The sequence below is a fragment of the Eptesicus fuscus genome, chromosome 7, assembly GCF_027574615.1.
Source record: "Eptesicus fuscus isolate TK198812 chromosome 7, DD_ASM_mEF_20220401, whole genome shotgun sequence".
Taxonomy (NCBI): Eukaryota; Metazoa; Chordata; class Mammalia; order Chiroptera; family Vespertilionidae; genus Eptesicus; species Eptesicus fuscus.
Window position 1 is genome coordinate 8241942 of NC_072479.1, and position 72089 is coordinate 8314030.

At 46.5% G+C, this 72089-nt stretch overlaps 1 protein-coding gene and 1 pseudogene across 1 annotated transcript; one reads left to right on the plus strand and one right to left on the minus strand.

The window, feature by feature from the left end:
- Nucleotides 1–15232: 15232 nt before the first annotated feature.
- On the minus strand, nt 15233–50795 carry ALOX5AP (arachidonate 5-lipoxygenase activating protein). Its single transcript, XM_008159459.3, has 5 exons — nt 50631–50795; nt 41381–41480; nt 33411–33481; nt 27223–27304; nt 15233–15702 (listed from the first exon to the last, which is right to left on the minus strand). Exons 1-5 carry the CDS (start codon nt 50698–50700, stop codon nt 15540–15542), a joined length of 486 nt encoding a protein of 161 aa, XP_008157681.1. The 5' UTR covers nt 50701–50795; the 3' UTR covers nt 15233–15539.
- A 16921-nt stretch (nt 50796–67716) lies between these two features.
- LOC103302395 (myeloid leukemia factor 2-like) lies at nt 67717–69071 on the plus strand (annotated as a pseudogene).
- The last annotated feature ends 3018 nt before the right edge of the window (nt 69072–72089 follow it).

Consider the following 72089-nt stretch of genomic DNA (forward strand, 5'->3'; position numbering starts at 1 on the left):
GGCAATTGGATATTTTAGTCTGGAGGCAAAAAAGAAAAGAAGTCTCTGGTAGGAGCCACCCTGCTCTTTGAGCCACTTCTGAACTGGAAAATACAAAGGATCAATTGATTTCTTATGAATGTGATTTTTCTTACCCGACATGTTTTCCATAAATTAGGACAACGTTGCTGTGTTTTCAGATTTAAAGACCTGGTTCAATAGGTCTGTCCGCAGAGGAGGAAATGAAGCATCTGCTCTGTGCCTCCATTAGGACGATGACTTACGACTGGCAGCTGTCAGGCTGGGCGTCTGCATTCTGGCGGAGCCAGCTTCCAACCCAGTGCTGAAAGCCTTCAATAATTCACTTACAGTCACAGAAACTGACCACATCCCTTCTCCACCCCCCACCCCCAGGAACACATGAGCAACATGGATGCCCACACACAATTTTGAGTATAATTTCAGTGTTTTCAGTTTCCCTACCCCCCAGGTCCAGACCCTGATCCCATAACTATCAGTAGTGAATTGTGGTATCTGGGTTGAATTACTTGCTCTCTCCAAGGTGCATTCTCTTCTCTTGTACAGAGGGTCTGTAATAGTAATACATTGCTTATTAGTCTGCTTTGAAGAATAAATGAGGTAGCCCTGGCCAGGTGGCTCAGTTGGTTGGGGCATGGTTACATACACCACGAGGCTGTGGGTTTGACTCCCGGTCAGGACACATACCTAAATTGCAGGCTTGATATTTCTCTCTCTCTCTCCCTCTCTCTCTAACAACTAATGAAAACATATCCTCTGGTGAGGATTTAAAAAAAAAACAAACTTTAAAAAAATCAAAAATAAATGAGGTACGTCTGAAGCTCTTGGCACAGTGCTTTGCCCATAATGAAAGCTGGTTATCATTAGCTGTTGTTGTTACACCTGGGCCATGAGTTTAAGATTCCCTAGCCAAAAATAATAATAATATATACACTTTATCAGGATCAATTTTTTAAAGAAATCTATTTTATAGGTTTTATGGAGTCGTGGTTAAGAGTATGGGTTTACTTTATGATGTCCGTACTTTAAAATCATTTGACGTTGTGCATGGGAACGGAGTTTGTGTTAGCGGGAGCCCTGACTCTTAGGGCACTGAGATGCTCTAATAGAAAAGTCAGCCTCCAGAGATGGGCCAGCGGCAATAAAGCAGAAAGACATCAGCTCTTGGGATCTCAGTCATCACCTGAGGCTTTGAAAATTAAGATAGTGAGTGTCAGAAATAAGTGTTTATTGCTGAAATGAGAGGCTTGCTAGTCTACATGATGACTATCAGAAATAGACTCTGAATGATACAATTAAGCATTCAAGTCTGGAGGGCTGGGTGAGATATTCTAAGAGGTGCTCAAGAGATGGAATTCATCAAGCTCACAGTTGTATAAACTGTCCTGGGCCTGCTTTCTAAAGGAATATTTGTTTTGTACAAATCTGAGGCCAAATTTGCCCTGAGAATTGCTTTCTTAATAACATGATAGTGAGATGTGAGCACATAGCTAACTCTCATCCGCCATAAATGTCTCAATGCCATCCATATACCCAAAATTACCCAGCAGTTGTGCTTGGACCTATTTGATAAAATCAATTCACAGCTTTAAGATAAAATAATGTTGAATTTGGATCCTGGATATGCTACTTCCTAACTCTTTGACCTTGGGGCAGATGTCCTCACCTGTGGGTTATTAAAGGATTAAATAAAATAAGGCATACAAAACATATAGTTAAGTATCTGGCACACGGTGGGAGAGTAATAAAGGCATTGTCATGTTTGTTATCAAGGGTTTAAGGATTCTCGTTTTTCCTTATTATAAGTGGCTTGCCTATGTTCTTTGATGTTAATTTTTCATGATATTTACACAGAACTGTAAGTTGAAACTGTCCATAAGCTTTTGTGACCTGCACTGCTCTGGTGTTTTCTAACTCTCTGACTATTTAATGTCCTTATTAGAATGAACATCCCTTGAGGGCAGGGGTCTTGTCTCTCATAGCACTACTGATGCCCAGCACCTAGCCCTGGGCTTGGAATATGAGAGAGAATATTCAAAATCACACTCAAGCCCTAGCCAGTTTGGCTCAGTGGATAGTGTCGGCCTGCGGACCAAAGAGACTTGGGTTCGATCAAGGGTATGTACCTCGGTTGCAGGCTCGGGCCCTGGTCAGGGCTCATGCAGGAGGCAACCAACAGATGTGTTTCTCTCACATCGATGTTTCTCTCTGTTTTTCCCTCTCTCTTCCACAATCCCTAAAAATCAATGGAAAAATATCCTCAGGTGAGGATTTAAAAAAAAAAAAAAGAACACACTCAAAAACATGAGTTCTTTATTTCCCTTTTCCTTTTCCTGCACTCATTCAACCAATCATACTTCATGTTGGTTATTTATTCATAATGTTACATCTTCCATTCTGTCTTCTCCATTCCCTCAGCCACCATCTTGCATTTAGACCATTGAAATTGTTACCTACCCACTAACTCCAGCTTGTTTCCTCTTTTGCATCTAGCTAGTTCTTTTCTCCAAACTATCTTCTACAAAGCTGCCAGAATATTCTATTAAAACTCTTCTTTCCGCTGAAACCGGTTTGGCTCAGTGGATAGAGCATCGGCCTGCGGACTCAAGGGTCCCAGGTTCGATTCCAGTCAAGGGCATGTACCTTGGTTGCTGGGCACATCCCCAGTAGGGGGTGTGCAAGAGGCAGCTGATCGATGTTTCTCTCTCATCGATGTTTCTAACTCTCTATCCCTCTCTCTTCCTCTCTGTAAAAAATCAATAAAATATATTTAAAAAACAAACAAACAAACAAAAAAACTCTTCTTTCCACAAGTCATCATTCTCTCTCAAAAAATAAAAAGACACAAAAAAACAAAAAACACATTCAACAACTCTACTGAGAGCATCCAGATCCCACAGACTGGCTGGCACCTGACATCTTCACAAACCTAACCCATGGACTTTCTTTCAGGAAATCCTTCACTCCAGTCAAAATGGTTTGCTTACTATGTCCTCCTGACCTCTGTGTTCACAGGCCAGTGTCTTTCAAAACTTTTTACCAAAGTCTCCCTCAACCACAGCGGAGGGTAACTATAGAACCTAGAGAAAGATGTTGCTTTCAAGTCTTGTGTTTTATGTTAAGAACTCATATGAATTTTGCATTTCTATCACATTAAGTATACCCATGTTTGCCTTAATATAAAAACACTAGAGGCCCGGTGCATGAAATTTGTGCACTGGGGGGGGGAGGTCCCTCAGCCCAGCCTGCAACCTCTCCAATCTGGGACCCCATAGGGATCGGGCCTAAACTGGCAGTCGGACATCCCTCTCACAATCCAGGACTGCTGGCTCTCAACTGCTTGCCTGCCTGCCAGCCTGATCACCCCCTAACCACTCCCCTGCCAGCCTGATCAATGCCTAACTGCTCCCCTGCTGGATCGATTGCCCCCAACTGCCCTCCCCTACCAGCCCGATCACCCCCAACTGCCCTCTCTGCTGGCCTGGTAACCCCCAACTGCCCTCCCCTGCAGGCCCGGTTGCCCCCAACTGCCCTCCCCTGCTGGCCTGATCGCCCCTAACTGCCCTCCCCTGCTGGCTTGATCGCCCCTAACTGCCCTCCCCTGCTAGCCTGATCACCCACAACTACCCTCCCCTGCCAGCCATCTTGTGGTGGTCATCTTTGACCACATGGGGGCAGCCATTTTGTGTGAGGGCATGAGGGTCAATTTGCATATTACCTCTTTATTATATAGGATTTTATATTATAGCCATCTGTAAAACTGAATGAGTCCAATCTCCAGGGTTCAAGAAGAGGTGTGTGCCCAGTTAAGTGGTCTGTGGGTCCTATAGCTCACCAAGGAGCACCATTTCCCCCAGTATCACAATCATACAGTCTGCTCTCCTAGGCCCCAGTGAGGTCCCTCCTCCCTACCCCTGACTATTTTGGGCAGCATCCACTGCCTCCTCTGAGATCCCATGGTCTCTACTGCTATTTCTGCCCACTGTAGCGTAAACTATTGACTATCTGTTTATAAACAATTCTGTTCCCCCAAATAAAAGGTAGCCGCCTTGAGACAAAGACCTTCTATTACACCAGTGCTTACCTCTGGGTGTAGCAGCTTTGATCTCTGCACACAAGCAGTAGTGTATTCTATATTCTTCACATACTTTAAAGTGCCTCTGTAACATTTTCATTTTATTGATTTTTTTTTCTTCTCTTTTCTCCTCTTATTTCCTGACCCCTCAATGACACTTCCTTCACTTTTCCTCCTTTCTTGGGTCTGACTGAACCAAACACCAAGTTAGCTCTCAATGACAGGAGTTTTTCTGATGCTATGCTTTAGAATGCTTCCAAATGAACAATAAAAAGAGTGATAAGCCCTAGCTGGTTTGGCTCAGTGGATAGAGCTGTGCCCTGTGGACTGAAGCGTCCTGGGTTCAATTCTGATCAAGGGCATGTACCTCAGTTGCAGGCTCTGGCCCTGGCCCTTGTCAGGGTATGTGCAGGAGGCAACCAGTCACTGTGTCTCTCTCACAACAATGTTTCTCTCTTTGTCTCTCCCGCTCCCTTCCACTCTCTCTAAAAAATCAATGGAAAAATATTCTCCTGTGAGGATCAACAAACAAACAAAAAAGAGTGATAGGAGGTATAAGTAATGGTTTATTTATTTACTTACTTACTTATATGTTTTACCATTTTATGAAGGTCAGGCCCTGGGCTCAGATTTTATTTTACTTGTTTCACGATAACCAGTTGAGAATCCCTCACTGAGGTAAAGCCGAACATTCTAAAAGAGTACATAAGAGGAGGAGCCAAGATGGCGGCAGAGGTGAACGGCTGATCTGTTGCCTCGCATGGCAGTTTCGGAAATACAACTAAAAGATGGACTGGTGAGCGCGGCGACTCCTGCTTGCGTCTCCCCAGACCGGGCGGCTGCTCCTCTCAGTCAGCACCTCAGCCGGGGCCATGAGCTCGTGGGCGCCGTGGAAGCTGCTGCAGCGGCGGCCGAGGACTCGGCGCAGTGGCTCTCAGTGAAGGAAGAGACCATCTTTCTGCAGGAGGGGCCCATCCGCGTCACCGACCTGGACGAGCTGCCCAGTGAGATCCTCGGGGCCCCGGAGGCCGCCGACACCGACTTGGAGGATTCTTAGGATTTCCCATCTTACATTCAAGTCCTTTAGCCATTTTGACAGAGGAGAACCAAGAAGGCGGCAAAGTTAAACAAATGAATTGCACCGCGCACAGCAATTTCAAAAGTACAACTGGAGGACAGAGCGTCTGCCACCCAGAACCACAGGAGAGCTGGCTGAATGGTGGATTTACAGCTAAGAGGGAAGAGGAAAGAGCGAACTCAGAGGGGATGAGGTGCGGAGGCGCATGGGTCGGGCTGGTGGTGGGGGAAGAGTCGTGCGGCTTTTTTTCCAACCCTAGGGGAGATTAGCTCCCCATCACCCTGAAATCCAGCTTCTGGGGACGTGCGGGAGACCCAGACGCCTGCGGGGAGAGGCTGGACTCTTGGCCTTTGTGTCAGAGAGTGGGAGTGACTTCCTTTCGGAGGTGCGCCCAGCAATCAGTGTTTGCTGCGCTGGAGTGCGGAACGAGGGGGCTTAGAAACGTGGAAAGCAGAAAAAGCAGACTTGCAGCCATTGCGGTTCGCCACGCCATGGCCTGGTGGTGCCCTGAGACCCCGCCCCTCCCTGAGACCCGCCCCGCCCTGGGACCCGCCCCGCACATTTTGCAGACCCGCCCCGCAAGTCTTGCAGGCCCACCTGGGCTCCAAGCAGTGGCTTTTGCATGTGGGTGGCCTGCCCTGTGGCAGCTTGACCAGAAAAACTGCTTCAGGGCCGCTCAGACAGGAGGAGGAAACTGCAGTTTTTGCTGTAATCCCTGCTGAGTGGCCTCAGGCAATAGCTGACCTACACTCCATTGGAGACCCAGAAACGAGGGCATCTAGTGTTCAGTGTGAGATGACACCAGATTTCAACCACTCGCATAAGGGACACATTCAAGAGGCAGACTCAGTGAGCGCCAAAGCCTTGCTGCACCAAGACCTGGCCCATAAACGTGTCTCCTGCACAGCAACACTTCCTTTATAGACACAGAGGGTCCTCACGGCCAATTGGCCTGGAGGACAATTCCTCCCAGTGACACCAACAACAATCAAGACTTAACTATACAAAGGAGGACCAAGATGGAGGCATAGGGCGGAAGCCTGATTGTTGCCTACCACAACAATTTTGAGACTACGACGGGAGAGCAGAGCAGACACCATCCAGAACCACCGGAGGGCTGGCTGAGCAGATGCTCTACAACTAGAATAAAAGAGAGGGGTACGCGGGATGATGCTGATGCCGGTGACCCAAAGACCACACTTTAAGAACTACAGCTCAGGCGACACAATGGCGGCCTGGAACGTGCTCGGCGCAGTTCCCCCGGCGGTCTCCGGCTGAGGGGACAGCTCCACTCGCTGCAGAGCACAGACAGACGAGCACCTGGGAGACATGGGGTGGGAGACTCCGCGCTTGCTGACCTCTGAGTCCTTCAAGAATCTCAACGCCCCGGAAGCGGCCAGGTGTGCACGCTCGGTGACCGGCCACCGCTGCAGACCCAAGGGCCGACGCAGCGACACCGGACCAGCCCGCTGCCGTGCACCGGGCACACCGGAGCTTTGCCGAGCCCGCCGCCCAACGAGTTCTGCAGCAGCCGCCCTGGAGCTCTGAGAAAATGGCTGAAGGAATTGCTGAGAAGGAATTGACCAACAGGAATTGGGATCAAGAAGACGAAACCCCGCTGGGACCCGGGTCCGGGTGAGGCCCCGCGCCCCTGGGACCGGGTGAAGCTGGAACCCGGGTCCGGGTGAGGCCGTGTGCCCCTGGATCCGGGTGAGGCCACATGCCCCTGGGTCCGGGTGAGGCCACGCGCCTCTGGGTCCGGGTGAAGCTGGATCCCGGGTCCGGGTGAGGCCGTGTGCCCCTGGATCCGGGTGAGGCTGGGTCCCGGGCCCGGGTGAGGCCACGCGCCCCTGGGTCCGGGTGAGGCCACGCGCCCCTGGGTCCAGGTGAAGCTGGATCCCAGGTCCGGGTGAGGCCGTGTGCCCCTGGATCCGGGTGAGGCTGGGTCCCGGGCCCGGGTGAGGCCACGCGCCCCTGGGTCCGGGTGAGGCCACGCGCCCCTGGGTCCAGGTGAAGCTGGATCCCAGGTCCGGGTGAGGCTGTGTGCCCCTGGATCCGAGTGAGGCTGGGTCCCGGGTCCGGGTGAGGCTGCGCACACCTAGGTCTGGGTGAGGCCACGCACCCCTGGGTCTGGGAGAGGCCACGTGCCCCTGGGTCCGGGTGAGGCCACGTGCCCCTGAGTCCGGGTGAAACCATGCCCCTGGGTCCGGCCGAGACCAAACCAGAGGGAGTCGGACCTGCATTACCACCATTTGTCCACCATCCAGAGCTGAGGGGTCAGTGCCGACATGTACACATAAGGAACTGGTGAACATTGAAATTGGGTCTCAAAAGAACTGTTGGTCCAGAAAGAAACTCACTACAGACTGATTCATTTGCCTGTCAACATAACTATTATTGCTCGTCTCACATTCAGTTCTTATAAGTATATCTCTAGTGACACATGATCTCGCTCATCTAGGGGAAATGATGAACAACATAGACTGATGAACGAGAACAGAGCCGGAAACAAGGAGGCATCGATCGGACTATCGGGCCTCAGAGGGAGGATAGGGAAGGGGGGGGGGGGGGAGAGATCAACCAAAGGATTTGTGTGCATGCATATGAGCCTAACCAATGGTTAAGTTCAACAGGGGGTTGGGGCATCCGTGGGGAGTGGTGTGGGATGGGAATGGGGGGATGAGGACAAATATGTGATACCTTAATCAATAAAGAAATTTTAAAAAAAAGAGTACATAAGCACCTCTCAGCTTCTTGGCAACTCACTTCCTTTCTCTGTCTGGTCTCTCTCATTTAATTTATCAATTATAGCCTCAATATGTAGGAAGAATGAAGGCAGGAAACTCAGGAAAGGAAGGGCTTTGAAACAAGGGTTGCAATGAGATGAGGCTCAGGCATTAGCTAAGCTTTCTGTGGGCACCATTAATCCAGGTGATTGAAGGGGGAAGGATTCACTGAATCACAAAATGTTATTGTGGTTTTTCCTTCTCAGTAGGTAAGAACTGCATACACACACACACACACACACACACACACACACACACACAGCCTTTCCTCAGATCCCTCCCCCCTCTTTTTATGGGGTCAATCACATCAGCTAGCACTCTTTATATGTCACTGGCCAGTACATTGATAAGTTGAAATATAATTGGGGTGAGGGAGGGAGTTATGTACCCAGAGAGGATGGCCTCCCAGCTCCAGGTGAGAATAGACATTTCCAGACAGTGCTGTGGCCATATCCTGGTTGCCATTGAGGGCCTGAATGCATGCACACGGAACTAAAAGGTCGTGCACCAAATCTTCATTCTTTTGCCCTCTTGTTAATTAGCTGAGCAGTTGTTTATTAACTTGAATTCTGATAAAGTTTATATTTAATTGTGTTTATGTGGTGTTTCCAGTCTATTAAACAGCAAGTCCATTTTTGCAGCAACTTCAGTGATTAAGGCCAAATTCCATTAAAAATTGTTCCCAAAAAAGAATTGTTACTTTTTCATGGATAGACCTGATTTTCTTGAAGCCTGCACTGACTTCTTTGAGGCAAGGGGGAGCGGGCCAGTTTGCAGGGCTATGGTAAATTGTATGTAGATGCTCCTTACAGACGATCTGCACTGACTACCAGCAGAGCATTAAGAGCTTAAGCAAGGATCGTAGGAAAGAAAGAGGATAAACTTCTTCTGGGACTCGGGGCTATTGGGGTGCTGAGCCAGATTTTTAATTTGGAGAGCAATTCCGCAGAAATGAACAGAAACTGCTACCTAAACATTTTAATAAGAATACGCCCCTGAGCCAAGGTTCAGTTGAGTGCACTGCTTTCCAGTGATTTCATTTATACAACCGTTCCACAAACTGCCTCTCTCTCCACATTCAGATAACCTTTGCCTCTAGGGTACCATAAAAATGATATTTTAATAATGTGCCATATTTGTGATCAGAAATACTTAATGAAACACCCTCATGATCATGGTAACAAGCTTCGAAGAACTATTTTCCAGATTCAGACAAAACCAGGTGGTGTCCTATGGCAATTTTTATTGGCACATTGTTTAGTATTGTCTGCAAGAAATCATACCCAACGTAAGGGCCAGCGTTTCTTTTCAGCCTTGAGAACTTGCTGGGTCCCACAGAACTAGGTCAGTTGTCCTACAGAAATATAACACAAGCTGCACCTGTAATTTAAAATGTTCTAGTACCCACTACTAAGAAAATTACAAAGAAAGAAGTGAAATTAATTCTAATAATACATTTTATTTAACACAATAGAGCCACAAGATTATTATTTCAATGGTAATCCATATAAAACCATTATTGAAGTATTTTACTTTTTTACATTGTCTTCAAAATTTGGTGTGCATTTCACATTTGCAGCATACTCAAGTCAGAGCAGCCTCATTTCAGGGGCTCGGTAGCCACATGTGGTTGGTATTGGTGGTACAGCTCTCAAGCTAAGAGCTTCTGAAAGGGTGGTCTGCCACCAGCTGCATCAGGAAAAGCCTGAGAATCTTAAGAACGTGAATTCCTGAGCCCTATCCCTGACCTACCAATCATCTCTCTGGGGGTGGCGCTAAAGGCTTGCATTTTTTAACAAGGTCCCCAGCTGGAGCCTTGTGCACTGAAATTTGAGAACTTCTCTTAGGCGATCTGTCCCAGATTTGCTCTTAGCCCTTTAGTCATCACCACCCCCCTATCCCCCCACCCCACAGGGTCACACACACCAGACGACACCATCCCACAACCCTGTCTATTCTGTCCTTAGCTCATCAGTCTTGAGCACTGATCTGATTATATGCCTGAACTGTTCTCGGCCCTGGGATGGGGGTAAACAACAGAGGCAAAGTCTGCCCTTTTGAAGCTTCTGTTCCAGTGGGAGGAGACAGACAATAAATGAGTAAAGGGGTAAATCCGTGATCTCATGTCAGATGGTAATAAGTACACAGAAGAGAAGGAAGGAAGGGTAGGAGATGGGGGTGGGGCCAAGGAAGGACTGGGCTTCTATGCAGATGTGGTGCAGTGGTCCTGGAGGGCTCCATGAGGAGGTGACCATTGGCAGGCACTGAATAAAGGAAGGTAGGAGCACCAAGCAATCTGGGTGCAGGCCAGTGTGGGTGGAGCTGAGCAAGCAGAGAGAGTGAACAAAGGATGGTGTGCAGAGAGGTCACAGGTACCAACCATTGCACAGGCCCCATACAGCCACATCAAGGATATACCTTTGTCCTAAGAGCAATGAAAATTCCCTCGCAGATTTTCAGCAAGGGCATGTGATATAGAGCTGAGGGAAGTGGCCATGGAAGTTTCCAGGAGAGAGATTGGCATTGACTCAGACAGCAGGGACAGCATGGGGATGGTGAGGAGTGGCCAGCCATGGGATGTACCTTAAAGTAGAGTTGACAGAACTCAACGTAACGATTGATATGGGGGTGGGAAGGAAGAGCAACTGAGTGATGGTGGGACATGTCCTGAACTGGAGAAAGCATGGGGTGGAGGAAAGGGGAATAGAAAAAAACAGTTGCACAAATTCCATCTTCACAGCCAGGGAGGTTCTCAGCATGAAAAGAATACTATTTTAGTTAAAATAGAAGGGGAAGGAGGAGTGCACCTATTTAAAAATATATGTATACTAGTGGCCCGGTGCACAAAATTTGTGCACAAAGGGGGGGGGAGAGGAGGGTGTCCCTCAGCCCGGCCTGCACCCTCTCCAATCTGGGACCCCTCAGGAGATATCCGACTGCCAGTTTAGGTTCGATCCCTGTGCAGTCGGACATCCCTCTCTCAATCCGGGACTGCTGGCTCCTAACCGCTCACCTGCCTGCCTGCCTGATTGCCCCTAACCACTCTGCCTGCCGGCCTGCTTGCCCCCAACTTCCCCCACCAGCCTGATCACCTCCAACTGCCCCCACCTGCCGGCCTAATTGCCCCCAACTGACCCCCACTGATGGCCTGCTCACCCCCAATTGCCCCTCCCCCACTGGCCTGATCACCACAACTGCCCTCCCCTCTTGATCCCTAACTGCCTCTACCTTGGCCCCACCACCATGGCTTTGTCCAGAAGAACATCCGGAAGGTCTCCTGGAAGGTCTCCCAGTCTAATTAGCATATTACCCTTTTATTAGTATAGATAGAGGCCTGCTGCATGGGTGGGGGCCAGCTGGTTTGCCCTGAAGGGTGTCCCGGATCAGAGTGAGGGTTCCCTTGGGGGGCGGGGTGGCCTGGGCGAGGGGCCTGTGGTGGTTTGCAGGCCAGCCACGCCCCCATTGGGGTGTGGGTCCCCACTGGGGGGTGTGGCCAGCTGGGTGAGGGGCTGATGGCTGTTTGTAGGCTGGCCATGCCCCCCAGCAGGGACCCTCACCCCAATGGGGGCATGACCAGCCTGGGTGAGGGGCTGAGGACTGTTTGCAGGCCCCTCCCTCGGCAGCCAGCCCGGGCTACCCAAGCCTCCTGCACGCTCCAGCCTGCTCCGTGGCCGCTGCTCACAGGCCCCTCCTTTGGCAGCCGGCCCAGGCAGGCAGGAAGCTTGGCTTCCTCTGTCGCCAGGGGTGACCCAAGCCTCTCTCCAGCTCCAGCTGGCTCCATGGCCGCTGCCATCTTTGTCCTGCTAATTTGCATATTTCCTCCTGATTGGCTGTGGGTGTCACAGAGTGATGGTCAATTACCATACTTCTCTCTTATTGGTATAGATATATCCTATATAATAAAAGCATAATATGCAAATTGACTGAACGGCAGAATGACTGGTCGCTATGATGCACACTGACCACCAGGGGGCAGACACCAAATGTAGGAGCTGTCCCCTGGTAGTCAGTGTGCTCCCATAGGGGGAGTGTTGCTCAGCCAGAAGCCGGGCTCACAGCTGGTGAACGCAGTGGTAGTGGCGGGAGCCTCTCTCGCCTCTGCTTCAGGCAGGCGGTAAGGAGCAAGAGGTCCCAGACTGCGAGAGGGTGCAGGCCAGGCTCAGAGACACACACCCCCCAGTGCACAAATTTCGTGTACCGGGCCTCTGATTCCAGAGAGAAAGGGAGAGGGAGAGAGAGAGACAGAAACATCAATGATGAGAGAGAATCATTGATTGGCTGCCTCCTGCAAGCCCCCTACAGGGGATTGAGACTGCAACCCGGGCATGTGCCCTGACCAAAAATGAACTGTGACCTCCTGGTTCATGGGTCGATGCTCAACCACTGAGCCACACCAGTCAGGCTCACTTATGTTATGTCTCAGCTTCATCTGTTTGGTTAAGGAGCTTCCCTGTCCTCAGGAGTTGGAAGGGACCCCAGCCTTCTGCCTCATAGAATTCTCCCAAAGGTGTTCACACACACAAATTCACACACTGGGCATGCAGACACACACACACACACACACACACACACACACACACACACACACACACACATTCTAGCCTGCTTCTGCCCAGAGCACCCGCAACGTCATCATCTACACAGCTCCCTTTGGCTCCCAAAGGCAGGAGAGGCAGTCAGAGTCCTAAACTGATTTGTTGCATGATAAAGTCAAAGAGAAAGGATTTTGCAACTGTAACTAAGGTTTCCAACCAGTTGACTTCAAGTTAATCAAAAGGGGATCCTAACCTAATCAGGTAAGCCCTATAAAAGTGGGTCTACAGGTCAGAAATGAAAAAAAGCACCAAAAATACTCTCCTGTTGGCCTTAAAGAAGAAAACCATTCTGTTGTGGAGAAGGCCATGAGTGAGGGAAGGGGCTCCAGGAACTGGGGGCTTCAGTCCTACAACTGCAAAGCCCTGAGCCAACAATCAGTGAGCCTGGGAGAGAACCCGAAGCCTCAGCAGAGATCACAGCTCAGAGTGACGCCTTGATTACAGCCTGGTAAGACCTTGAGCAGAGGACCCAGCTCACCCTGAGGACACCTGACCCATGGAAACTGTGAGATGGTAAATGTATGTGTTTTTAAGCCATTTTGTTTGTGGGAATTTGTTCTGCAGCAATAGAAAACTAATACAATAAGATAACAATAATAAATACAGCAATAATATTCAGTATTTACTATGTGCTCACCATTTTTATTTGCTTTATGTCACTGTCTTTCACAACAACTCTCTAAATTTGGCACTATTATTATCCCAGTCTAACGCATGAGAAAACTGAGGCTTAGGAAGAAGTCACAGAACTGAGGAGGTGACAGATTCAGTCCAGGCCCAGAGCTCTGAAGACAGAGAATTTGACCATTTCAGTACTGCCTCCCATCAGAGGAAGAGCCCCTCCTTGCACCTGAGACTCTTTTCTGTGCAGCCAGAAGCCTGCTCCAGCCACATCTTAACCCCTCTTGCCCTCAGTTACACATGCTCCATTCAGGCCACCATCCATAGAGCCTCTGGATGGGCCATATCATCATTTCCTCTCCCTGCACTGTAAGGTCCCATGGTCATTTTGCACAGTGTGGCTTCTAGGATCCACTGGAAATATTCTGGCCTGGTCCACTTTTAGGGAGACAACTTATATTGGTTTTCCCAGGACTGCCTCAGTTTTAAAACTGAAAGCCCCACCTCCCAGGAACTCCTCTGCCCCAGGCAAGCTGCGACAATCAATCACCTTGCAAACCAAGCCCAGGCTGAGGTGGGCCTAGGGGCCACGTTGCCCTTGAAGCTTGCCATGATTTTTCCTGTCACCAAGAACAGAAATGCCCAGCTAGGATATTCGAATCTTACTCTCAACAGGGAGCTACTAGTAAGAGCAGAAGCAACTCTACAAAAGCAATGGCACTAAGAAGCTTCTGCTGGATAGGTTCGGCAGGGAAAGCCCAGGCAGGCTTGAGCCAGCACCATCAGACAGGCCTGGGAAACTGTCCGCCTGGGAGCTTTTCCCCAAGTCCAGAGGTCTGCTGCCTTGAGCATCTCACAAGAGGCACATTGACCCAGACACCACACAGGCCAGACTCCTTGTCTTCATCTGCTCCACTCCCCAACCAGGCAACTCAGGGGAAGTTGAGAGAGGTTTGACCCCTAGACTTGCCTCTTCCTGCCTAAGATGGGGACCCTTACAAGACTCAGCTGGGATTGAAGGGCACTCACCTCTTGCTGGTCACCTCAACTGAGAGCTCAGCCCTGATGAGTTGACTCCCCTGTAGGGCTAGCTTCTCTCTGTTGGGTGTCCTGGACTCCTGACCACACCCAGCCATCTTCCAAATTGTGCTCTTTGGACCACCATGAGTCTATCCACAATATGGAAAATGACTCAACACATATTTTATTAAATACTGCCAGCCAGCAATCTATGAGCTCAATCATTTATTCACTTATTCAACCACTATGTGGGGGCACCTGTGATTGACCTGGCCTTATCATAGGTGCTGGCACTAAATTACAGCACATTTCAAACTAAATAATATGAGTGAAACCTAGTCCTCATGGGGCCAAGAGGTGGGGAGTGGGGTGCACAGTCAACAAATGATTCTTAAGGTTGTTTGTTTGTGGGAAGGATAGTGTTTTTTCTTTTCTTTCCTTTTTCATTTTTTTTTTTTTGTTTGTTTTTGTTTGGGCATTTCTCCACAATTTATCTCATTAAAATATTTTTTAGAAACACACATCTTAATCTCATAAAACTCACACCTACAATATAACACTTTACAGGATATTTGTTTGAGTTCCCAGATAGTTTGAGTCATTGGTACCTGCGTTGGGCCCATCCCTGAGCATAGCACAAGAAAAGAACAACAGGACATTGGGGATATTCAAGAGCTGATGATTTAGAGGGGCAGAGTGGCACTTCCTAAGAAATATCTTGAGATGTGCACAGGGTGCTGTGGGATGTCAGAGGGCAACATAGACCAACCTTGAGTTAGGGAAGGCTTCTTAGAAAAGGCAAGGCTTCAGTTGTGTCTCTTCTGTTTCTTTGTTTAATGGGATTTGCTCATTAAGAGATAATCACAGTTGACATTTTGCTGAATACCCTTTCAGGGGTGTGTGTGTGTGTGTGTGTGTGTGTGTGTGTGTGTGTGTGTGTGTAATGTATGTCTTATTATCATTATTTAGGTTGAGTAAAACAAACTAGTTATTCAACTTTAGCAACAGACACACACAAAATTCAAACACCAGCTTCCAACATGTCTCTACATTTTATTTTAGGAAAACACAAATCCGGTCCCAAAACATCTTCAGAAAGCAGGATAAGTCAAGGAACATAGAGAGTGGGTCTGGGTAACAAATCCTGGAATACTGACATTTTCCAGGGGTGGAGCTGATGCAGGATTATTTTCTTCCAGGAAAAGCAAGGTGAACTCAAGCTGTGAAGCCCAGATGGTCATTAGATTTATTTCCTGTCTAAGAGGGCTGCATCTCTCAAGGGCTGAGTTATGATGACTTCTAGGTATTGATCAGATGAGAGCACCAACCCTGTATTCAGCGGAGAGTTAGGGAATGAGAAGCAGAGGGGAGATGGTGGTGGTGATCGTCTTTATGTAGTTTTCAAAGTCACTTCCGAAAAATAGGATGAGGTAATAGTTGAATATGCCAGCAAGGGACATGAGAAACAGGAACAGTATGATACGCTTCCCAAATATGTAGCCAGGTGTGCTGGAAAAGAAGAGAGAAACCTGTAGAAGCTGCACAAATGACACCCATTCTCTCTCTCTCTCTCTCTCTCTCTCTCTCTCTCTCTCACTCACACACACACACACACACACACACACACACACACACACACACATTATCACTTTGAAATACATGGGGTTTAAATTATAGTTCCTTTCACTCAAGAATGCTCCATTTACTTCATATGAAGGATGGAGGTCTCTTAGCTATTATTACTCATTGAACATATTTCAAAACCCAGCTAAAGAGCCCAGTCTTCAGACCCCTCATCGATAAGGCTCAGCATACAGCTGCTCTGTGTGCTCCTGGTTTCCTCTGAACTCTAGTCCTTGACAGCGTGAAAGTAGCAAGTTCTGCTGGTCATTGGGCATTCTGACTGGGGGTTAGGAATCCCATTGACTCATCCAGACCCTCTCTACCCTGCTCCTCTCCATGAGTGCCTATAAGAGCGTTGGGACAGCTGTGTATAATGCAAGCCTTTAAGGGCCTCCAGGAGAGAAGTGATGGTTTAAATGAGCTAACAAGGCTGGTGAAATCTAAAAGGTGCTTTGGCATCTGAGACTTCAATCTGCCTGGGAATAACTCATGTTCTCTCTAATGAGAGCTGGGCCCCCAGCAGTGAAAGACAGGTGTTTTAAGTGAATGGAGGGAGACAGGCTTTTTATACTAGTACATTCATACTCTTCTATCAAAAGCTGTAATCATGAGCTGCTGAAGCATATCATCGGCTGGGGTCAAGAGCCTTTCCCCAGGGATATGTGACCACCTAATTGTTCACAGCAGCCCCCCTGGCTTCCTCCCTCTATCTGCAGAATTTTGTAATCTCTGTGGCTTGGTCTATCTGTGTGGCATTAGCAAAGTCCAGCCAAATGGCTCATTATGGCTGTTGGGATGGACCCTGGTGAGGGAGCCTTTGACAACCAGGACTCCTCAACAAGAACAGCTAGCCCAGCTGAGCATGTGAGTTAATACCGCTGAGTCTGACTCTTGATATAATCAGAGAGCAAAATTTGGTGTCCACAAGTTTGTTAGAAATTTTATCTTTTTGAAAGGGATGCCAAAGGTTCACAATGTAACCCATAATTTCCCATGTCAAGAGTTTGAAAACCACTCAATAATTGAGTATCAACCTTCTACTACTCAAAGTGTGATCCTTTGACCAACAGCATGGAGCTAGTTAGAAATTCATAATCCCAGGCCCCTCCCGGGTCTACAGATCAGAATCTGCATTTTGACAAGCTTTCTCAGTGACTCCCGGGCACATTCACATTTGAGAAGTGCTGCTGAGGCACCCTGCTCCTTGGCCAGCTGAGCTCTTCTCTCCTTGACTTTTTGGTTCACAGTCATGCTCATGAAATGAGAAGTTCTATCTCTGTACTGGGGAGGGGGTCCCAAAAGAGAGGGTTGTGGGATAAATTGTATCCCACTCAAATTCATAAATTGAAGTACTAAGTCCCATATTTCAGAATACTGCTGTATTTGGAAATAGGGTCTTTAAAGACTCAATCTGACAGAGGGATGACCATGTGTGAAGACACAGGGAGAAGATGACCATCTGCACAAAAAGGAAAGAGGCCTCAGAAGGAGGCAATGTCCAGAACTGTGAGATGCTAAGTTTCTGTTGTTTGAACCACCTAGTCTGTGGCACTTTGTTATGGTGGCCCTAGCAGATGAATATCGAGTTACCTGCTAATGCTGGTAAGGAAGAGAAAATAATGTCAAGGAGTCTATTTATAAGACAGAGAACAGAGAGTGCAGAAGCATTAAATTGTGAAAAGTCAAATATTGTGGTAGCTCTGATTTACCACATGAATGAGGCCACCATATGCTCATTATAAAAAAAAAAAGGAATTTGTGAAGCTGTTCAGAGCACACACAAGATAAATCTGTGGTGAGGAATAAAATGATGATGTCTCCTAATGGAATAGTGCTCTTCTTAAATTTGGGCAGGAGTTTTGCAAAGGTCTCAAGGCATACCTCCCCCAAAGGAGATATTTCGTCTTCTCGGGCAGTGCAGAGAACTTAGCACACACGCCTACCGTGTGCAGGGCCAACATGGATGGACTTAGAGGGTATTATGCTAAGTGAATAAGTCAGACAGAGAAAGACAAATACCAGATGATTTCACTTATATGGGGAATCTATGAAAACAAGATAAATGAACAATCAAAACAGAAATAGACTCATATATACAGAGAACAAACTGTTTGTCAGATGGGAGGAGGATTGGGGAGTAAAAAAAAGGTGAAGGGATTAAAAAGTACAAATTAGCTGTTACAAAATAATCTTGGGGATGTAAAGTACAGCATAGGGAATATAGCCAAAAATATTGTAAGAACTATGTATGGTGCCAGGTGGGTACTAGACTTATTGGGGGATCATTTTTAAGTTATATAAATGTCTAACCATTATGCTGAGCAAAATTAATGTAACATTAAATGCCAACCATAATTGAAATTGTCTTTAAATAATAAAAATTAAGGTTGGGATTATATAGTTCTCTCTAAATAGGGTGGGGAAGGTCAGAATGAAATAATTAAGCATCTATAGAAACCAGGAGTTTTATACCTGTGATTTCATTTAACTCTCAGAACCACTCCATGAGGTATGATTAGCTTATTTTCCAGATGGGGAAAATGAGAACAGACAAGTTGAACAATTTGCCTAAGGTCACACAGCCAGGAAGAGGCAGAGTGGGAATTCAAACCTATCTGTGTGAGGCCAGAGTCTTCCTCTTTCTGCCACATTGACTTCCTGAGGACTCCTTCAGATTCTGGAGACTAGGATTTGATTATTAGTTTTGCAATAAATGTGCCCACACACACACATAGCATAAAATCTACAGGAAAACATAAAAGAGGCATTGTACCAAACAATTCCCATTTCGAATGTACCTAAAACAGAGAGGTGAACCCAGGCATTTGGAGACACAAGTTCCAGCCCCAGCTCTCTGCAGTGTGGCCTTGGGCAACTTGCCACCCATCTCCTACCTCACACAAAAATTACACCAAATATGGGTAGAAAAAGAAAATTTTATGGTCCCTCTGGCTTTAAAATTTTGTTCTTTTCAATAAAGAAATATAACTTTAAACCTAGTAACTTCTAAAGGGAAAAAAATGGTAATATCAATGAGAGCAGGATACTGTCTCCTTCATTCACCCACTCATCTCCAATAAGTCAGGACTTCCATAAATGTGTGTCACATGAATGAATCATTCTCAGAAAAAAAGCATGAGCAGCCTTCTGTGGCTCCCAAACTCCATGTGTATAAGAATCACCTGCAGATTCCTGAGCCTCCACCCCAGAGAGTCTGGTTCCATATGTCTGGGAGGGCCCCATGACTGTACTTTGAATAAGCATCCTAGGAGAGTCTGGTGCAGTTGGTTGGTGGGTTTCACTCTGCAAACTCCAGCCTTGATATCCATGTGCTCACCCAGGAATTCCAAAAGAAGCAAGCTCATTCTCCAACTCTGATGAACTAACCCATGGCCCCATAATTGGGAGGTGGTGCAGACTCTAAAATGGTGAGTGATCAGAGTGGCTCAGCTGGTTGAGCCTCATCCTGTGTACCAAAGGGTAGCTGGTTCAGTTCCTGGTCAGGGCACATATCTGAGCTGAGGGTTTGATTCCCCTAGTATGGCACATACAGAAGGTAACCAATTGATGTTTCTCTCTCTCTCTCTCTCTCTCTCTCTCTCTCTCTCTCTCTCTCTCTCTCTTTCTAAGTATGTCCTTGGGTGAGGACTAACAAATAATAATAAAATAAATAAAATATTGACACTAAAAGGGAAATTGACTGGAGGGATCAGTTCTTTTGAAAATTGTGCCCATTAGTATGTTGGTAGTTTAATATTTCTGAATTTGCCCCATGCCCCTGATCCCCAGGGTCTCCTTGGGGGAACAGTTCTAAAGTACCCAGCTCAGAGCAGATGATCATTAACTATTTACTAAATGAATGCTGAATGAGGAGTGAGCAAACAATGAGAAGGTGGAGCTGAGTAACCTGAGCTTACTGGCCTTGAGAGTCACTAATCTTTGCCCACCAACCACTGAGCTGAGAGCCTGAAATTGCAGAAGAGTTTAGTGGGAACTGCAACAGGGGACAAGGCTCTCTGGGACAGAAAGAGAGAGCAACTTAGTGCCAGCTGGTGAAGGTAGGTGATAAAAGTCAGATATTCTTGTAATATAATGCCAACTGCCATTGAGTTTGGGCCCAGATAGTAGTTTAGAATGAACAGTGAAAAAACTAAGAATCATCCTTAACTGCTGTTTGGTTAAGGATGCTACAGACAACCCAGTCAGGATAGGGAGAAAGGGCTTGGAGAATAGGATGTAGGACTGAGAATAAGAAACATAAACTTTAAGGGGACTAAACGCAGGAGCTACAAAATTCTTGGAAGAAGAAGCTTTGCCCTATCCGGTTTGGCTCAGTGGAAGAGTGCCCGCCCATGGACTGAAGAGTCCTGGGTTCAATTCAATCAAGGGCATGTACCTTGGTTGCAGGCTCAATCCCAGGCCCTGATTGGGGCATGTGCAGGAGGCAACCAATTGATATGTCTCTCTCACATCAATGTTTCTCTCTCTGTCTCTCCCCCTCCCTTCCACTCTCTCTAAAAAAGTAAATACCAATGGAAAGATATCCTCAGGTGAGGACTGAAAAAGGAGAAGAAGGAGGAGGAGCAGAAGGAGAAAGAGGAGAAGGAGGGAAAGGAGGAGGAGGAGGAGAGGAAGAAGAAGAAGAAGAAGAAGAAGAAGAAGAAGAAGAAGAAGAAGAAGAAGAAGAAGAAGAAGAAGAAGAAGAAGCAGCAGCAGCAGAAGCTTTGATGAATGCGATACACCAAGGAATGTCTTCCCTACCCACTGGAACTTCTGAAGGGGACAGGGCCGAAGTAACTTCTGGAGGGAAGAAAAGATGATCTAGAGCCCAAGGGAGAAATTTCTGGGGAAGGATCTCACTGAGCAGGACCTTCCTCCATGGGTAAGGCCAAGAACTAAAGCAGACCCTAAAAGCATTAGAGCATTAAGGTGTCTTGCAGAGACTAAGTGTGACATAGACCAGATACAGAGGCAGATGAACAAAAGAGGGAGGTCCCTGATGTACGAGGCCTTTAGCAAGTAGTTTCTAGAAGGCAGAATTTAACATCCCTTTTGGACCTAGCCACAGACTGCTCAGGCTTGCATCTACTTCATTTTGGTCTAGATTAGGACTGAACATCTCATCTGTATACAGTGTATCATTTCTGTCAAAGACTGTGTGTTAAGAAGCAGTATAAGGACACATTTGATCTCTGTAGGGAAAAACACTGTGACTGATAAGTAATGTCTACAAGCACAGATCATGGGGAAAGGGGCTGGTGGAATCTTCTTATAACCAAGTAATGGAAGAGACCAGGGAGGGATTTAAACTTCTGGTCAGGATGGCAGGGTAGGTAAATGCAGTACTCACCCCCTCCCACAACCACATCAAAATTACAACTAAACTACAAAGCAACCATCATTAGGAACCACCTGAAATCTGACTGAATGGGAGTCCTACAACTAGGGAATTAAAAAAGAAGCCATAGGGAGACTGGTAGGAGGGGCAGAATCATGGAACAAGCTGGCCCCACACCCTTGTGCGGTGAATAAAAATTGGGAGGGTCCTGGCTGGTGTGGTTCAGTAGTTTGAAAGTCAGCCCATGCACTGAAGGGTCATGGGTTCAATTTCCAGTCAAGGGCACATACCTAGGTTGCAGGTTCGATCCCAGTCTGGCCAGGGTGTGGGGAGGAGGCAACAAATAGATCTATCTCTATCTCTATCTTTCTCTATCTCTCTTTTCCTCCCTCCCTTCCACTTTCTCTAAAAATCAATGGAAAAATATTCTCTGGTGAGGATTAACACAAAAAAAATTTTAAATGGGACAGATAATCAACATCATTAAAATGTCCACACTACCTAAAGCAATATACAGATTCAATGCAATCCCCATTAAAATACCAATGACATATTTCAAAGACCTAGAACAAACTCTCCAAAAATTCATCTGGAATAAAAAAAGACACCGAATAGCCATAGCAATCCTGAGAAAGAAGACCAAAGTTGAAACTAGATCATTAACTTACACCATACACAAAAACAAACTCAAAATGGCTAAAGGACTTATATGTAAGATGGGAAACCATAAAAATCCTACAAGACTCCATAGGCAGCAAAATTGCAGACATATGTCATAGCAATATCTTTACCAATAAAGCTCTTAGGGCAATGGAAACTACATCAAAATAAAAAGCTTCTGCACAGCAAAAGAAACCATCGACAAAACAACAAGAAAGCCCACTGCATGGGAGAACATATTTGCCAATGCTATTTCAGATAAGGGTTTAAATCTCCAAAATTTACAGAGAACTCATACAACTTAAGAAAAGAAAGATAAACAATCCAATAAAAAAAATAGGCTAAGGACCTAAATAGACACTTTTTGAAAGAGGACATACAGAAGGCCGAGAGACATATGAAAACATGCTCAAAATCACTAATCATCCAAAAGATGCAACTCAAAACAACAATGAGGTACCACCTCACACCTGTCAGAATGGCTATCATCAACAAATCAACAAATGACAAGTGCTGGCGAGGATGTGGAGAAAAAGGAACCCTCATACACTGCTAGTGGGAATGCAGACTGGAGCAGCCACTGTTGAAGACAGTATGGAGTTTCCTCAAAAAATTATAAATGGAACTCCCATTTAACCCAGAAATCCCACTTCTAGGACTATGTCCCAAGAAACTAGAAACACCAATAAGAAAGGATATATGCACCCCTATGTTCATAGCAGCACAATTTACCATAGCTAAGATTTGGAAACAGCCTAAGTTCCCATCAGCAGATGAGTGGAATAGAAAACTGTGATACATCTACACAATGGAATACTACGCTGCTATAAGAAAGAAGGAACGTTTATCATTTGCAACAGCATGGATGGAACTGGAGAGCATTATGCTAAGTGAAATAAGCCAGCCTGAGAAAGATAAATATCACATTATCTCACTCACATGTGGAATATAATAATCAACATAAACTGATGAACAAAAATAGATCCAGAGACAAATGGCGGGGGGGGGGGGGGGAAGGGGTGGGTGTGAATTAGAGATCAACCAAAGGACTTGTATGCATACATATTAGCATAACCAATGGACACAGACACTGGGGCGGTGGGGCTTGTCCTCAGGGTAGGGAGTGGCTGGGGGGTAGGGGGCAGTGTCAATCGGGGAAAAAGGAGATATATGTAAAACTTTAAACGATAAAAATATTTTTAAAAAATGGGACAGATACCTTGGCTACATAGGTCCCACCTGAGGGACAAGAGGGTCACAACCCTACATCAGGCCACCCAGCCTGGGGTTTAAGTTCTAGGAAGAGAAGTCCCCGTAATTTCTGGCTGTAAAAACCAGCAGGAATTGAGGCTGAGGAAGACAGAGGGCTGCTGGAGTCCCAGGCAGTTCTTCTTAAAGGGCCCAGGCACAGACTTACTTGGACTCACTCTCTCTAAGCTCCAGTGCTAGGGCAGCAGAAAGGCACCAGAGACATATGGGGGGAAATTAAATTGTCCAGCATCAGGGTGAGAGCTGGGGAACAGGTTTCTTCCAGACAGAAGTGCTGGCAGAGACAACTGTTCCTTTGATGAACCTCCCCCCATAAAGCCAGAAGGCAGGTGCTATATCTGAGACTCCATCAACTTGGCTCAAACTATTTTCCCTGCCCTGGTAATTCCCCAAGGCCCCGCCCCACCCAACTTTTGGGCCCACCAAGCTGATTCCAGTGGCTTTTCCATATGAATGGCCTGTCTTGCCTTGTGCTTCAGACTTCCCTAAAATATATCAAACAAGCAGCATCTGGCCTCAGTGTGCCCCATACCTCTCACTAAGTGGCCCAGGCCTAACACTAGCAGCAGCCACCTTGGTTCACAGCTTGGCCTCTTCTGGACAGCACCAAGCTTAGCACAAGAAGCAGCCATCTGCAGATCGCTTTGTAGCTCATGCCAGGTAGACGCAGGCAGAACAGAGACAGCAACTGACCTTGGCCTGCACCTCCTGGCAGGCCTCAGAGCTAGTCTACCCAGGACAGCTTCAGACTACATCAAAGCACCACCACTCAATCACCTCCACAAGGAACACACTAAAGGGGAAGACTCAGCAGGCACCAGACCCCTGCTGAAGTAAGTTATGCTCTGTGGGGTGGGCCCCTGCACAACTGATCCTCCACAGTTATCAGAGATCTGTAGTCAATAGTTGCAGCCAGTCCTTGTGGCTGATCTGCCTGGAGGTAAATCCCTCCCATTAATGTGCTTACTATAAAAGGAGGATATACACAGCCCATACAGGGCTGCACCTCAAGGATCCAGCTTGGGTGATCAGGATGCTATGGCACTGACCCTACAGAACACATACTATATTAGGCCACTTACCAAACCTGAGAGATGTAGCAGCCCTACCTAATAGATAGAATCAAACATAGGGAGGTTGCCAAAATGAGGAGACAAAGCAGCATGTCACAAATGAAAGAAGAGAATAAAACTCCAGAAGAAGAACTAAACAAAAGGGACACAAGCAACCTACCAGATATAGAGTTCAAAACACTGATTATTGCCCTGGCCAGTTTGACTAAGTGGTTAGAGCATTGGCCTGCAGACTGAAGGGTAGTGCATTTTATTCCAGTCAAGGACATATACCTCAGTTGCAGGCTCTATCCCCATCCTCAGTCAGGTTGTATGTGGGAGGAACTAGTCAATGTGTCCCTCTCACATAAATGTTTCTCTCTCTGTGTCTCTGCACCCGCCCCCTGCCTCCTTCCATTCTCTCTAAAAAAAAAAAAAAAATAAAAAATAAATCAATGGAAAAACTATCATCTGGTGAGGATTAACAAAAAAATAAAATTAAAATAAAAACAACACTGGTTATTAGGATGCTCAATAAACTTAGTAAGAACTTCCACCACATAAAAAAGAACCAGTCAGAAATGAAGGATAGACTAACTGAAATGAAGAATAATTTACAGGGAATCAATAGTAGAATAGATGAAGTCAAGAATATAATCAGTGATTTGGAATATAAGGAAGAAAACAAAACACACACACACACACACAAAATCAGAACATCAAAAAGAAAAAATGAATCAAAAAAATTAGGATAGTGTAAGGAGCCTCTGGGTCAACTTCAAGCATACCAACATTCATATCATGGGGGTGCCAGAAAGCGAAGAGAGAGAGCAAGAAATTGAAAACCTATTAGAAAAAATAATTATGGAAAACTTCCCTAAGTTGGTGAAGGAAATAGACACACAAGTCCAGGAAGTACAGAGAGTCCCAAACAAGATGAACCCACACCAAGACACATCAGAATTAAAATACCAAGGGTTAAAGACAAAGAGAGAATTTTCAAAGCAGCAAGAGAAAAGCAGTTACCTACAAGGGAGCTCCCATAAGACTATCAGATGATTTCTCAACAGAAACATTTCAGGCCAGAAGGGATTGGCAAGAAATATTCAAATTGATGAAAAGCAAGAACCTACAACCAAGATTATTCTACCCAGCAAAGCTATCATTTAGAATCAGAAGACATTTAAAGAGCTTCCCAGACAAGTAAAAGCTAATGGAGTTCATCACCACCAAACCAGTATTACATGAATGTTAAAGGATCTTCTTTAATAATAAGGAGAAAAAAAAGATAAAAATATGAACAATAAAACAGTAATAAATATATATTTATCAACAATTGAATCTTAAAAAAGCAAAATAAGCAGAACCAGACTCATAGACACAGAGAACATTTTGACAGTTGCCAGATTGGAGGGGGTTTGGGGGGATGAGTAAAAAAGGCGAAGGGATTAAAAAATACAAATTGGTAATTATAGAATAATCATGGGGATGTAAAGTACAGCATGAGAATATAGTCAATAGTAATCGAATTACTATGTATGATGTCAGATGATGCAAGATTTATCAGGATGATCACTTAGTAAGTTATATAATGTCTAATCACTGGGGTGTACACCTGAAACTAATATAATAATGTATGTCAACTGTAATTGAAAAAAATTTATAAATGATTTAAAAAGAAGAGGTTAAGCCATTTACATTTCAATGAGGTCTGGAGAAATCAAATACTTTTCAGATTTTAAGTCCATATTCTATTGTTTATTTTTGCTGCCTCTATCCATTTCCTAGTAGTGATTATCTTTAAAATAAGAAGTGCCTATAGTAAATGGACTACTTTTGTCATGAGCCACAGATTGTCTTAGAATTAAAGCAACTTTAAGATCTCAGGCAAGTGGTGACTGATAAAGAGAAAAATTGTGACCTAGCCAAATGCCTGTGTCTTAGGGGAGAAAGACAGGGCCACATGGGAAGCCAAGCCCTCTTATTTTATTGATAGACACCCCCACAACTCCTGACAACAGGTAATCTCCTAGGGAATGCAGAGTAAAGGTTTTCCCAGGTAAAAGAGAATAAAGAACATTATTCAGGACAATGTTGATAAGAATAAGAGAGATAATGGAAATGTGATTTTAGAGGATGAATAGGAAGGCCACTAGAGAGGAATGAAGGAGACATGAGCACCAGGAAAGAATTGTAAGTAAAAGCCATTATTCTCTGGCTGCTCACTACCAAGCTACCAAGTCACTTAGCTTTGCAGCTCCCAGTTCCCCAGAAGTAATGCTTTCACCTGCTGCCCTCCTGGGATGTCAGCGCCTTTGTCACTGTGAAGGATGCTATCTAAACGGGGAACCCATTAGCCACTAGAGAAGTGTGCTATTGTAAAAGGCCAGGAGGGGTGTGAAAGTAGACAAGAAAGAAAACTGAAGGGGAAGCCTGGGCTCAACCTCCCAGAACAAATTCCTGGCTCTCAGAGCCCCTCTGCTACATTAGGAATCCTGTTCTCTTAGGTGTACTGCCACTGGGATGTTTCTTCTATAAGTACCATCATTTATTTTACTAGAATCGGATTTCCCAATCCAGGTGGAGTGGAAGTGTCATTGCTAATTTGGCACCATCTGTAAGCCATGCAACATTGACTCCATTTTCAGTCCCCATCCTCTGCCTCTGATTGTACCTTATGTTCTCAACATTCCTTCTGTTGGCCTCTGGAAAATCTGTTATTCAAAAGAACTTATCACATGGTGCAAGCTTTAGTTCTCATTTCTCTAGGCAAACAATGAAATGTTTCACTCACCAGAGGCTGGGAAAACTAGACATAGGATGTCATTCAAGCCCCAGACTGTGAAGGGTGGGAATAGAGGGTGTGGGGTTGCAAGGAATGTGCAGCACATGGCATTAAGGCACCCTTTGTGAACCCAACACCATGGGCAGGAATTGGTCAGTGTTCAAGGCCCCCAGCTGTATTTTCAGAGCCTCAAGTGGTACCCCAGGCCTTCGAATGCTACACAGAATACGGTTGTGAATTACCACTCTTCCTGCTCAAGAAGCATGACTGCTCCGTGGTTCTTAAACACTGCCAGCGCCTACCTCTGAGTTCTTTCTCCTAGGTAGCCGACGAAGTACTTTTGCCTCACGAACAGGTACATCAGCCCAGCAAAGGCGGCAGGAACTAAGTGGAAAAAGAAAAACACCTTAGTTTCACATATGCCAAACAGGCTGTTAACACAACGTTAATACAGTTTAATACAGTCATTGTGGCCTGGCCGGCACAGCTCAGTGGTTGAGCATGGACCAATTTCTTGTCAGGGCACAAGCCCCGGTTGCGGGCTCGATCCCCAGTTGGAGGCATGCAGGAGGCAGCCGATCAGTGATTCTCTCTCATCATTGATGTTTCTATCTCTCTCTCCCTCTCCCTTCCTCTCTGAAATCAATAAAAATATTTTTTAAAAATAATCATTGTGCAATTACTGCCTGTCACAAAATCTAGCAGAGGCCTCAAGTTCTGACAATCTGGGCTGATGTAAACTTCAGCAAACAGCCTAGGGCTGGAAAAAATCTGAACATTTTAATAATAGTGATGTTACAGGTGGCCAATCTATACTAATAATAGCCTAGGTGGTCGTCACGCCCTCACGCATCACGCCCTAACATCATCACAAGATGGCCGTCACAAGATAGCTGTCACAAGATGGCCATCACAAGATGACCACATGCACAGAGGAGGCGGGGCCTGGCGGAGGAGGCAGGTCGTGGCAGGGGAGGACAGTTGTGGGCGATCAGGCCAGCAGGGGAAGGCAGTTGGGGGCGATTAGGCCAGCAGGGAAGGGCAGTTAGGGGCAATCAGGCCAGCAGGGGAGCAGTTAGGGGGCGATCAGGCTGGCAGGCAGAAGAAGGTAGGAGAATTAAGAAGTACAAATTGATAGTCACAAAATAAGAAGGTTAGGGGCAATCAGGCAGGCAGGCAGGTGAGCGGTTAGGAGCCAGCGGTCCCAGATTGTGAGAGGGATGTCCGACTGCCAGTTTAAGTGGGATCGGGCTTAAACTGGCAGTCAGACAGCCCCCGAGGGGTCCCAGATTGGAGGGGGTGCAAGGCCAGGCTGAGGGATACATCCCCCCCCATGAATGAATTGTGTGCACTGGGCCTCTAGTAGACGTATAAAAAGATGCCCAGCATCACTAATCATCAGAGAACTGCAAATTAAAACCACAATGAGATAGCACCTCACACCTGTCAGAATGGCTACCATTAATAAATCAACAAGCAATATGTTGATGAGGATGTGGAGAAAAGGGAACCCTCATGCACTGCTGGTGGGAAGGCAGCCTGGAGTAGCCACTGTGGAAAAAAGTATGGAGGCTCCTCACAAAACTAAAAATAGAACTTCCATAGGACCCAACAATCCCACTTTGGGGTATATATCCAAAAGTAATCCAAAACACTAATTTGAAAAGATATATGCACCCCTATGTTCATTGCAGCATTGTTTACAATAGCCAAGATATGGAATCAACCTAAGTGTCCAAAAATAGAAGAATGGATAAAAAAGAGGTAGTGCATATATACAATGGAATGTTACTCAGCCACTAAAAAAGAATGAAATCTTACTATTTGTGACAACATGGATGAACCTAGATGGTATTAAACTAAGTGAAATAAATCAGTCAGAGAAAGACAAATACCATATTAATTCACTTATATGTGGAATCTAAAGAACAAAATTAATGCATAAACCAAATTGAAACAGACTCATAGACACAAAGAACAGACTAATGGCTCTCAGATGGGAGAGAAGGTAGGAGAATTAAGAAGTACAAATTGATAGTCACAAAATAATCACAGAGATGTAAAGTACAGCATAAGGAATGTAGTTAATAATATTGTAGTAACTATGAATGGTACCAAGTGGGTACTAGACTTATCAGAGGGACCACTTTGTAAAATATATAAATGTCTAATCACTATGTTGTACACCTGAAACTAATATAATATTGAATGTCAACTGTAATTAAAAATTAAAAATATTAATAGTGATGTAACTTTATATTGGCATTGTGGTATTGTTTGCAAAGTATTTTCATAACCATCATCTAATTTGAACCCTTTCCACATGACCAGTATCATCTTTTCCATTTCCAGATGTGGGGAACTTGGGCTTGAGCAGCCAGGTGTTAGATGTATCTGTGGAAGGAAGGGGCAGACCCCTAGCCCAGCTCTGAGCCTAGTTTTCTGAAAAGTATAACCTTCTCCTCTGGGCTTCTAGGCAGCACAATGCTCAAACTTCTCTGACCAATTGCTACCATTCATAAAAGGTCTCTGGAGAAAGAGATTCCATTTGCATTCCAGACTGTGAGGAGCAACCATAAGCAGAACCCAAATAATCCTGCAGTCCAGAGCTTGGAGCAGAGTCAGAAAGCACAGCCCCACTAGGACTGCCATGAGCTGGAGCTAATACTTAATTTGGTCTACATCTGGACAAAAGGCCGATTACAGCTTCCCACCTATCAGGAATAATTCAGAGTCAAATAAAGGGAAGCATAAGTATGAAAGCACTTGGAAAACCTTCTAGCATTATTCAAATGCCAGATGAATGTGCTGACTGAGCACTTTTCATTTGCCAGTAGTGCCAAGGCTCTTTGGATACAGGTCTTCTATCCTCTCAGCCACCTGGTAAGGAGCACGTTGCTGTCACTATTTGACATTTAAGGAAATTCAGGTTCCAGGAAGTCAGTTTGCCCAGATTCACCTGCCAGACCAAAAGACTCCTGAGGACAGCCATATTTTACCAGCCCTCATCTCTGTGCCTGGCCTCATGCCTGGCGCATATTGGCTTTCTATATTTTTCAACTGAATGAATAAAAGTCATATAGGTTGGCCAAGGGAGAGGTGGAATTTGAAAACAGGTCTGAGTTCAAAGCATTATTACCATCACTAGCACCATCAATAGTAACATTTACTGGGCTTCTATTTTTTTTTTAATTTCTTTATTGATTAAGGTGTCACATATTTGTCCTCATCCCCCCATTCCCATCCCACCCCCCTCCCCACGCATGTCCCAACCCCCTGTTGAACTTAACCATTGGATAGGCTCATATGCATGCACACAAGTCCTTTGGTTGAACTCTCCCCCTCCCCCCACCCTCCCCTATCCTCCTCTGAGGCCCGATAGTCCGATCGATGCCTCCTTGTTTCTGGTTCTATTCTTGTTCCTCAGTCTATGTTGTTCATCATTTCCCCTAGATGAGCGAGATCATATGTCACTAGATATATACTTATAAGAACTGAATGTGAGACGAGCAATAATAGTTATGTTGACAGACAAATGAATCAGTCTGTAGTGAGTTTCTTTCTGGACCAACAGTTCTTTTGAGACCCAATTTCAATGTCCACCAGTTCCTTATGTGTACATGTCAGCACTGACACCTCAGCTCTGGATGGTGGACAAATGGTGGTAACGGAGGTCCGACTCACTCTGGTTTGGTCTCGGCCGGACCCAGGGGCACGGCTTCACCCGGACTAAGGGGCACGTGGCCTCACCCAGACCCAAGGGGCGCGTGGCCTCACCCGGGCCCGGGACCCAGCCTCACCCGGATGGATCCAGGGGCACACGGCCTCACCCGGACCCAGGATCCGGCTTCACCCGTACCCAGGGGCGCAAGGCCTCACCCGGACCCAGGGGCACATGGCCTCACCCGGGCCCAGGGACCCAGCCTCATCCGGGTCCAGTGGCGTGTGGTCTCACCCGGACCCAAGGGCGCGTGGCCTCACCCGGGCCCAGGGACCCAGCCACACCCGGGTTCAGGGGCGCGTGGCCTCTCCCAGACCCAGGGGCGCGTGGCCTCACCCGGATCCAGGGACGCATGGCCTCACCCGGACCCAGGGGCACGTGGCCTCTCCCAGACCCAGGGGCACGTGGCCTCACCCGGGCCTAGGTGCGCGAGGCCTCACCCAGATCCAGGGTCACATGGTCTCACCCGGACCCGGGGGCGCGTGGCCTCTCCCAGACCCAGGGGCACGTGGCCTCACCCGGACCTAGGTGAGCGAGGTCTCACCTGGATCCAGGGACACATGGCCTCTCCCGGACCCAGGGGCACGTGGCCTCACCCGGACCTAGGTGCGCGAGGCCTCACCTGGATCCAGGGACACATGGTCTCACCCGGACCCGGGGGCGCTTGGCCTCTCCCAGACCCAGGGGCGCGTGGCCTCACCCGGACCTAGGTGCGTGAGGCCTCACCCAGTGGGCTTCTATTTTTAAGCTGAACTATATGAAAGTACCATTTTCATGAGTCACAGTCAACTAGCTGCAGTTTTATATGGTTTAATCTGATATGCCAAGCACTGTGTCAGGGGCTGAATGCATATTATTTCATACAATCATCCTGGGAGTCCAGTCATTCCTGTTTTACACATGAGGAAACTGAGGCTTAGGAAAGCTGAGTAACAGCCCGGGGTCACAACAGCAGTGGAATCATCCCAGTGTGTCAGTCCCCAAGACCCATGTTCTCCCCACAACTCTGCCTTGCCTCCAAAAATCTATTGTTACATGACAGATAAGGAATCCAAAGCACAAAAGGAACTGCTTATGAAGTTCATCCTATTCTCTGAAAGTCACAAAATTATCACAATTCACAATTTGTTCTAGGCAAAGTCTTTCCTGGTTTGTTCCATCAGGATGGCTCTGAGCTAACTTACCAGCCCATCTTTTTTACCAGGAACTGCATTGAACTATAATAGGAGTCAGGGTGGGAAATGGCCACACTTGTTGCCCTCATGCCGGATATGGTGTATGCCTCTGTGCACCTGGGCTTCCTAGAACAGCAAGAGAAGCACAGTGGGTGCAAATCTGGGCTCTACAATTCTCAAGTCTGAGCTAGCCACTTGTCCCTTTGGGGCTTGGGCTCCTTTTCTATAAAGTAAAAAGTTTGTGCTCTAATGATCCCCAAGGTTCCTTTCAGCTAAGAAAGTCTACCACCTACTATTTTGATATAACTGTTATCGAACAGGGTTTACTGACACTTTTGGCCCCTGACAATGCCAACACATGTTCGACAGGGAATGCATAGTCCCAGGCTCTGAAACACCTGTAGACTCCCTTTGTATTTGTCTAACTGGAACAACTCTATATTCATCTACATCAAGTATCATCAAAAACATAAAAGGAATCATAACTCCTACTATGAGCATATTTTGACCTGGTTTTCAAGTCTTGCTGGACAGATTTCTTATTTAACTCAGGATAGAAAGTGGAAAATAAATAGTGAGCTTAGTGACAGCCTCATGGAGCACAGAAAAAGGCCACAAGGTGTCCCTGAAATGGTTTCTCTGCCATCCCTCACCTCTCTTCTCTAGCACTGCTCTTATTCTTTTCCTTCATGGTACCTCCCACTCTTCTTTTTATCAGTCACTGTGTATCCAAGCACAGGGCTTGTCACAGAGTAGGTGTTCTATGTATGTGTATTACATAAATGAATAAAGTAAAGGGCTGCTTGTGAGAAATCCAGGATATAGCCAAAAAACCTGGGCTCTCAATGTGGTTCGTTAGTCACCAGCTCAGTAATCTTGAGCAAATGACCTTATCTCTCTGAACCAAAGTGTCCTCAAGGATGATGGGGGAATGATATCCACTCTACCTGCTTTATGAAGCAGTAGGAGGTGATGAGGGTTAAATAGCTCATCAGAGAACACAAGTGACCTCTTCTGATACCCCCTGCTTGGCTGACCAAGTCATGCCACCCTTCCCCCCGACACAGTGCCAGTGTCCAAAGGGGACCAAAAAATATTACTCTGGTTTCCATTTAATTTTAAATCCATTCTGGGAGTCAACTTGCTGAAGTCAAGGCTGTGGGCTCCTGATAACTGGGAAAGGCTGGAGACCTGGAATCCATCCCAAGACTCTGCAGACAGGGCCCGGGGGAGGACTGCCAGCCTGGAAGCTTATTAGCAGGAGAGCCAAGTGACAGCAGCCCCAGAATAGATCTCTCTGGCACTCCATTTAGAATGCCCTTGTATCTGAGCTAACACTGCTTACGGATTCTGAGTCACATTTAGCCTTAAACCACCCTTGTCAGTGCAGGCACTCTCAACAGCAGGGAGCCAGCATTAGCAATGCATTATCCACCAATACACTGGCACAGAGCACGCGAAACCCGGCTTCCGCACCTCTCCAGGGTTTCACAGATCAGAGCTGGAGGTCAGACAAACTCCTTTCAACAAAGAGCCTGAACTGGAGCCTCCTCCGGCACATTTCAGACAGAGAACACAGAGAGAAGCTGGTTACCTTGGCTGCACAGTAGCCCCGCACTCCAGAGCACGACAAGGAAAGTGGGGTACGCATCGACACAGTTTTGGCTGTAGAATAAATAAATAAATGTAAAGAAGAAAAATCAGAAAACATGTTATCACAGTGTTCTCTGAAATCACAAATTAATACGCACCATCACATCTGGGGCAAAAGCCCCACTCATAATTCCACATACATCTACACATGAAGGCTGGCACCAGCTGCCACATCAGAAATGGACAGCGGTGTAAAGCGACATGTGTTCAGAACCCATTCACGCTCTTCCTCAGTGAAGCCCATTGGAGATTCAGTTTCTTGATGGACTCGCTATGGCATATTTCCTGCACCTGGCTTTGCCAAAGTGCTTCTGAAATCAACAAGAGAGCAAAGCAGTGGTGGCCACTAGGGTGGGGTGGCTGGGAGAAGAGCCCAGCTAAGAAGACCTTTATGGCAGACACACAGTCAGCTCAGACCCAAGGCCAGGCTGAGGAAGGAAAGGCAACATCACACATTAAAGAAACCAGGGTAGGTTAAGAAAAGCTCATGTTCAGAAAGTTATCTTGCTGATTGTGTGATTTCTGTGTGCAGGGCTCAGTCCTTGCTCCCATGGAGGGGCTCTCGCTCTACCCCAAGTACCATACTGATGTTTTACACCTTTGTCTCCTTAAAGCTTACCACGAACCTGTGAGTACACATGGTGACTGCGTGAATTTTCGATGGCTGTAACAAGTAGCCACAAGCTTACTGCCTTAAAACAAGACAAATCTATTATCTGGAAGTCACAAGTCCAAAATGGGTCTCATTGGGCTAAAATCCAGGTGTCTGCATTCCTTCCAGAGGATCTAGGGCAGATCCATTTCCTTGCCTTTTTCAGCTTCTAGATATGACTTGTATTCCTTGTTGGTGGCCCCTTCCAACAGCAAAGTCAGCAATGGCTGATCAAGTCTTTGTTACACTGAATTTCTCTGACACCAACTCTTTTGCCTCCTTCCTACCCAGATAATCCTGAACAATCTCTTTATCTTAAAGTCAAGTGGTTACTCACCTTGGCTTCCCCTTGCTGTGTAATATAACATATTCATTGGTGCCTGGGGTGATCCTTGAGGGGCCATGATTCTGCCTACAACTACTCTCACATTTCAGGTGAGAAACAGAGGTTGGGAGAAATTGAATAAGTTGCCCAGGGTCACCCAGTTATGGAGTGGCAAAGCCAGGATTCACACACTGGTCAGTCTGACTCTAAACCAGGTCTGTTACCTCTTTGACTATAAGAGATTAAATTACCAGTGTCCTCTTGAGGAGTTTACAGTCTGCATCAGGAAAGACGATACCTATGTCCACAGGAAAATAACCCAACAGTACCAGGAAACACAGAAGAGGAGGGGCACCACGATAGAGGGGCATGGAACTAGGATTGAGTCCCTGACCTGATATTGACCAGCTGTTGGTCACTGGCACAGCAATCTCTTTAAACTTAATCTCCTTGCCTGTAAAACTAAGAGACTGATAATGAATAACTCTAAGATCCATTTAAGCTCAAAGAGTTAGTGGTCTAATTGGTGGTTCTCAAAGTGTTGTCCTAGACCAGTGATGGGCAACCTTTTGAGCTTGGTGTGTCAAACTTCGCCAAAAAACTGAGCATAACTCTGGTAGTGTGTCACTTTGAGGAAAAAACATTATTTCGCAAATGTTTCATCCTCAGGAGCAGCAAATGTTTCATCCTCGGCATGCGGCCACCTCAGCGGCCGCGTGTCATCAGAAATGGCTACGCGTGTCAGTGCTGTCACGCGTGTCATAGGTTCGCCATCACTGTCCTAGACCAACAGAATCCCCTGGGGAACTCATTAGATATGCAGATGTTAATGCCCACTTCAGACCTCTAGAATCAAAAACTCTGGGGCTGGTCCAGCAGTCTTTATTTTAACAAGACCTCCAAGTGATACTGATGTATGTTCAAGTTTGCGTTCCATTGTTCTTATGTAATTCAAACTGTGCAGGTAAAAGCCAAGAGGCAATTTTCAAAATATATTTGGCCTTTGATCCAAATTCCTTCCTTGGATTACTTCATCTGGATCCCTCTTGATCCTGTTCTCATGATTTTCCTCCTCAATCGCCTATGAACACCTGTTCAAACTAATAGGGCCTTGGGCCTCAGGGGGACCAGAGGGAACTTTGGAATTACCAGCCCCAGGGCCGATCCCTTCAGAGAACCCGGAGAGACTGGCAGTGTTCCCAGCCATAGGGGCCTTGCCATCCCTCTGATGATTAAAACAGCCTTTACTGGAGGAGGCAATGAATGCAAAGCTAAGAAACCAGAGTGTCCTATGCTGGAATATAAATACAGGAGAGAGCAGAGCCTACTGACCTCATTGTCACTTACCTAGTGGACAGGGTAGGAGCCCCTTACAAATACCACCTGGGATGAAGTACGTGGTTAATAAATAGGTCCCAGAATGGTAGCTGCAGCAATTATGCATGAACATGACCTCTATTCTTATATGTTATGAGAGAACAAAACTGCAGCCTGATGACTGAGAATGTAACCCACTTCCTAGTACAAGGAAATAAGAGTGAACATCCCTTTTTATTTAGTTGAATAAGGTCTTGTATCTGATGGGATCTAATATCTGATGCTCCTACAGTTTTAAAGTTTATTAATACCAAAGATCGTCCTTGCTTCCTCCTCAGTCTCATGCTTCTGCTTTGGTTGGTTAATTGGTTGGTTGATTGATTTTAAAGAACTGATTTTGTCTGGGTGATGCAACATTCCTATAAATTCTGCATTGATCAAAGAATTTGCTCATTAGACAGAATGTCTAGTGATTTGACATTGGATCAGCCATTCAGTCATTCTTGCCTATTGTCTCAAGTCACCATGGTCCCTAATAAAATGTCTGCAGAGTAAAATGAAACTCTCTCAGCTGTAAGAGAATGGATTCCTCCTATGGATTTTCAGAATATGCCCCAATCCTGTCTCTCACTCTAACCAAGCAAGTACCTTTTCCCCATCCAGGATCTCTGACGTATCTCCACCAGAACGAAGCTCCATACACACATGCCTCTTCTTAACAGAGGGCTGCTGGTGGGATGAATTCAAGTAGCTTTGGTCAGTGACATAGTGCCTCATGGGCATTCTTGTGGTTTTCAAAGTCCCAAAGCCTGGGTCCATTGTAGGAATGCCACTTAGCAACTGTGTGAAAGTGAGTGCATCTCCTAGCCTCCCAAAACCTCAATTTTCTCATCTATTGATGGTGAATGGACACATCAGTAATTCCCTTTCTGGATTGTTGTGGGAATAGCATGAGATAAAGCAGTGTCTTGCTCATCAGTAGCATTCAAGAAACAGTGGCTATTCTTGCTCCAGTGTCTTCCTTCTTAGAATCCCTTATTAAATTTATCTTTCCTACTGACAAATATTTATCATTCCAAAATATCTTTTGTGGAGACTTTTGAGCCATTTTTTCCTGCAAGACAAAACCGACAAACCCATTTTTGCTCTCATTGCCCTGAGGTCTAACTACGAGCTACTCGGCAGATCTGGCAACAGCTCACTGGGCTACATCCAGTTTGCTGTGCCACACAATCAGTTTGTTGTGCCAACATTTTGATGGAGAAAAGAACTCATTGTTACTTTCTCTTTCACTTTTCTTCACCTTTCAGAATGAGATATGGAAGCATTCAGTGTTTTGTTAGTTAGTATTGGTTAATTTAAAATAAGTACATAAGAGTAGTTGTATCAGTACTAATTAATAAACTCAATGTACATCTATCACCTTCAAACAATTGTAAGGGAGTCTAGAGTGGATTCTGAGAGGTGCAGGGAAGAAGGAACATGAGGGTGGCATTTCCCAAAACACATTTTGTAAAACCCCTCCCCTTCTTGGAGAACCAAAAATCACAGTGTCCCTTAGCACAGTGAAGGCTCTCAAAAAGTTTTGCTGTACAGAACTTATTCTTGTAACACTTGTCAACAGCACACGAACTTGTCAACTATGAAATTAGGAAATTAGACATCTCCTCTCTGCAACCTGTGTTTACCTGCACTAGTGGGGAAGAGTCTTAGGTCCATTAACTGATATTTTTCTCCAAAAAACAAACTTTGACTGCTGTAACTGTGCTCATCAGCTATGAATAGGGCTTTGAACTATGACTTATACCCATGAACAGAGAGTCAAGGTCAAGATTCCTTTTCTCTCAAATGCTGGCTCAGGTCTGCCCTCATGGGGATGGGGTTGAGGAGACCATTAATGGAGGCTAAGTCTGAGCTGATGGGCTATACTTGGCTGTGATGTCTGTTTAGCAACTGCCCCACAATCTTGAACTATCTGTATCAGTCCACAGCCATATCTTATACTGAAAAATATGCATTGGGCTTTTTAATCACCAGCACCATTTATCCTTCCTGCTACTTTTGCCTTCATAACCAGTCTCTAAATATTTAGTATCATGCAATTCATCAACCAAAAGTGTTTATCATGCAATCCTCTGATAAGTATATTTTATATAATTATATACACACTGGAGGCCCGATGCATGAAATTCATGCATGGGGGGGTCCCCTCAGCCCAGCCTGCGCTCTCTCCAACCTAGGACATCCCTCTCACAATCCGGGACTGCTGGCTCCTAATTGATCACCTGCCTGCCTGCCTAATCACCCCTAACTTCCCCCCCCTGCCAGCCTGATCTCCCCTAACCACCTCTGCCTGCCAGCCTGATTGCCCCTAACTGCCTGCCCTGCTGGCCTGGTCACCCCCAACTGCACCCCCTGCTGGCCTGGTTGCCCCCAACTGCCCCCCATGCCAGCCTGGTCACCCCTAACTGCCCCCCCCCCACTGGCCTGGTTGCCCTTTACTGCCCCCGCTGCCAGCCTGGTTGCCCCCAACTGCCTCCCCGCCAGCCTGTTCACCCCTAACCACCTCTGCCTGCTGGCCTGATCGCCCCTAACTGCCCGCCCTGCCAACCTGGACACCCCTTACTGCCCCCCCTGCCAGCCTGGTCACTCCCATCTGCCCACCCTGCCGGCCTGGTCACGCCCAACTACCCCCCCTGCTGGCCTGGTCGCCCCTAACTTCCCCACCCTGCCAGCCTGGTTGCCCCACACAGCCTGCTGTTCAGTTGTTTGATCGTCCCTCACTAACCCCCCTGCTGGCCTTGTCACCCCACGCAGCCTTCTGTTCAGTCATCCATCTGGTGTTTCAGTCGTGATGGCCCCTGGCTTTTTATATATTAGGATACTACTCTCCATTTATATATTAAAAATGAGTAAATATAGCCCTAGCCTGTTTGGCTCAGTGGATAGAGCATTGGCCTGCAGACAGCAGGGTCACAGGTTCTATTCCAGTCAAGGGCACATACCTCCGTTTCAGGCTCCTCCCAGGACCAGGGTGTGTGCAGGAGGCAACACATAGATATTTCTCTCTGTCTTTCCCTCTCTCTTCCACTCTCTCTAAAAATCAATGAAAAAAAATTAAAAAATAAGAGTAATAAATAAAAAAATTTAAAAAAATAAAAATGAGTAAATCTTAAGTTTTTATTTTTTCATACAGCGAGGTTAATGACATTTTCTTTTCTTGCACCCTCAGGACTCACTTTGCACCCTTCTTTGCTACTTTTGGAGGCCCCTGGAAAAGATGTGGCTGGGGTTTGCTTTCTACTGGACTAACACATCACCCCGTTCTGTAGCTTTCAAAGGCAAGCAGACTTGGGGGCTGTGGCTTTCACCAACAGGCTGTGCCTTGTTGCATTGATCCCAGCACCTTCTATCACCCACCACAGGCACAGACACACACCTGCTGTTAGCTGGTCAAGGAGGAAGTGTCTTTGTAACAGAACCACAGCAGTGTCTGGGCAACCTTTATCTTGCAGGATTTCTTCTTTCCTGTCCCCCCTTCCTCACAGCTCTCTCTCTCCTCCTCTCATTCTTCTCCTCCTTATCCCCAGTCCCATAAAGGTTAAGTGGGGAAGACATTTAACGATGCTGGTTTTGGGAGCAGAGGGCCCCAGCAGCACCAAAGGCCCACCATGCTCTTCTAGTTCCTTCTTATGTCAGGAATTCCACAACATTGCAGAACCTCCAACCACCCTCCGACCACTACCAAATGGCACTTCCGCAATTTGAAGGCTGGCAACAGGCAAGGTGTGAACACAGTGACTTCTCAGAAGCAGAGCTAGTTCACTCCTGGGGAGAATGGCAGAGACAGACAGTCCAAACTGCTCTGTTGTTTCTTCATTACCAGCAAAAGGCAACCTAATTTCTCCCAAGGGACAGTGGAATTCTGTTGCATGGCCAAAATGCCTAACCTCTTCCAAGTAGACAAGCTGAGGAGTACTTAAGAACACAACATAACTGATTAGGAAGTAGTGATATGGGAGGGGAAAAGTTTCTCTTTCCAAACCTGTGGAGGAGTATTAGTGTTTACTTTGGACTCTGTGTTCAAAGAGGTTTTTATGTCACCCCAGGTCAAAGACACCTTTGTTACAGCTGTTTCACATAGATTATGCCTGAAGGGAGCTCTCACCTCTCCCTTTGCAAGTGGTTGATGGCACCTTGTGTGCATTCCCTACTCTCCTTTAAATGGATCCAAAATGCCTACAGCCACCAGATCTTTACATTTCTTCAATTGATTCTGAGAATTAATACAGTGAAGGCCCAAATGTTAAGATAGAAATCTCCCTATAAGTAATTCAGCAAAGGATTTCCTTGAGATCAGGCTGCTGGAATAACAGGGAGCAAAATGGGGGCCAGAAAATCAGCTTGGGATGACTCTACAACTGTTCCCAGGAGTGGCTCAGACCATGTATGCAGAAATTTAGAAGCTTGGGGGCAAAGGGGACTGATGATGAAAAGTGGCAATGGAGAGGAGGACTCCCCCTCCATCTTTCCCATTCCTACGTCAAATTTTTTAAAAAGTAAAAATAGCTAGGTGAGGCAAAGGACAGAAGCAAAAGTGTGTCAGGGAGTATGATGAAGGCTTACCCAGCTGAGACCCTTCAAAGTCACTTTAATTCTCAGAAGCCATCAGTAGCCCTGTGTGTGGAACCTTCCCCCAAGTTGCTCCCTCAGAGCCTCTGACTCTAGGATGACTCCATCTTTGTGTTTGCTTGTGCTGTTCTTGCCAATCTAAAAGTCCTTTCCTTGGGTGGCCATGATTCCTCCCTTGGAAGGATCTCTAGACACATCAGAGTTGCCTCCAAGCTGAGCCTGAAGGTCATTCACCAGCTCACAGCCAAGGCCTTCCTTTTCTACAGGCCTCTAATCACAGGCACAGAGGAGCAGCAGAATGCTGGGCTGAACCCTCTGTTCAAATGCATTTTGCACAGAGGGAAAATGAGGGTTTGAATAAAATCCATTGCATCCCAAATAGCACCAGTTCCTTCACTGGACTGTTCCAGTGTTTTCAAACAGTCTTTATATTGAAAAGCAAAGAATTAAAAGTGGGAAAGCCATTGCATAATCCTCCCATTCTTTCTGTTCTTCTTCTGGTTGCTCAAGGAGAGCAGCATTATGAAAGGTACTGTGTCACCTCCAGATTTCCACCAAGGGACTGCAGGGTCGATGAGTGGCAGGCTGCTGCCAGTAGGTCCTGTCTGTTGCTTCTGCAGGCGGAAGGTGAGGAGTGTCTGGTTTTCATTGTATTACCTCTGCACTCACCACACAGGAAATTGGTCAACTATGTGACAAAATGACTGGCTCCCAAGCTCTGGAACAAGGAGGAGTTGTAGAGATCTTACCCCTCACCCCCACGGTCCCCACTTACTTTCTTTTAATACACTTACTAAGATGGTGAGGGGTTTTCACAAAGCCTCCCAGGGGGAGTTCTACTTCCCCTGGGAACCCTATCTCCCTGGCATTGAGAAGGTTGGGCCACACGGACATGTGGCCTTGAGGTTGGTTGTCACTCCAGTAGAGAGACCCCGGTGCCCATGCCCCCACTTTGTTAGTCAGCAGTGTCAGGGTTTAGACTCACTTGGCAGTATAGACTCGCTCAAAGGCAAGTGTCCCTGTCCTCTGGAAGCTCCGCCCAGTGTGGGTCCTGCTTTCGTGCTCCACTTTGTGGGCGAAGAATCCTGCCAAGAAAAAAAGTTGGCATTTGGGTTATAACCAACATAGTCATGATCCTGCCATCTCATATTAAATGTTAAAAAAAAAATTGGCTTGACTTCCAAACAGCCCAAAATGTCCTCCATCAAATGTAATTTAGCAAAATTTATTCAGCAACTACTCTCCCCTTGGTTTTGGTGGTGCGATTGTGAGCAAGGCATAGCCCCCTTTCAAGGACCTTACAGTTGAAAGAAATAGACAAAGAAGTAGAGCAGAAATTAGCTTACAGTGATTCGTACTAAGATGAGATTGAGTGAGAACACAGTGCTATAGTGGAACAAAGGAGGCAACCTAATTCAGTGTTCAGGTCACAGAAGGATTCCTAGAGGAAGTGACACCTAGAATAAAGTCTAAAGAACAAGTATTAATTAGCTAAGGAGATGGAGGGACAGGTGACAACAGGGGAAATCACTCTACTTTAGTGGAATGGAATATGCAAAGGTCTGGAATCAAGAACTATCCTTGGTTCAGTATGTCTATCTTATGATGAGGAGTGGGAAGTGGGAGTAGAACCTGGTTGAATTATAAATGAGGCCAGAGAGATAGATGGTAAACTATTCTTTCAATGACATGTATCTATTATCACTTGCCATGAGCCAGACACTTAGCTTGCATCCTAGAACAAAACACACGAAGAGTCTTGGCCTAGGGAGCTTATGTTCTGGCAAGGATAGAATAAGATGAGACAGACCATACAAGCAAACAAAATACATCAATTACAATTACACAGTGTGTGGAGCTATGGACAAAGAGAAGGCAGAGCATGGTACAGGGCCATTGGAAGAGCCCTACAGATTGGACAGAGTGAACCTCAGTGAGGAACCAGTAAGCCAAGGCTTGAAGAAGATGATGGTTGACAAGTATCCACTGGATTTAACAGCGTCACTGAGACTTTGATGAGAGCCAAGTTAATAAATTTGAGTTTATTTACACCTCGAGAACAAAGAGGCGTTATTGACGAGTGTAAGCTGAGCCATGGTGTAATTAGAAAGCCACCCTGTTTTTAGTGTGGAGAAGAGTGAGGAGAAAATGGGAGGGAGCCAATTAGGGTGATGGCTGTGGGATGTAAGAGATGCTGTGGAGGAGACAGAATCCAGAGGGTTTGTCTATACATTGGGTGTTGGGGGCAGGGAGTGAAGGTCTCTCTTTTTCTCCCTTCCCCCTATTTTATTCCTTTACTCCTATTTCAAGATTGAAAAGGAGGGTGGAAAGTGAGATTGTCATGAATCCATCCACAAGGCTCTCTTTCATCAACTTCTTATCCATCTCAGAAAGGTATGGAAAATATGCCTTATATTTGAATAAAAACCTTTATGGTTTTCTGCTTGGCAAAAGTGCATTTCTTCCCCGCCAAGAATAGGCTCATTTTGAGCCCATCTCCAGGGCCGACTTGTATGAAGGGGAATCTACCATATTGCAGGCAGTCTGGTAGGCATGGGATATAGGTTCCCTTATTGGGCCAGTGCTGTTCCCACTTTGTAGATAAGGACACTATGCCTCAGAGCGGCTAAATAACGATGTCAGAGTCACTACACTAGGCTCAGTAAAGCTGAAGATCAGATCCAGCTGGGCCTATGAGGATATGTTTTCCTCTCACTGTCACACAGATGCTCACTGCATGGATTCCCTCAGCTACACAGGGTTTAAGCACACGTCTGTCCATTCTGAATGTCTCTTCTTAGTACAAAATTCAGTAGAATATTCTAATCATTGTCTTTCCAGAACTTAAGGTAACATCCTGGCCTCTGAACATATAAACTGGGACAGTATTAAGAAAGTCAGAGGTTATTTCTGCAACCAGCATCACAACTTGATTCTACTTCCCTGACTCTGCCCTTCTTCCTCTCCTTGCTCAGAAAACAAGCCTCTTCCTGTTTCCAAAGGCTTGCCCTCTACCTGTAACCTTGACCCTGTTCCTGCCACCTCTCCAGGTCTTTGTTTCATTGGTGTTTTGCTTATTTTCTGAACCTTTAAGCTTTTTTCCCCCCTCCTTCTCTTTACCCTGGAAACATATTCAGATCTTTCCTACTCTTAAAACAAAAGAAAAAACAAGTCTGTCTCAATCCAATCTTCCAGTAGATCTACCTCTCCTTCATTCTAAGCTAGACTTGAAAGAGTTGGGCTACCTTTGCCCACTCTAACCCCAACCCCTTGTTATCCTCAACTATGTTGCAGAAACTGTGCACACAAAGACCATTAACACACTTATCTTGACCAGCTACTAACATCAGGCCAAACCAGAGAGAAACAGAGATAGAGACTCAGAGAGAGAAGGCTGCAAACCATTCCTGAGAATCAACCACACACTGGGCACTGATAGCTGCCTTACCTATTTTATTTCATGCAATACCTACAATCACCACACATGGGAATTATGAATAAGGAAACTGAGTGTCAGAAAAGTTAAATAACTTTTTTCAGATCGTAAAGAAAAATCGTGAGATTTTCGTTAACTGCAAAGTTATGAACCAGCAATGCCATACAAGTCTTTGAAAGAATATTCCATATGTTGATTATTTTAATAGAATTGATGTCTGGATCTCAGGAACAGTTTGCCTGCACAGGAGACAACTATCTGCATTTTATTTTTTTATTTTTTTTTTTTTATTGTTTGAATAAACATAATTTTTATTAGCTTGTTAAATAGCTATGCATTTTTTTTTTAATTTCTTTATTGATTAAGGTGTCACATATTTGTCCTCATCCCCCCATTCCCATCCCACCCCTCTCCCCACGCATGCCCCAATCCCCTGTTGAACTTAACCGTTGGATAGGCTTATATGCATGCATACAGGTCCTTTGGTTGAACTCTCCCCCTCCCCCCACCCTCCCCCTACCCTCCCCTATCCTCCCTCTGAGGCCCGATAGTCCGATCGATGCCTCCTTGATTCTGGTTCTGTTCTTGTTCCTCAGTCTATGTTGTTCATCATTTCCTCTAGATGAATGAGATCAAATGTCACTAGATATATACTAATAAGAACTGAATGTGAGACGAGCAATAATATTTATGCTGACAGGCAAATGAATCAATCTGTAGCGAGCTTCCCCCTGGACCAACAGTTCTTTTGAGACCCAATTTCAATGTCCAGTAGTTCCTTATGTGTACATGTCAGCACTGACCCCTCAGCTCTGGATGGTGGACAAATGGTGGTAATGGAGGTCCGACTCCCTCTGGTTTGGTCTCGGCCGAGCCCAGGGGCACGGCGTCACCTGGACTAAGGGGCACGTGGCCTCACCCATACCCAAGGGGCGCATGGTCTCACCCGGGCCTGGGACCCAGCCTCACCCGGATGGATCCAGGGGCGCACGGCCTCACCCGGACCCAGGATCTGGCTTCACCCGTACCCAGGGACGCTTGGCCTCTCCCAGACCCAGGGGCACGTGGCCTCACCCGGGCTTAGTTGCACAAGGCCTCACCTGGATCCAGGGACACATGGTCTCACCCAGACCCAGGAACGTTTGGCCACTCCCAGACCCAGGGCCACTTGGGCTCACCCGGGCCTAGGTGCACGAGGCCTCATCCGGATCCAGGGACGCATGGTCTCACCCGGACCCAGGGACGCTTGGCCTCTCCCAGACCCAGGGCCACTTGGGCTCACCCGGGCCTAGGTGCATGAGGCCTCACCCGGATCCTAGGACACATGGTCTCACCCGGACCCAGGAACGCTTGGCCTCTCCCAGACCCAGGGCCACTTGGGCTCACCCGGGCCTAGGTGCACGAGGCCTCACCCGGATCCAGGGACACATGGTCTCACCCGGACCCAGGAACGCTTGGCCTCTCCCAGACCCAGGGCCACTTGGGCTCACCCGGGCCTAGGTGCACGAGGCCTCACCCGGATCCAGGGACACATGGTCTCACCCGGACCCAGGGACGCTTGGCCTCTCCCAGACCCAGGGCCACTTGGGCTCATCCGGGCCTAGGTGCACGAGGCCTCACCCGGATCCAGGGACACATGGTCTCACCCGGACCCAGGGACGCTTGGCCTCTCCCAGACCCAGGGCCACTTGGGCTCACCCGGGCCTAGGTGCACGAGGCCTCACCCGGATCCAGGGACACATGGTCTCACCCGGACCCAGGGACGCTTGGCCTCTCCCAGACCCAGGGCCACTTGGGCTCACCCGGGCCTAGGTGCACGAGGCCTCACCCGGATCCAGGGACACATGGTCTCACCCGGACCCAGGGACGCTTGGCCTCTCCCCGACCCAGGGCCACTTGGGCTCACCCGGGCCTAGGTGCACGAGGCCTCACCCGGATCCAGGGACACATGGTCTCGCCCGGACCCAGGGACGCTTGGCCTCTCCCAGACCCAGGGCCACTTGGGCTCACCCGGGCCTAGGTGCACGAGGCCTCACCCGGATCCAGGGACACATGGTCTCGCCCGGACCCAGGGACGCTTGGCCTCTCCCAGACCCAGGGGCATGTGGCCTCACCCGGGCCTAGGTGCACGAGGCCTCACCCGGATCCAGGGACACATGGTCTCGCCCGGACCCAGGGATGCTTGGCCTCTCCCAGACCCAGGGCCACTTGGGCTCACCCGGGCCTAGGTGCACGAGGCCTCACCCGGATCCAGGGACACATGGTCTCGCCCGGACCCAGGGACGCTTGGCCTCTCCCAGACCCAGGGCCACTTGGGCTCACCCGGGCCTAGGTGCACGAGGCCTCACCCGGATCCAGGGACACATGGTCTCGCCCGGACCCAGGGACGCTTGGCCTCTCCCAGACCCAGGGAACTATCTGCATTTTAGAAAAAAAACATGGCAAGGTAGAAAGATTGAACAATGACAAGGGACTTTAGAAACAAAGACCTATGAGAAATGATTTGTTGAAGAAAGATTGTTACAGCTGATTTTGTAAACACAGAAGCAGAAGGCATAATTTTAAGTTTTTTCGGAGGACAGAAACAGGCTGATGGATAGAAGTTGTAGGGCAGATTTCACCTCAATATCAGAAAGAACTTCCTGCCCTGGCTGGGTAGCTCAATTGGCCCAATATTCCGAGGCTGCAGGTTCAATCCCCAGTCAGGGCACAAACAAGAATCAACCAATGAATGCATAAATAAGTGAAACAACAAATCTCTCTCTCTCTCTCTCTTTCTCTCTCTTTCTCTCTCTTTCTCCCTCCCTCCCTTCCTCTCTCTCTCTCAAATCAATCAATAAATAAAAAAATTAGAAATCCTGGGTAGTGATTTCTTGAATAAATGAATTGAGGCAATATACATGGTGTAAGTGTCTACACTCTGAAGGAAGTTTGAATCCCAGCTTCACCGCTACTGACTCTAGAACCTCCAACCAATGGTCTACACTCTCTAAGCCCCACTTTGCTTATTTGTAAAATAGGAATACTAATAGTATATATTTCATAGGATGCAAGGATTAAATGAGATAATATAATAACCAGCACAAAGGACTGTGTTTGACACAGAGCAAAATCTCACTACACCTGATAATGGGCAGGGCACGCTCAGTGGATGGAAACTCTCCACTACAGCAGTATCCCAGGAGGAGCTGTTGAGGATGTGTGAAGAAGATTTCTGTACTGGGGAACTTTCTGAGTCCCTAATCCTGTTGCTAGAGCCCAGGTTGAGTTGTGAGGTCTTCTGATATGGAGGCTCATGAGACTCACTATGTGAGTGTGTGCATTTGGGTGGGAGTAGCAGGAAAGGCATCAAAAGATAGGTAGTTCCTACCAGCTCTATTTCCCTCCCATCACAATTCTCACAAACCCTTATGACCCTTCTTGGCTTCAAAGTAAGAAGAGACTTGATGAGGAGGTTGTCACTCTTAGAGGAGAGAGAATGATGTTAACTCCTACCACCTTCCCTACCACCAGCAGGACTGAGGGAACAGCTCTCCTGCTGGAGAAAATCTCTTCCCTGCTGTCACCAGTTAGGCTCACCCTCTCCTCCAAATCTGTGACCCACCTTTGCTCCATGTTAAAGCTGCTGGCACTTGGGCAGGAGAAATTGAAGGTTCATTGGATGCTTTTCTTAGGAAATGCCTCTCTCTATCCTCCCTAGAAAAGTAGGCACTGGTAATTCTGGCCTCGCTTTCTTACAATGATATATTTCAGACTTGTTCTGCATGTCCATATCTGTGTTCTGCTGGATCAAGCTGGAAGAGGGCCACATGTTCAAAGATCTTGATGACTAAAGGACGTTTGAGAGGCAGAGGAGGAAGTTCCACCAAGTGGCCGCACCCTGGTCTCTCCAGAATATGAGCTCACACTGAACAGCAAGGCACAGAGCCCCACAAACCAGCATAGACAAACAGGGACTTGTCTTGGGACAAAGACAACGTGTGCAGTGCCTCACCACAACATGTAAATATTTCTTAAAACAAACAGGAAGGGTTTGGAATAATGTTTTGTGGACAAGGGGGGAAGCACAGTTTTTGCATATTTTCCAAATCCTGTAAGGTAGATCTATGGCTGCTACATGGAGGTTGATTAGAATTGCAAAGAGAGGCTCTGGGACATACATTTGGACTTTTGTGTTTGCCTAGAAACTCACAGAGAAAACAAGCAGAGATGCTGTCTCCCAAGTCACTGGAATTATTCTTGTTCTCCTACATGGCATGTTTAACAGTTACAAACAAAACAGCCTCATGCCTGTGCCTCACAAGGGTGCACGCTTGTCCTGAGCCACCCAAGTGGTGACAAGGGCTCTTTCTGTGGCTTTAGTTTGTCCTTTCCCTAAACACTAGGTAGGGCAGCACTGTACAAGGTCACTCTGCTCCCAAGTTGCTGAATATCACAGGGGAACAGGGGAGGGACAGAGACTGAGGTGGGGGGCCATGTGGGGTCTGCCCAGCACAAAAGTCTCCATCCCAAAACAGTAGCTCTGTGCTTGTCCATATTTGTATCTCCCCCTCCAGGAAGCCTCCATCCCTCTCATCAGTTGGTGGAACTCTGTGACACCACAGTGTTCTATCTTTATCTAGCTTAAATGGCCTGGAGATTGTGGTTAAGACTTAGACATTAGACCATCTATAATCCCTCCTCCCTCTTTGTACCAAAGAACTTCTTAATCTCATCTACCAAAAATAATTAAAATCTCACCATCTCTGCTCAGGGTGCACTATGCCATTATAGAGAAGCCCAGCACCCACTCGACAGCCCAGGGCCAAGGCCTGGTGCATCTTCCTTAGGAGAGATGAAGAGACTGTTCTTACAACAGGAGACACTGCAAAAACTCCCTCAACTGCCTGTCTCACCAGGTCTGAACTGAGAGGGAGCAGCTCAGAGTGAAGGCCAACCAACCTCTGGGCTAAGCTCAGTCCTCTTTGCAGGCAGTGAGAAGATCCCTGGCCAGGACACTGCTCAGCTGCATTGATGGTTCCATGGGGAAGGGCTGGGGGGAAGATCCTGCACAGAGCTGAACCACCACTGTCTGCCTACCACCCACACTGCTGCCTCCCAGAGAGGTCGTTGCAGCTTCCTGCTGACCTCATCTGCTCCCACTGCTCTTTCCCTCCCTGGGGGCAGGAACTAGAGCTGTCTGCTCAGGGAAACAGAACACTGTCTGGCACAGAGCAGGGTCCCTGTGGGGTGCACAGGGATGAATGAACCCTTTGCCCATTGACAAACTGAGGGAGCTCATTGACAAAATGGTGCCCCCATGAAACAGCGGTGACTTGAGGAAATGGCAGCCAAAACAGTCCGGTTGTTCCCTCTCGAGTTGCAACTCTACTGTGTGTGATTTTGTATGAAAACATTTGGGTCAGAAAGCATTATGCTAAGTGAAATAAGCCAGTCAGAGAAAGATAAATATCACATGATCTCACCCATTTATGGAATATAATGAACAACACAAACTGATAAACAAAAACAGATCCAGAGACAGAGAAACATTGATCAGACATCAAACCTCAGAGGGAAGGTAGGGGAGGGTGGGGGTAAGGGGGAGAGATCAACCAAAGGACTTGTATGCATGCATATAGGCCTAACCAATGGACACAGACAACAGGGGGGTGAGGGCATGAGTGAGAGGGATTGGGGAGGCTAATGGGGGGGATGAGGACACATATGTAATACCTTAATCAATAAAGAAATTAAAAAATAAAATAAATTTTAAAAAGAAAGAAAGCTGCAAAGTGCTGTCCCATACAGGAAATCTTCTCAGAGTGTGCCTCTGAGCCTTGCTCTGTGCTCAGAAGGTTAAATCACCAGTCTCTGTCCACATTCAAATTGGAAAAAAAATATCAGAATATCTGAAATTGATGAAATATTCAAATTTCCAAAGTGTGGTGGTGTGTGAACATTCATTACCATTAAGTTATAGAGCTGTCCTTAGTAAGTACTCTCCTTTTTCTCTATCTTACTAAATTGCAAAATGCAAAGCCACCGGAGATACTTATAAAAATAATCTGATGCAGTCCTAACTCAGAACCTTAAGGAGAGAGTCCTACATAGTCCTACCTTTGTCGGGTCTGGGTATCCTGTTTGGCTTTTTAAAACTGTTAGCAAGGTTAATGGATGCACAGCCCCAAACAAACAAACAAACAAAATGTTCCCCCCTCTCTCTCTTTATATAAGTATATAATGCATACGGGAAATGCTTCAAAAAATATACATCGCTAGAGATGGAAAAGTATTACAAAAGATATGTTTCTTCAAAAGAAAAAACAATGATAAGGTGATTTCCCTTTCACAAACCCCAAAATTCACTTTTTTTTTTTTTTTAGCCTACACTTGACAGTAACCTCAGATGCACTGAAGTCAGCCCAGCTACACAGAATAAAGCCCAGTGTCTGAGTGAATATATGTCTCATCTTCCCTTTCTAGGCTTCTTGTCCTCCTCTCTGGCCCCACTAACTAATAATAGTTACAATGCTGATTGCAGGCCCTTCAGTGAGGGTCTTTGAAAAGCCTCCAGATGGTTGCCCTGGCGCTGCAAGCCTGGTTAGTTATCACTACTAAAGTGAAAGAAAGAACAGGATAAGCAAAACACCCAATCTATACGGAAACACACACACCTCTATACATTCAAATAAAAAGAAACAAATATAGATAAAACAAAAGTACAGAGAGAGAACTTAGAGTATTGTGTAAGCCTGACTTTCATACAACTAACAAAATTTCCCCTTGTTTTCCCGCCCAAGTAAGAGGCTTCTCTTACCGTTCTGGACCACGCTAATGAGGGTGACAATGACCAACAGGACAATATTGCCCAGGGTTTCTTGGTCCATGTTTGCTTCAAGCTCACCAGCGAGGACTGCTCTGTGCCACCTACGTCTGCACTGTGCAGAAAGGGGAAGTGAGAGCTTGCATTCTGTCTTTCATCATTAGAATTTCTGAACGTCCCAGCACAATACACAGTGCTGCTTTCTCCTTCCCCTCCTCCTCCTCCTCCTCCACCTCCTCTTTCTCCTTCCTTTTCTTCTTCTTCCATTTCTCCTCCTCCTCCTCCTCCTCCTCCTCCTCCTCCTCCTCCTCCTCCTCCTCCTGCTCCTTCTTCTTCTTCTTCTTCTTCTTCTTCTTCTTCTTCTTCTTCTTCTTCTTCTCCTCCTCCTCCTCCTCCTCCTTCTTCTCCTTCTTTTTCTTCCCAGCCACCAAAGTGCCCTGGCTTAGTGTGACTGCCAGGAGAAGCAGGGCTAGGGAAAGGATCAGGAAGGAAAAAAAAGAAGAAGAAAAAAAATTTTTTTATTTACAAAGCACCAAAATGATCTCTGTCCTGAGTACTGCCTTTCTTTTCTTGAATTCCTAGGGGGTGGGAGGAGGAATACTTAACACATGGCAGGGTCCACAGTGGCAGTCAGGTAATAAGGCCTGGATAAATGGATGGATGGATGGATGGATGGATGGATGGATGGATGGATGGATGGATGAGGAGGAAGAGGGGCATCTGAAAGCAACAAGAGAATTAAAACTCAACCAAAGAATTGAGACAAAGAGCAGAAATAGGGTTGCTAATGACCCCTAAGGAAAAATTCCAAACAGGAAGTGTTATTAAACACCGCAACTGGCTCCCATGAGGTAATTGTGGAGACACCTTCCCTGGAGTCTTCTCAACATAATGACAAGCATACAGAGAAGGTGTGAGCGTAGACCTGCTGGGTGGGGCAGGTGGTCGCCTGGCAGTTTACAGGATAGCTTTCCCTGGTAAATGGCAACCCCTTGGAAGTTGTAAGAGAAAATGTAAGATTCCTGCAACCTTCATCCCAGACTCAACTCTTTAGCAGTGATTAAGAGGATCTTTTAGCAAAACCTCCCTTGGAAAGAGAATGTTGGCCAATATATTTGGTGGCAGCAGGGATCTGCCTCTTGATGTGGAAGAGGCCAGCATGGGGAGATAGTCACACACCCCTCTCTGAACAGCAGCAGAGGCCAGCTCAGCCTGAGAGTACGAGGTGCACAGAGGCCGGCTGCAAGGGCAGTCCAGGCTGGTCATAACTTGAGCACCCTCTGAGTGCCGCAGCACTAGAAAGATTTTTGTGTTCTTAACTTCTCATTTGTATGTAAGTTTGGTAAGTCTCAGGGACACTTAGGTCCCAGTAGACAAGGAGTTTGACCCTCACGAAGTGTTAGTCTGCAAACAGTCATCATAATTCAGTGCCAATGCATTCAAAGTGAAGACCAGTCCCCTTAAAATTGCTCTGATTGCAAATAATAGAATTGTAGCTTAAACTAATTTTGTCAGGAAAGTATATTTATTGGCTCAAAGAACCCAAGGACCTGAATAACCAAAAGTTGAAAAGAGTCCAGATGTGATTGGGCCTTGGAGCCAAGGAATTCTTTCTCTCTCATGAGGTGCTCTCTCTCAGTCTCTCTCAACTTTCTTTAGCTTGTCAGCCTTTTTCTCTCTACAGACCAGTTTTCTCCACACAGTAGAAAATATGTCCACCTCTAACTCTAGAGTTTTACATCTTATAACTTCTGCCACCTATAAAGGACTGACTTCACTCGTCTAATTTTTAGGACCATCTCATTGGCTCTGGTAGTTAGATAACCATTCCTAGGACAACCAGATGGAAAGAAAATGAAAGAACCTGGTAGTTTCCATAGTTGACATATGGTTGAGGGAGATTATTCCCTAAAGAGATATTGGGGGGTTGGGGAAGAGTATTGGGTACATCCTCTATCATGCTATGACCGTACACTACTTATAATCCCCCTAGGGGCCTATGCACGAATTCGTGCACCTTGAAAGGAACTGTGGGCCATGAGGCTACAGTTGGCACAGGAGCAGGTCTCAGCCCATCCTCTGTGCCCCCATCCGGCCCCTCCCCAAGCGGCTCCCAGTCCCCTGTCTGCTGGCAACCCTGCTCCTGCCACCACCACTCCCACGTGCTGATTGCTCTGGCCTTGCTTTGCATCTGCTGATGGCACAGAGTGACTGGGGCTGGCGCCAGCAGCAGGTACAAGAGGCAGCTGCTGCCCTGATCGCCCCACAGGAGCAGGGGTAGATGGAGAAGCCCTCAGGGGCAATTGGGACCCGCACCAGGCACCAGTAGCAGGTGCGAGCGGTGGCTCCAGCACCAGCTGTGGGTGCGAGCAGGGCTGGCGCCAGCAGCAGGTGTAAGCACCTGGCGGGACAGCGGTGCACAGAAGCAAAGAATTTTCAGTAACTACCAGAGGATCACTCCGATGACAGCAACCGCTGCCCCGCCTTGGTCTGGTGCCCCTGCTCACCTGCTCCACCATCCCGCCATGTTCTGCACACACCCCCTGGTGGTCAGCACACATCATAGCGACTGGTTGTTCGGTTGTTCAGTTGTTCTGTCACTCGGTCTATTTACATATTAGGGTTTTATATATACAGATATTAAAATGTCAAGTTTTTAAAGAAGTTTCCCTGTCCTGCAGTGTGATGACTTTAAGGCTCACCCTAGTTTCTCCCCTGCCAGGTGTTTATGTGCATGGTGTGTGCACTTGTGCCATGCTCTGCAGGTACATAGAAAATACATCACCAGAATCCAACATGGTCTGCCCAGATGCCATTTGGAAACCCTGCCAGCTCTGTGGAACTCAGGGAACCAGGAAGGGGCAGCCTCCTGCTTGTTTCCCAAGCCCTCAGGAGCTCCACAAAGGGAAGGGGAGGGGTGCCAAGCAATTTCCACTTTAGTGCCTGGTAACAGCATCTGGCAGGAGGTCAATAGCTACGCCCCCTCCTGTGGTGGGACATCCACAGCAGGGCTCCCTGTAGTCACCTGCCAGAGTGGACAGCACGCGTTATGGAGTGAGCTTACTTCCCTGGGAAGAGCATTTTAATAGTCAGCCAAGTTGGCCTTTCAATTCCAGTGCACACATTAGGATTCTGGCTGCATTGCAGAGGAGCACTTATCAGAGGTGAAGCCTCTGGAAATGACATTCATCTTAATAGAAAGCTGCTGAGACAGAAAAAAGGCAAGAACTCAGGAAGCAGGGGAGGGGAGCATCGGGCCTGCACCGGGTCCGGGATCCCTAACAAGACTGTCTCCAGCCAAACAGCCAGCCTTCTGCAGGCAGGACCAAACCAGACCAAGCCTGGGACCCAGAGCTCTGAGCTGCTGAGTCCTAGGGACACCGCTGAGTCCTGGGGACCTCACTTGTGCATTTGCTCTTCAACACAACCCTCTGGGTACAAATTATTCCTCCCATTGCTCAAAAGATGAAACTGAGGTTCAGACAGGTTAGGCCACATGCCAATGGACACACATATAGTAAGGAGCAGAACTGGGACTCAAACCCAGGCTTTCCTAGTTTCAAAATCTGGGTTTAACCCCCTGAACACTGCTTCCAGGACAGTTTTCTGACCTGGGGACTCTCTGGTCCTTCTGTGCCTGTGCTGGGTAGTCAGTCCCCTCAAGGGCTCATGAATTGAGTGATGGTTCCTCAGCCCCTAAAGAGAAATTTTTTGGTAAAAGAAAAGAAAGGAAAACATATACATTTCACAGAAAATAACTTAATCCCCAGACACCTGACCATCAGTAAAGGTAATATAACAAGAAGCATCCCACAGCTTCAAGGCCCAGAGCCCTTCTCCTCCGGGACCCTTGCTCCAGAGCCCTCAGTGCTGGCGCATACGCTGCACTTATTTAGTGTGACAGGCCAGTTAGACAAATGTGCTGAGCATGCAGAAGAATAATTAGCACATGCATTAATTAGAGTGCTCTTAGTGATTTCTCTGTGAAGGACAACCATTTGTCAGCAGAGATCTGGACAGCTGGGGCCAAGCAGAAACTCAGGGGGCAGCAATTCAGAAAAGGCAGTGGCACTAAGAGCGGCTATTTGAAACATGGGATCTGCTCATGCACTTAGCCAAAGCACACCTCCATCACCATGGCAACATGGGGCCACTTCGCTGGGTTGTCAGGCAACAACATCCACACATCTTCCATCTCACCTCCAGTGCGTGTTGCCACTTCGTGACATCTCTTCCTTTCACTCTCCATTCACTGTCGTCTTCAGTGTTCAGTGGGACAAGGATTTCTCTTGCACATAATGTTGGGAGTAAGGGAGGGGACAGAATTCTCCCAGGTTGAGGTGTCAATACTAGACTGGACTTAGAGATATATAGCCCAGGTCTACAGGCACAAATCATAGATAATTTCAAAGCAGTTCTTTTAATTTCAGTCCATCAAAAGACTATTCAGACCAATATTGATCTGAAAGATAAGTTATATAAACAAATGCCAGGTCATGATCTGTTCCAGATGTCAAACGTTGATAGTCTCCAAGAGAACCAAATCAGCCTGTTGAATGTCACATCTCCTTCCCTGGCCTTTCTTTACATGAACAACCATGGCAGAACCAAATTGAACTAAATAGAGATGAGCTCTCGTGTCATTATATGGATGAGGAAACTGAGAGAAGGCCAATTTGCTGTAACCTCAAAGCTATTGATTAAATTCCACCCATGCTCAGGATCCTGAGTGAGGTGCTTTACAAATCTAAATGACATTTACAGATATGACCTTCGTTCCTTAGAATCTCAAGCTAGAAGTTTATAATAAGAAAATATAAGTAGAGGTCCACAGACAGTCACACAGACTGCAAGAAACCACAATAGTATGCAGAAAGCCTCTTCCCTCTTCTAGCAGAGATGCACAGCACAGTGTATTATTATGAGTTTGCAGAAAGATAAAGTAAGTAACCCAGAAGTGCAGAAAACACCATGCTGTGTGCTGAGCACAACAGAGGTTAGACACAGTTTTCTTTGCCCATGTATCAGCTTGATCTGCCTTACAGACTCTCTAAGGAGAAGTGGTCAGCAATGGGCACAGCCTGCATGGGAACATTTAGTTCTAATAAAATTAAAAATCGTGATGCTCATATATGCTCAGCTGATTTTTGACAAAGTAATTGAATGAGGAAAGCAAGGTTTTTCAATAAAAAGTGTTTGAATAACTGGATTCATATCAGGGTGGAGGAGCCTTGACCCTACCCAAAAATCACACAAGACATAACCAGAATTGAACCTTAAACATAAACATAAAAGCTAAAACTATAAAGGTTCTAGAAAAAAACAAAGAAGGAAGACTTTGTGACTGTGAGGAAGGCAAGGATTTTTTAGATAAGGCACAAAAAGTTTGTAAAGAAAAAAAAAAGAATAAATTAGACTTCAGTCATTCAGTCTCTTAGGCATATATATATATATATATATATATATATATATATATATATATATATTAACTATAGTCAACTGACCTTTGGCAAAAAAGCAAAGGCAATACGATGGAGAAAAGATCATCTTTTCAGTAAATGGTGCTGGAACAACACCATTTTTGCTATATGCAACATTTTTTGTTATGTGCAAAAAAATGAATCTAGACATAGACCTTACATTCTTCACAAAATTACCAACACATTGGTCTCTTTGCATTTTCTGATTCTTGTAAATCTTTAGCAATGAGTCTACGGATCTAAAACAAATCAAAATCTTGAAGGAGAAACCATGATGGTGGCATAGGTAAACACCTGAACTTGCTGCCTCTCAGAACCACTTCAAAACTACAACTAAAAGACAAAACTGACATCATCCAGAACCACAGGAAGGCTGGCTGAGTGGAAATTCTACAACTAGAAGGAAAGATAAAAGCACACTGAGACTCAGAGGAGCTGTGGAAGTAAAGTGCAGAGGTACGGAGGCGCGCGCGCGGAAAGGGCTGGCAACTGAGTATGCAGCTGTCTTTTTCAATCCAGAGGGAGACACAAGCTCCTGACTGCTCTGAACTCCAGTTCCAGGTGAGACTCTGGGGACCCAGACTCATACGGGGAGAAACTGGACTGTCTGGCATCGGGTGGAACTCGAGGGCAGCTTTCTCTCAGAGGTGTTTGCAGTGATTACTGAGGGACACTGAGACCCGGGGGCCTCTTAGGGCAGAGCTGACGGGAAGCCATTGCTGTTTGCTCCACCCTGAGACCCCGCCCCACCCAAGCTGTGTGCAGAGGCTTTTCCATATGAATGGCCTGACCCTTTGCAATCTAAAATTACCTAACAAACTGCAGCTGAGACAGAGAGACCCAGAACATCCAAAAGAAGGCCAAAGGCCCCATAGCAGCTTGCATTGCTTCACAGCTGGGCCTCATCTGGGCACCTCCAAAACCCAAACAAAAGAAGAGGAATCTGCAGATCTCTCTGTAGCTCCTGCTGGGTGGCCTGACACAGAGGCTAAATTAGCACCTCCTTGGAGATCCAAGAGCCAGTGTACTCAGGGGTCAGAGTAGGACCATCCAGATTACAACTCCTCAGACCCATAAGGGACATACTCAGGGGGCTGACTCAGTGAGCACCAACGCCCCACTGAAGCAAGTCTTTCCTCATAAGGGTGTCTTCAGCACAGAAGTTCTCCCATCATAGACACAGCTGATCCTCACAGCCAATTGGCCTGGAGATCAATTCCTCCCAGTGATACCAACAACAATCAAGGCTTAACTTCAACAAGACTGTGCACACAGCCCACAAAGGGGTGCACCAAGAGTGTCCACCTCAGGTAACTGGGGAGGCTGAGCCACTGGGCCCTATAGAACAACTAGCACACAAAGCCACTCTATCAACTCAGGGAAGCAGCCAAAATATGAAGACAAAGAAACAGGTCACAAATGACAGAAGTGGAGGATATAGAGTTCAAAACCATGGTTATACGATTTTTCAAGAATTTTCTAGAAAAGGCCAATAAATTTAGCGAGACCCTCGAGGATATGAAAAAGGACCAACTAGAAATTAAGCATACACTGACTGAAATAAAGAATAATATAGAGAGATCCAACAGCAGACTAGAGGATCGCAAGAATCAAGTCAAAGATTTGAAATACAAAGAAGCAAAAAACACCCAACCGGAAAAGAAAAAAGAATCCAAAAATGTGAAGATAGTGTAAGGAGCCTCTGGGACAACTTTAAGCATACCAACATCTGAATTATGGGGGTGCCAGAAGAAGAGAGAGGGCAAGATATTGAAAACCAATTTGAAGAAATAATGACAGAAAACTTTCCCCACCTGGTGAAAAAATAGACTTACAAATCCAGGAAGTGCAGAGAACCCTAAACAAAAGGAATCCAAAGAGGACCACACCAAGACACATCATAATTAAAATGCCAAGAGCAAAAGACAAAGAGAGAATATTAAAAGCAGCAAGAGAAAAACAGTTAGTTACCTACAAGGGCGCAACCATACAATTGTTAGCTGATTTCTCAACAGAAACTATGCAGGCCAGATGGGAGTGGCAAGAAATATTCAATGTGATGAATAGCAAGAACCTAAAACCAAGATTACTCTACCCAGCAAAGCTATTATTTAGAATTGAAGGTCTGATAAAGAGCTTCATAGATAAGAAAAAGCTAAAGGAGTTCATCACCACCAAACCAGTATTATATGAAATGCTGAAAGGTATTCTTTAAGAAGAGGAGGAGGAGGAAGAAGAAGAAGAAGAAGAAGAAGAAGAAGAAGAAGAAGAAGAAGAAGAAGAAGAAGAAGAAGAAGGCGGCAGAGGAGGAGGAGGAGGTAAAGATAAAAATTATGAACAACAAATACATATCTATCAACAAGTGAATCTAAAAATCAAGTGAATAAAAAATCTGATGAACAGAATAAACTGGTGAATATAATAGAATCAGGGGCATAGAAAGGGAGTGGACTGACAATCCTCAGGGGGAAAGGGGTGTGGAGGGTGAGGGAAGAGACTGGACAAAAACCGTACACCTATGGATGAGGACAGTGGGGGTGGGTAAGGGCATGGGGTGGGGTGGGAACAAGGTAGAGGGGAGCTATGGGGGGGAAAAAGAGGAACAACTGTAATAACCTGAACAATAAAGATTTATTTTAAAAAATTAAAAAGAAATAAAACAAATCAAAATCTTAAAGGAATTTCAGATCAACTATTTTTAGAGATGTATGGTGACTAGAGTTCTAATTAATTTGTTAGAAGAATGATCCAGGATCTTCAACTGACCTATTAAAAGAATCATGGAATTACATATAGTACCTAGATCCTAAAAATGATCAGATGATGGCTAGGCAGAGGACTAAATGTTATATATTCTCTATCTTCTCTCATTTATTCACTCATTCAACAAATACTTACTGAGCATACATACCACTGGTTTGTTACTAAGCAAAATAGACCCAGTCAATGGTAATATTGGTTAAGATGAAGTTTATCTCCTATAAGCAGAAAAACCAAAACAGCAATGGCTTAAACATTAAAGTTTATTTTTCTCTCATTTATAAAAATTTGTGGCAGTAGGCAAACCAGAACCGGTGTGGCAACTCCAAGGTCACCAAGAACCCACATGCCAACTCTTCTTCTGCTCTATCATCATGACATGTGGCTGCCATCTCATTGTCAATTGATTGTCCAACATGGCTTCTGGTGCTTCTGCCAACTGTTCTTCATTTTGGAAAGCAAGAAGGAGAAAGAATGAGAAGAGAAAAGAGGAATCACTCTTTCAAGAGCTTTCCGGAAATCCTACCCTGCAATTTCAGCTTCCATCTCATTGGCCAAAATGCTGTCACATGCGAATTCCTCACTTCAGAAGAGACTAGGAATGTAGTCTTTCAACCATGCACATTACTGCCCTGGTGGAGTCTGGTATGAATGGTAAATGGATAATAGAGTAGACAACTATTTTCAGTCTTTTTTACAGAAGATATTGGGAAAATCTTCCCAGAAGAGGTGACACCAAAGATGAGACCTGAAAGATGAGTATATATTAGCTTGGCAAAGAGATGAGAAAGGGGAAAATTACATGTTTAAAGATCCTGAGTAAAAGAAAGATCACAATGCAATTGAGGAACTAAAAAAACTTCCTCTTAGCTGGAAACTAGACTGAAGAGGTGGTATGGGAGGTTCCCCAGGAACAATGTTACAAAGGGCCTTTCCAGTTTCATCAAGGATGTTTTTATTATTTTATTCCCATCATAATTTATCCTCTCTATGCCCTTTTCCACGTCCACCCACCCACCCTCACCCCTGCCATCACTACCATCAATGAGTTTTAAAATGATCCTGGGGACAAAGAGAAGCCACTGGAGGACTGAAGAGGAGGAGTCTGGCAACTGGATTTGCATTTTAGAAGACCACTCTGGCTACAACATGAACAGATTGGGGAGGCCAGCATGAAGACAGGAAGAGCAGCTGGGGGTCCATTCCAGAAATCTGTGGAGAAAATATGGTAGATTATGGTTGTTGGGTAGCAATGGCATTGGCCAGAAGTTGGTAGATTTGAGGGCTATTTATTAAATAATCACTACAAGGCTTAGTGTGGAGTAGGAATCAAGACTAATTCTCATATTTCTGACAACATTCTGGATAAATGCCAGTGCCACTCCCTGAGAATTTCATCTAAGACACTTTCACTATAAGTATTGTTAGAGTGCTTTGTCAGGGATCACTTGGGCACGTAACTGAAGTTTCCATTGCTTGGTTGACTTTGGCTATTCTTGAGGGAATCTATCTATATATCCTACCTAATAATAGACAAATATGCAAATTGACCATACCTCCGACACACCCACAAGCTATGCCCACCATACAATCAGAGCGAGCATGCAAATTAACCCAAACCAAGATGGCTACAGCCACAGAGAGCAAGGTTTCCTAGGTAACAGAGGAAGCCAAGATTTCCGCCTGCCCTGGCCAGGCCTAAGCCTCCACTCAAGCTACAAAGTTTCAATTATAGAAGGTAAACAAATTCAAACAAATGGCAGCAGAATGGAGCTTGAGAGATCAGGCCAGGGTTGCCGCCAGCAACAGGGGAAGCAAAGCTTTCCCGCACACCCTGGCCGGGCCCACCCCCTTAAGGCAACAAAGTTTCAATTATAACCCCAACACAAATGCCAGAGGGCGTGGCCGGCCTGCAAACCACCACAGGCCCCTCGCTCAGGCCGCCCCATGCCCCAAGGGAACCCCCACCTGATCTGGGACACCCTTCAGGGCAAACCAGCTGGCCCCCACCCCTGTACCAGGCCTCTATCCTATCTAATATACAGATTGATCATCACTGCAACACACAATATAGCTGCCCCCATGTGGTCAAAGATCCTGCCCCCATGTGGACACAAGATGGCCACCACAAGATGGCCAGCAGGAGAGGACAGTTGGGAGGCACCCAGCCTGCAAGTATATATATAAAAGGCTAAGTAAACATCGAATCCGTAACAACCAAACGGCTATATGGGGTGGTTAGTAAGGGGTGCCCAAATGACTGAACAGCAGGCTGTGTGGGGTGACCAGGCTGGCAGGGGGGTTAGTGAGGGGCAACCAAACGACTGAGCAGCAGGCTGCATGGGGCTACCAGGCTGGCAGGGAGGGGGGGGGGCAGTTGGGGGTGACCAGGCCAGCAGGGGGGGGGCAGTTAGGTACAATCAGTCAGGTAGGCAGGCAGGTGAGCAGTTAGGAGCCAGTGGCCCTGGATTGTGAGAGAGATGTCCGACTGCCAGGATGAGTGGAAATTCATCAGGATGTCCGCAGGATTGGGCCTAAACTGGCAGTCAGACATCCCCTGAGGGGTCCCAGATTGGAGAAGGTGCAGGCTGGACTGAGGAGACCCCCCATGCACTAATTTCATGCACCAGGCCTCTAGTATATATATATATATAAAGCCTAATATGCAAAGTGTCCCCTCAAGAGTTCGACCAACTGGGAGTTTGATCGCTCTCTATGACATGCGCTGACCACCAGGGGATGGCACGGAATGAAGGAAGGCCCCAGCCAGCAGCCAGCAGCTGCTAGGGACCCTACCCATGCATGAATTTTGTGCACTGGGCCTCTAGTATTTGATAAGCACAATAGCACCCAAACAACCTACTTGACAGTACTACTGAGATGTGTAAAACTAGACTTGATGCAGGTGTATGTGTATTAGAAATGAGTGCCCAACTTCTACGGTCTCCTGAAAGGAGATGGAGGAGAGGTAGATGTGGTCTGCTAGCAGCAGGAAGGTTCAGGGTGTAGACTCAGTGAGTGGAGAACTGAATTACAAGCTTCATTCCCCCCAAATAAATAGCCACGGGGGATTCCCAGCTCTGGATTAGAGGTTCTGCACCTCACTGAATTACAGCCCCTGCAACCAAGGAGCATTCATGCCACAGAGAGTGCGGGAGAACTTAGAGACGTGGTCGAGTGCCCCTGAGGACATCATTGGTGCAGACAACTCAGTCTCTTAGGGATCAGCAGAGAGGAGAGAGAAAAGTTTCTGTGCTTGTTTTTTATGTTTTATTGTCAGAAATTATACAACAAGCAAGCAAATAGAGGACTCACTAAATAACTGGACATTTAAAGATTCAAAAGTTAAATTTCTTCCTCTGGCAAAATTAGCCTGACCACAGGAACAGAGTATATATAGCATTAACATGGTTTGGGGTTCTGTTTTCCTTTTGAATAAACTAGCTGAAAACATTATTGTTCGTGGTGTTAAATGGATTTCATAACTAATACAGAATGTGGCTAAATTTATATTACTGTTATAATTTTAATTTAACTTCCTGAGTCCTACAGGCTTAATTGTCTATTTTTAACACTGAATTAAGCATAAGGTCCCAATATTATTAATTGCTCACATTCCCTTTTGACTGTGATTAGGTTTTGCTCATCATTCCTGAATGTTGTATTAAGTCTATTTTAAAGATATCCCAAGAGACCCTTTTATGTTTACTTCATTTGACGAAAAACAGATGTTCTCACATATCCTGAGAGATATTACAATTTACATTGTATTTGAAGGGTGTTGAAAACCACTTAGAGATCTATTTAGGTGGCCACAGGGTTTAGGTAATCTACAACATCTGATGGTGTGGAATATTATAAAATTAAAGGGCTGTTGCCTGGACATAAGTTCCTGGAAAGAGGCCCAGGAGCCCAAAGGGGTGCTAATGTGTCACAGAAAGAAACTTGATGGGGAGCTTTTTAAAACATCCCAGGCCTCTGAACACATCCTGATGGATGAGGCCTTCCCAACACGAGGGTGGCTTCCACAGGGCTCAATACAGGGCCACGCCAGGAGGAGCCACTGGGCAGGGCAGCAGCTGGTGGCCTGGGCTGCTTCCCACCCAGTAAATGATGTTCCTGACTCCCATTCCACTCCAGGCTCAGAGGCTACTCCTGCCTCGGTCCCTGCTGAAGCATCCAGGCTCAGGAACAAGCAAAAATAAATGGGACACTTTCTGCCCCAGTGCCCGAGAAGACACTCACCACCTTCACTTTGGCCAGTGCAATGTGGCACAACCATACTAATAGTCACAGAACACTGGTCAGAAAACAGGTAACAAAGCAAGTGTGATAAGTGTTCCAGGCAACTGTACCATGTGCCTGGTATCCAATGTTTCACTTAATCTGGGCAAAATACTGTGATTGCTCTCTTTAAAGATGAGGAGAGTGAGTGACTTGGCTGCGGTCACACAGTAAGTTAAAACATGGACATCAAAGCCACACCTGTCAGCCATACCAGTGAGACTGAGTTGTTCTATGGAGGCCCAGGGGGCTTAGGCAACCAGTCCAAGGCCACCTGAAGAAGGAGCAAGATGGCAAACCCAAGGAAGAGGACAGCCTTCCTACAGTTTGTGGTGTGCCGTAACCAATCCAGAACCGATTTGACCACAGAGGTGCCCCTTCACTCCCCAGCCAGGGGATAGTCCCCACAGCCTGACACTAGCTCAGAACGGGGAGCAGCAGTACAGTGAGTAACAAGATTAATGTCAGGAATGGCATTGCTCACACAGTAAAATGAACACACTGATAAGCCCTGAGGTTCCTAACAGGAACCAGGGACTATAAGCTAAACAGAGACATTCTGCTAAGTACCCAGTGGCAAGCAGTCTTCTCAGAGGCACCCTAGAAATGTTGTAGAACCACCTACCAGTAGTTCCCAAGTCTGGGATTGTAACTTCTGGAGTGTCCGCTAGAGCCTATTACCAGCTGTAAACGGTGCGCTGGGTTCAAGGGCATTCCTTCCACTCAGGGGCATCTTCCCACCAAGCCCCCTCACCAGCGCACTCCTCTCCCAGGCAGAAGCCAGGGGATGCAGGGAGTGCAGGAGAGAATGAGTGAAGCCCCCCAAAATGAACCAATCACCCTGAATGATGACAAAGTCACTCACCACACTAGTTTCCATGCATGTGGGTGAAACCCCACACTTACTCTTCAAGTCAGCCTCTCCCTGCCCCACCTCTTCACCCCTGTACCATGAAAAGCCTCTCTGGGAGGAGAGAATATAGCTCTTCCCTGCCCAGGTGTCTTTTTCAGGCGACAGTAGAAAGAATCACCAGGCTTCTCCCACCAAAGGAACAGAAAGATGTTCCAAGCTTTGTGGATCTGAACACTCAGCTCAAGTCTTTTCCTTTAAGGTTAGTAGGTCCCACTCACCCCAACGCTTATTCAGTACCATTTATAAAGAACCAGAGCTGGGAGTTAACCTCCACGGTGTTCCTTTCAGGGAGACCCCAGCCATTCAAGGCAAGGCAGGTATGTCTCCCTTAGCTGTGTGCTAGGAATATGATTCAGGTTTATGGAACAGAACTTTAGAAGTAACTTAGTTCAGAAGTAGGTGGAGTTGAAAGTATATCCTGGGACCACTTGGTTCCCAACACTGCTCTGGGAGCTTATGCTCTTAAAACCACTGCATGAGGCCCTGAGCCCACTAAAGACAGCCAACCACTAAAGATGCCCAAGGTACCTAAAGATTTCCCAAATTCAGAGATTTTCAGGTTCTCCCATGAACACCCTGAGCAGTGTTTCTGTTGACTTCTTATATTATATATGATTTTTTTCCTGTTGACTTTTTTCGTTTCTGTTTACTTCCTATATTGTATAATGCCAAAGTTCACAGTGAAGGGAGATCTACATAGTTCCTTCAGGCTCCTGTAGCCATGCCAGTACACTCCCTTTTCCCAGGGCTCTGGGTTGGGAGGAGAGAGAGGTCCAGACATGTGGTGGGGGAATAGAACCACAGAGCTACCCACAGCTGGAGCCAGTGCCGCTTCAGCCCAGCTCTGCCAAAGCTGTGATGGAAAGTAATTTCTGGCTCTTTTCTGGGTACCTCTTGTCTCACCAGCCTTGCCCAGACCAGGGGAGAGGTGAGATATCATTTTCTTACTATGGGGTTGCAATATTACTTCATTTACTCATTTCTTTGCGGCTTGCAGGAAGGAAGCCTCACATCCCCCAATGTCACTTCCCCTTTCCCAACCTCTCTGTCACTTCATTTAATCTGTCTCTTACCATGCCCCTGCAGCCTGGTGTCCTAGAACCTGCTCCTCTGTAGGAAGTTACTCTTTCCCAACACCACCACTAGTACCCCATTTCCCATCCCCCATCCCCAGAAGATGTCTCTGTTGGTGTCTTGGAAATTCCAGCACCTCAGGTTTCAGTCAAATCACATGGAGCCTCTCCTCTGCCCAACTTTTGCCAATTCAGGATTGGAGAATATGAAAAGCAGAAAGGAAGCTTTGTGGGCTCATATACCTTAGCCTGGTTGGGGGAAATTGGCCTTAGGCACATCAAGAACCAGGATGCTCCCTGCCTCCCACTCTGCGTCTCTGTGGATCTGCTTCTTCCTCTTCACCTGAACCTGGGCTCTGGGTGGGGCAAGAGCAGTGTGGTGGTAGGTGTTTCATTCCAGTTCGGACTCCCAAGCAGTGAGGCCTCCAGAGTTATCTAGAGAAGCATCCAGTCTAGCCTAACCTGAAGAAAACGTTCTTCCTCTAAACATGGCTTTGTTCCTGGGCCTTACATAATTGTAATTCTGGCATTTTGATCCTGGCTCACCTTACAAACTCAATGGCATGAGTTAGCAGCCATTACAAGTTGAATTGTGTCCCCCCAAAAGATATGCTCCAGTCCTAACCCCTGGGACCTCAGAATGTGATCTTATTTGCAGATGTAATTAGTTAATATGAGATCATCTTGGGGTAGGGTGGACCCTTATCCAGTAATACTAGTGTCCTGATAAAAAAAAGGAGAAGAAGCACATGAGGGAAAATGCCATGTCACAACGGAGCAGAGATTAGAGTGGAATATCTACAAGCCAAGGAACTCCAATGATTGCAAACAGCACCAGAAGCTAAGAGAAAGCCATGGAATACATCCTCTCTTAGAGCCTTTAGAGAACAAATGGCCCTGTAGATCCCTTGGCTTTAGACAGTGAGGCTCCAGAACTGTGAGAATAAGTTCTTTGGGTAAAGCCTCCAAGTTTATGGCCCTTTGTTATAGCAGCTGTAGGTAAATAATACAGCAGGCAATGTGGGTGATACCAGTTCAATGGATTCTTTACGATCCCCAAATCTCCACATTATAGAAGACGCTTGTGTCTCAATTCATCTCACCAAATGGGACAATGTTTGAGTTGGTGTGTGCCTGCTGTGCTCTTGCCTAGTCACTGTCACTCAATTCCATATCTTCCAGGAACAAGGAGGCGATACTACTACAGACCAAACAAATGACTCAGCAGCAAGCAGTGGAAATTTACAAGTACTACAGGCAAGAAATGGTCCAATGGCCATGCTGGCCCTATGAGCAATGTCTGCTCTGGGACACAGTAGAACAACCACCCTACAAGAGCCCTTCACTTAGTCACTAAGGGAACAAAGACCAGGTTCTGAATAGAAGTAGGCTGTGGTTGGCTTGATTAATTTAAGGTACTAATGAGGTAGGTATTCAAAAATTTGAACTTTGCAAACTGAGTTGATAATCTGAATTAAGAGATTGTTGATTTTTGTTGCAGATGGGGTAACCTGTGGAAGGGAAGTTGATTTGTTTGAAAAACTCCCCTCAACAAAAAGGATGGCAGCATAAGTAAACGTTGGTACTCTCCACCTCCACAACCACATCAAAATTACAACTAAAATACAGAACAACCATCATTCAGAACCGACTGAAATCTGGGTTAATGGGAGTCCTACAATTAGAGAAGTAAAGAAGAAAGCACATTGAGAATGGTAGGAGGGGCGGAGATGTGGAATGGGCTGGACCAACACCCATGTGTGGTATGTTTTTAGTTAGGAGGGATATCTCCAAGGCCTTCCATAGAAGCATCTAGTCTAGCCTAACCCTGAGCCCAGGTTCCAGAGCTTGGAAGAGAAGTTCCTCTAACTTCAGGCTATAAAAACCAGCAGGGTCTGTGGCTAAGTAACACAGAGGCTGTGGGAGTCCCAGGTTTTCCTCTTAAAGGCCCATGTATTACACAGTACTACTTCCTCTGAATCCCAGTGCCCAGCAGCAGCTTGGGAGAATCCAGGAACATACAGGGAGGAACTGCACTGTTTGGCATCAGGGTTCCTACTTTCTCCCAGACAGTGGTGCTCACAGGGGTCATTGTTCCTGTGCTGGGATCTCCACAATTCCAGAGTTAACTGGCAGTCATATCTGCATTTCCATCAGCGTGGCCAACACTGTTCACTCCACCAAGATGATTCCCTGAGACCCCATCCAATTTCCAGTCCCACCCAAGCTGTTTGCAAATGCTTTTCCATATGAATGGCCCGTCTTGGCTCAGACTTCAGACGTACCTAAAGTCTCTTAAAACAAGCAGCAGCTGGCATCAGTGTGCCCCATACCTATCAATAGAGGCCCAAGAGCCCTAGCTGGTTTGTCTCCGTGGTTAGTGCATCCACCTGCGGGCTTAAAGGTCCCGGGTTCCAAGGCACATGCCCGGTTGTGGGCTTGATCCCCAATAGGGGCTGTGCAGGAGGTAGCCAGTCAATGATTCTCATCATTCATGTTTCTATCTCTCCTTCTGTCTCTCTTCCTCTCTAAAATCAATAAAAAAAAAAGGGGGGGGGGTTCTGTGGGCCACAGGAGGTACTGAGGTGGCAGCTGTGGGAGGCGGCGGCGCGGGAGGCCGAGGAGCTCGAGCCCGGACCGATCTTGCGTCCGGGGCCGCCAGCCCTGATCCTGCAGCGCACGGGAGGTGAGACCGGCCGGATGGGCCGCTGAGCCGGAGGCGGGGACTGTGTGGAGCCCCCTGGAGCTAAAATCAGGATGTTCCGCTTCATGAGGGATGTGGAGCCTGAGGATCCCATGTTCCTGATGGACCCCTTTGCTATTCACCGTCAGCATATGAACCGAATGTTGTCAGGTGGCTTTGGATACAGCATTACAGATGGCAACATGCCCGGGACCAGGCCTGCCAGCCGCAGGATGCGGGCGGGGGCTGTCTCTCCCTTTGGGATGCTGGAATGTCGGGTGGCTTCATGGACATGTTTGGGATGATGAACGACATGATCGGAAACATGGAACACATGACTGCTGGCAGCAACTGCCAGACCTCCTCATCCTCCACAGTCATCTCCTACTCCAACACGGGTGACGGTGCCCCCAAGGTCTACCGGAGACGTCACCAGGCGGGGTCCGGGAGACTCGGAGGACTGTGCGGGACTCGGACAGTGGACTAGAGCAGATGTCCCTTGGTCATCACATCCGAGATCGGACTCGCATCCTCCAGCGCTCCCGAAACCACCGCACAGGGACCAGGAAGAGCGGCAGGACTACATCAACCTGGATGAAAGTGAGGCCGCAGCATTCGATGATGAATGGCGGAGAGAGACCTCCCGATTCCGGCAGCAGCGCCTTCTGGAATTTCGAAGGCATGAGGCTTCAAGGGGTGGAGGCCGAAGGACCGAGGGGCCTCCCCGCCTGGCCATACAGGCACCTGAGGACTCCCCTGCCGACAGTCCCGCTGCTATGACTGGTGAGGGCCCTGGGCCCTCAGTCTCTCTTGTACAGGCTGAGAGGCTGACAAATCATCCCCCGATATAACTTTTTCCTCTCCAACTCCCACTCCCACTTTAATATTAAATTAACAGGCAAGCTGGCCCCCCACTCTCCCTGGAGTCTCAGGGAGAACCTTTCACTGTCCCCTTTATCTACATTTTCCTTCTTTAATTCCCTTCCCACAGTGACTCCACATCTCCTGTATCCACTAACTTGATTTTTCATTTTGCTGCTCCATCTTTGAACCTCCTCACCTTCCCCATCCTACCCCTGCCATACATTGAAGGCTTTTGTGGGGAGCTCTGGGTTTAGGGGCCTCCTCCCTCCCTCAGCTACCTTGGATCTTTGCCCACTTCCTTCTCAGATCCCCTGCTGCAGGGGTCATAGCCCTCATTCAGGGCTGTGTGTGGAGAGAGAGGACTGGTTCTCAACCCCTTCTCCCTTCCCACCTCCTACACATCACAAAAATCTTCCCTGTGTCTTCTACCTTTATTTTTTGTTTGTGCAACTTGTAACTAGGTGTTTAAGGAATAAAGGAGAAGGGAGGGGGGAATAATAAAATAAAAATAATAAAATCAATAAGAATATATTTTAAAATAATAATAATAAGAGGCCCAAGACCCCGCACTAGCATCAGCCTGCCTTGTTTCACAGCTTGGCCTCACCTGGGCACTTCCAAGCCCAATACAAATAGCAGCCACCTACAGATCTCTTGGTAGCTCCTGCTGGGTGGCCCCAGGCAGTGGCTAACTTTGCACCTCCCTGGAGGCCCCAGAGCCAGTGTGCCCGGTGGACAGCTTCAGACATTACCAGATTATATCTCTACACATTCACAAGCAACACACTCAAGGGGCAGACTCAGTGAGCACCAAAGCCCCACTGAAGCAAGTCCTGCACAGGGGTGTCTCCTGCACAGCAGCTCTTCCATTGTAGACACAGCTGGTCCTCATAGCCAATTGGCTGAAAGTCAACTCCTCCCAGTGATGCCAACAACCATCAAAGCTCAACTACAACAATCTCTGCACTCGGCCCACACAAGGGTACACTTACAGTGCCCCGCTCGGGTGACTAGGGAGCCTGAGCCATTGGGCCCTACAGGACACCTAATACACAAGGCCACTCTACCAACTCCAGGAGACATAGCAGCTCTACCTAATAAATAGAAACAAACGCAGGGAAGCAGCCAAAATATGGAGACAAAGAAACATGTTACAAATTAAAGAAATGGAGTCCGGCTGGTGTGACTCAGTGGTTGAGCATTGACCTATGAACCAGGAGGTCACAGTTTGACTCCAGGTCAGGGCACATGCCGGGGTTGCAGGTTCAAACACCAGTGTGGGGCATGCAAGAGGCAGCCGGTCAACGATTCACTGTCATCATTTCTCTCTTTCTCTCTCTCTCTCTCTCTCTCTCTCTCTCTCTCTCTCTCTCCCCCTTCCTCTCTGAAATCAATAAAAATATGTTTAAAAGAAAAGAAATGGAAGCAAGCAAACTAATGGATACCCAGTTTAAAACAATGGTTATAAGGTTGCTCAAGGATCTTAAGGAGAGCTCCAAGAACTCCTAGTGAGACTCTCAAGGATCTTGGTGAGAATTTCAAAGACATAAAAAAGGACCAGTCATGAATTAAGCATACACTAACTGAATAAAGAAGAATTTACAGGGATTCAATAGTAGAGTAGAGGATTCTGAGAATCAAATAAACAATTTGGAATATGAGGAAGCAAAAAAAAACACAAAACACCGAATCAAAAGAGCAAAAAGAAAAAAGATCCCATAAATATGAAGAGTGTAAGAAGCCTCTGGGACAACTTCAAGTGTACCAACAGTCACATTACGGGGTGCCAGAAGGAAAAGAGAGAGCAAGATATTGAAAATCTATTTGAAGAAATACAGAAAACTTCTCCTACCTGGTGAAGATATAGACTTACAAGTACAAGAATCCCAAACAAGAGAAACACAAAGAGGACCACACCAACACACATCATAATTAAAATGACAAGGGTTAAAGAAAAAGAGACTCTTAAAAGCAGCAAGAGAAAAACAGTTACCTACAAGGGAGCACCCATACAACTGTCAGCTGATTTCTCAACAGAAATTTTGCAGGCCAAAAGGGAGTGGCAAGAAATATTCAAATTGATGAAAAGTAAGGACCTATAACCAAGATTACTCTACCCAGCAAAGCTCTCATTTAGAATTGAGGGTCAGGTAAAGAGCTTCACAGACAAGAAAAAGGTAGACAAGAAAAAGCTAAAGGAATATCTTGAAGTTCTCCTTAAGATCCTTGAGAACCCTTATAACCATTGTTTTGAACTCTGTATCCAGTAGTTTGCTTGTTTCCATTTAATTTACTTCTCTTTCTGGAGATTTCTTCTGTTCTTTAATTGGTAACATGTTTCTTTGTCTCCGTATTTTGGCTGCTTCCCTGTGTTTGTTTCCATTTATTAGATAGAGCTGCTATGTCTCCTGGAATTGGTAGAGTGGCCTTGTGTATTAAGTGTCCTGTAGGGCCCAATGGCTCAGGCTCCCTAGTCACCCGAGCGGGGCACTGTAATTGTACCCTTGTGTGGGCTGAGTGCAGAGATTGTTGTAGTTGAGCTTTGATGGTTGTTGGAATCACTGGGAGGAGTTGACTTTCAGCCAATTGAGGACCAGCTGTGTCTACAATGGAAGAGCTGCTGTGCAGGAGACACCCCTGTGCAGTACTTGCTTCAGTGGGGCTTTGGTGCTCACTGAGTCTGCCCCTTGAGTGTGTTGCTTGTGAATGTGTAGAGATATAATCTGGCAATGTCTGAAGCTGTCCACCAGGCACACTGGCTCTGGGGCCTCCAGGGAGGTGCAAAGTTAGCTACTGCCTGGGGCCACCCAGCAGGAGCTACCAAGAGATCTGTAGGTGGCTGCTATTTGTATTGGGCTTGGAAGTGCCCAGGTGAGGCCAAGCTGTGAAACAAGGCAGGCTGATGCTAGTGCGGGGTCTTGGGCCTCTTATTATTATTATTTTAAAATATGTTCTTATTGATTTTAGAGAGGGAGAGATAGAAACATGAATGATGAGAGAGAATCATTGACTAGCTACCTCCTGCACAGCCTCTACTGGGTATCAAGCCCACAACTGGGCATGTGCTTTTGACTGGAATCAAACCCTGGACCTTTAAGTCCACAGGAGGATGCGCTAACCATGGAGACAAACCAGCTAAGGCTCTTGGGCCTCTTATTGATAGGTATGGGGCACACTGATGCCAGCTGCTGCTTGTTTTAAGAGACTTTAGGTAAGTCTGAAGCCTGAGCCAGAACAGGCCATTTATATGGAAAAGGAGCTGCAAACAGCTTGGGTGTGTATCCAAATTGGATGGCCTCAGGGAGTCATCATGGTGGAGTGAACACTGAGCCACCCTTATGGAAACTCAGATATGGCTGCCAGTCCGCTCTGCCAAGGGAGGAGGTCCCAGCACAG

Coding starts and splice junctions, on each gene's coding strand:
- ALOX5AP (XM_008159459.3), bottom strand. CDS start 50,700: ATGGACCAAGAAACCCTGGGCAATATTGTCCTGTTGGTCATTGTCACC. Junction 27,305..33,410: donor GGGGCTACTGTGCAGCCAAG/GTAACCAGCTTC, acceptor TTTTCCACTTAG/TTCCTGCCGCCTTTGCTGGG. Junction 15,703..27,222: donor CTAGGAGAAAGAACTCAGAG/GTAGGCGCTGGC, acceptor CTTCTTTTCCAG/CACACCTGGCTACATATTTG.